Raw genomic sequence first — 54,086 nt, 5'->3', positions numbered from 1 at the left:
TATATGTGACCCCAGGTCACTGTGCTGGTGATAAGTGTGCATTGCAAGCATAAATAATCGTTTATACCATGCATAACTAAACGAGGGCTAAGAAAAAAGGTCAATTTTTCAACTTTTTATTTTTGACATAAAAATGCACTTTTCTAGACGAGCTTTGTCCCAAAAATCTAGTGGTGCCATTTGTTTTCACATGCGATGTTCAGAAGTGCCTCTAATTCACGAAAATGCTTATGACGTCACCATGCCCTATGCATGTTGGAGCTATTTTTTACAATTTGGGGGTCAAAAATCAAGATAGAAAGTTGAAATTTGGGACATCTAATGTTCTAATAGAGCTCTATAACATATATTCCGGTTTTTTGGAAATTCTCAAAATTTTGGATTTTATTAGCTGTTTTCCAAAAAATATAGTTTTTTGAATTTTGGGGGGGTAAAAAACGCATTTTATGGAAAATCCGAGATAGCCATGTTAAAGAACTCGTTGAGCTGCGTCTATTCATGTCCTTAATTTGCAATTTGCTTAAAACCCTGATTTTTGGCGATTTTTTAAACATTTACCACTTTTTGACTGAAAACGCCATGTAGTTACGTCACTAAAATCGATATATCTAAAAAAATTGGAATTTTTTTCTTAAAAATTGCACAGAAGACTTCAAATTGATGGGGAGAAGGTATGCCAAGTTTCAAGTCGATAGCGTAAGCGGTTCATAAGTTATTCAAGAAAAAACGGAGGGGGGTCGGATCCGACCCCCCCCCCCTCCCCAGGCGGTCGCGGGTTAATGATGTTAAGCGACATCTAAAAATATGTTTTTATTCCATACCATAAAAGTCAATGTTTTCTTCTCGATCAAGACCTGTAAATATATCGATTTAGTTTATTTTTACACGAATGCTTAATGGGTATGCACAGTCTTTTAAAACTGATACAATTTCATGTTTGCTTAACCTTCGCCCCAGTGGGGGGGGGCATATGTTACCACCCTGTCGCGTTTTTTGCGTGTGAATAAAAAACCGCGGCGCGTAGCTACGCGCCGCTTGGGGTAGCTTTTGGTACATCAATTTAAGACAATGTGTGAAATTTTTTACCCCAGGTCATGTCAGGTCAGGTCACCAGGTCAAGTTAACTGACCAAGCCTAAAAAAAAGTTTGCAATCCTGTCCAGTCTGCAGTGTTTGTCAGAAAGGTTTTAAACTTGGTGGATTGCATGCTGTTATGGGCGCCTACAATTTGTATATCTCGGATTTTTTATATCCGTGACCTAAGGTCAGGTCAGTGGCGTGACCTTTCCATTACAAGTCAATGGAGAAAAATGAAAATGCCTCTAGATCCGTGTGTACGTATAGGAACAGTCCAAATATTTCAGAATCACAATGATTTAGACCACTCGTGATGACCAAGGTGTCATTTTTGCTGATAGCCTCTAGAAAGGTCATCCGAGGTCATTTGAGGCTACAAATATATTTTTGCCAATAACTCTCGATTGGAAAGAGATAGAACGCTGGGAATGGTCTCATTGTGTTTGTCTTGCCGACACGCATCGACTGATATGCAACATGACCTTTTCCGGTCAGGTCATGACCTTGACCTGAGGTCAAATTTTCAAGTTGACCTTGCAAGGTCAAATGATAGTTCATTCGATGCGTCTCGGCGAGGGGAACACGATTCTGGCAATAAAAATGTCGTGGCGTTTTGGAGTCGAAAGTTATTGTCGAAAACACTTTTCGTAAAAACAGCTATTTTTGGAGTTTTTGTCCTCTGGAGGCTAAACCGTTGACCTGAGGTCAATTTTGATTTGACCTTATCAAAAGAAGAGTTTAAAAGCCATCGATTGCTTTTCAATGCGTTTTTCTAGCTACCATAGTTCCTGAGATAGCGGCATGTTTTCTGAAAAATATAATGACTATTGGCAAATTTTGACCTTTCATGACCTCTGGTGACCCAAATATCGCTCTAAGGTGAAAAATGACCGAAATACTTTCAAACGTACGCATTGAGAGCTATCGACTGCTTTTTACCGCGTCTTTCTAGCCCTCTTAGTTTTTGAGTTAGAGGTGGGTGGTAACATATGCCCCCCCCCCCCACTAGGGCGAAGTTGGCTGAGACCGCCACTGGGGCGCGGGTTAACCCGCGCACCGACGGGGGTCTGCGCCAACTTCGCACCGACGGGGGGGGGCGGATGACCGCCCCCCCCCCCCTGAGATCTCGAGAACGAAGCAAGATAGCGACAAGCGGTAAACGGCATCGGATACGCACGGACAAGGTCTACAATTTTTACAAAGGTCATTTTCAGGTCAGGTCAAAGATGACGTCACAGGGGTCGAAAAAGTCAAAATGGCGGCGCTAGATATGGCGAGAGTTTTTCTCGAATAACTTTCGACTTAGTCAAGATAGGAACAAACTAAGGGCATCATCGTGATCCCCTCGTCAATCTGCATCGAATGATATATATGTTGACCTCGAAAGGTCAAGTTCAAAGGTTGACCTCAGGTCACGTGACCTCGAGGTCATCATGTATATCATTCGATGCGTCTTGACGAGCTGAACACAATGAGACCATCCGCGCGGCTGTATCTTGTTCCTGTACGGAGTTATTGGCCAAAAACCTTTGGTGACCTTTGATGACGTCACATGACCTTACAGCTGCCCAACAGCAAAACAGACCTCAAGGTAGTGAAGGTTGATCGTATATGAAGTCATGTATGGTATATGGGGCCATTCCGACCCGTTTTAGTGGTAAAAACAGGGAGTTGATTTTTCCCCCATTGACTTATAATGGGGAGGTCACGAAATTGACCTGACCTTAGGTCACCGATATCAAAATTCCGAGATATACAAATTGTAGCTACTAATGACTTTATAACAGCCTGTGACTTTCAAAGGCCTCCGACATCTACTGTAGCTCTGGCACGGTGACAAAGTTGCAAAAAAGTGACTTGAGGTTGGGCCATTCAAAGTGACCTGGTGACCTGACCTTGAAAGTAAGGAGGTTCAAACTTGCACACCATGTGTAAAATTGATGAGGGAATAGTCATACCAAATTTCGCGGCGCTACGCGCCGCGGTTTTCCCGCTATCCGCGAAAAACCTCAGGGGGGGGGCGGATATCCGCCCCCCCCCGTCGGTGCGCGGGTTAATGCTTACTCCGGTTCCAGTTATGAACAAAATTGTCCAACGGTACTGGCTCCAGTCCCACATAGGAGTGTAAGCAACCGTTCTCATTCCAACATGCTGAAAAAGCCTGTTCAATTAGTGCTATTAACACCGTATTGTTCTTATCTAGTTAAATGTAGTTTAAAGTGGAAACACTTGCAAGGCTATATGTACATATTTTTCTTTTACCAAGGACCATCTGAAATTCATTGATCCGACAGCCAATGAGGCCTGTCATTGTTCTCAAGAACTGACCTCTTTGACTGACAGGGGCTGCTGCACCCCACGTTATTCAATTTGCACACCGTTTCAGCGGCGTGTCAAACGGAGCAGCGGTGGCGACGACCGGGCGTCCGCTCACTCAGAATCCGCGTGACGTGAGCCTCGCCCCACGCGTCACGTCAGGTGTCACTTGCGTCACGGCGAAGCGTCACAGCGGCAGCCGGCCGTCGCCACGGTCTGCTGCGGCTTTTTTGCCGTGCACAGATGTATCGCACTTTCGACGATATTTTGTTTCTTGCGTCACCAGACGTCGAGCTACCTGCGTTCAACGAGAAAAACAGAATGCTCGTATTTCACCAATATTACTTTCGATTTCACTGGAGTGTGCTACCTTTTAACCTTCGCCCCAGTGTGGGGGGCATATGTTACCACCCTGTCGCGTTTTTTGCGTGTGAATAAAAAACCGCGGCGCGTAGCGCCGCGCCGCTTGGGGTAGCTTTTGGTATATCAATTTTGGACAATGTGTGAAATTTTTGACCCCAGGTCATGTCAGGTCAGGTCACCAGGTCAAGTTAACTGACCAAGCCTAAAAAAAGTTCGCAATCATGTCCAGCCTGCAGTGTTTGTCAGAAAGGTTTTAAACTTGGTGGATTGCATGCTGTTATGGGCGCCTACAATTTGTATATCTCAGATTTTTTATATCCGTGACCTAAGGTCAGGTCAGTGGCGTGACCTTTCCATTACAAGTCAATGGAGAAAAATGAAAATGCCTCTAGATCCGTGTGTACGCATCGGAACAGTCCAAATATTTCAGAATCACAATGATTTAGTCCACTCGTGATGACCAAGGTGTCATTTTTGCTAATAGTCTCTAGACAGGTCATCCGAGGTCACTTAAGGCTACAAACAGTTTTTTGCCAATAACTCGCGATTGGAAAGAGATAGAACGCTGGGGATGGTCTCATTGTGTTTGTCTTGTTGAGACGCATCGACTGATATGCAACATGACCTTTTCCGGTAAGGTCATGACCTTGACCTGAGGTCAAATTTTCAAGTTGAACTTTCAAGGTCAAATTATAGTTCATTCGACGCGTCTCGGCGAGGGGAACACGATTCTGGCAATAGAAATGTCGTGGCTTTTTGTAGTCGAAAGTTATTGTCGAAAAACACTTTTCGTAAAAACAGCTATTTTTGGAGTTTTTGCCCTCTGGAGGCTAAACCGTTGACCTGAGGTCAATATTGATATAACCTTTTCAAAAGAAGAGTTCAAAAGCTATCGTTTGCTGTTCCATGCGTTTTTCTAGCTACCATAGTGCCTGAGATAGCGGCATGTTTTCTGAAAAATATAATGACAATTGGCAAATTTTGACCTTTGATGACCTCTGGTGACCCCAATATTGCTCTAAGGTGAAAAATGACCGTAATACTTTCAAACGTACGCAATGAGAGCTATCGACTGCTTTTTACCGCGTCTTTCTAGCCCTCTTAGTTTTTGAGTTAGAGGTGGGTGGTAACATATGCCCCCCCCCCCCACCCCCACCCCCCACTAGGGCGAAGTTGGCTGAGACCGCCACTGGGGCGCGGGTTAACGTAGGTGTTGAACATTGACGCCAGCAATATATATTTTGTAATGTGTAGAGCCATCAATGAAATAACAACAAGTACCTACCCGAATGCTTATTTTTTGCTAACGCATTTGTGTTGATTACCTATGCATTTTGTCTGACGAGTTAATGTTCCCCTAATATAGCTTAGAATACTGTTCAGACGTTCAAAATCCCGATTGAGAAATATGTAATGATTTTTTGAAACTTGTTACCGTAAACCCTTCAAGCTTCATGTTCATTAGCAGGGATGTTGGACGTCGTACATACATAAAAAAGCACCGCTATCCTGGCAACTCAAGCGCACAAAATGCTGTATTAGGGAAAGCACCGTATATGTATATGTTCGGGTAGCAATGCGGAAACAACATAGGAAATCAATCCCACACACCTTTACAGCCGAATGACATTTATGCGCAAAGTAGAACCTGTTTACACTTATCCCTATTTCTGAATGACGACTTTCCTAATGTATGGCACGTCATGTGGTGTCTCCGTGACCATGCCTCTTTCATCAGTGACATGCCTATTTATTAGTTGCAAATCCGAATGTCGCTTTCAGTCAAACACCGTCAAATTGCTGGCTCGATATCGGCTTGAAATCGTACCGTCCACCAATCATCACGCTTCACAATGCCATTATCTTTCTCCTCTCTTCAGCCATGGGTATTCCCCGGTACCCGACAATCACCCAAACACAGGTGGCTGATACAACAACACAACAGCACGGGATGTGTTCTAATTACCTACACAGAGTGCCCCCTTCCCTCCCCGTTCCGTCCGCCCCCTCACCCCTCCCCCAGGCGAGGAGTGTCAGAATCACCGTCCCGGATCTGCCCCCCCCCCCTCCGCGTGCGGCGTGTCATGCCCGCAGGCGGTGCCGGGTCACGTAACGTCATGTCCGGCGAGGGGAGGGGGCAAGGGTCACCGCAGCGCACTGGGGCACAGAGTGTCACGTCGGATGAGCCTTTGTCGAAGTGTCAAAGGGAGGTGAGCAGTTATTGCTGTACCATTTACAGATCAAAATGATGATTGGCATGGCAGATTCGTATTACATTGATTCATTCTACATGTTTGTGATACATAAAAACTTTTTAAGTGTGTAGGATGTGGGTATATTTGCAAATAACTACGTAAATGCTTCTTGGGGATTGAGGTATGCATTGACCGCGTTTTGCTTATCCATATTGTTAATTTCCAGCGAACTCCACAAGCGACAGTTAAAACACAAAGGGCCAGCGTTTCATTATTTCTAATTCTGTTATAACCCCTCCCGGCTGTGTTAGTTATCTTTGATGTCAACTGATCAAAGCACAGCGTTAACGAATGCGCTATCCTACGAATTGATATCATATGTCTTACAGCTACCCTGCATCATAGTATCATGTGTGCAATATGCCCTATAGTTTTTGTGTGTTCTGTGTAATATTCAAGATATTTCATAGTAACCAGAAACCAGATTCAGGGGCTTAGAACTATGACTATGGGTTTCCCTCTTGACCAATCAAGACAAACTCAAGGCGAGAACGAGCCCCGTCGTACTTTGATTGCAGACTGTCGCAGGATCAAAGGAAAATATTATAAAGAAGCAAACACAATTTACAAAGCGCCTTGCATTATCAGCATCCAAACATCAATCTTAACCTTAAATCCTCCCAAAAATGCGTCAGCTTTTATTGTTACTAACGTTACGACCTCGATTCTTCTAAATGTATTACAACGGTAGCATTTCAACTGCATATTTATTGTCTCCATTATATGTGCTCTCTTTTACAGCGCAGCCCTCCGCAACACCATACGTCTGTACATATTGAATAAGCAGCCTCCACATTTACCGCAATGCATCTGCAGTCGTGCACGAACCGAGTTCGTTGCTGTGGTGTCAGTGAGTGCGACCGAATGATAACCGTGTTCGTGACATCACTGAACCCATTGGCCAATCTGACCCCGGTGACTGACCTCTCCCCATCCCCCTGCCCCCGCTCAGCTGCACGTGTGACTCTGGCCAGTATTCTATCACCGTGGTCTGATCGGAGCAGTGCAGGGCAAATCTATGTCGGGCAGGATAAAGTGTAAACAAGGAACAGTTCTGTAGCCTGAAGGTACAGAACTGATAGATATTTGACGACGTAGATGGAGATTACGGTACATGTGGTACATACATGATCATTGATGCATATGTGCAATGTGCATAAATGCAATGTTTATTAGTTCCCTGTTCTGACCGTCCGATTCGTCTGATGCTGCTATCTGCACTGGTAATAAGCTTTTTACTGCTGATAACCAGGTGATAGCGATTGAGATTTGCGGCAAAACAAATAGCTGTTGAAAACAAGTTATATCAATACCGCCAACATATAGTCTTTCATATTCCCTTACCATCCCTTTGTCCGTGGAACATATAGGCGCACCTTAACATATACGCTATGAATTACATGCGCGCTTACCACTTGCCGCAACAAATCCCATATCTATCCCTCGAAGCTGGCTGTAAATCCTGTCGCCACTGATCCCGTTTGCAGCTGTGGGGCTGTCTGTCGCTCTCAGGTGTTACCGACGGATGCGGCAGCGCGCGAGACAAGTGTACCCTGTCGCGGGACCGCAGCAGCCGCCGGCCGGTGGTGGTGTCACCAGTGGTGCGACTGGTCGAACACATGCCCCGCTTACATAAACAGCTGATAGGCGCGGGCGCAGCGGATTTCATAAGCATGAGTGTCAGAGAAGATACGGTTTTCATGTGACTTTCTGATCAGAGCGCTTTGCTGTGGTCGTGTTGAGGTATGGTAAGCCGATATAGTTACGTATAATATATGTATCAGTGCAGGAATACAAAATGTCAAATATATATTTGATTAAATGAGATTGAGCAATAGATGATGTCTAAAATCACATAAGTTCGTATGAAAAACGACAAATGTTAATTGGTTCATATATCTTTGATAAACCCATACCATTCGTGAGTGCCAGCATATTGCAAGGTGAACTTTAATTTTAGCCACAAAAATCAATCAAATCAACCTAGCTTTAATGAGGTTTAAACATACAGAGCAAGTGGATGCTTTAATTAGCTTTATTCTAAGTCAAACACCTCATTCTGTGCAAACAGCGAGTATGTGGCACACATTGTATGTATCCAATGACGACATACATATACAGTGCACCTAAAAATGCGTCCAATTAAACGTGCATTTGCAGCACACACATGCTCTATTGGCACAGGGCACAACACTCTTATCATTCGTCTAATTGTCATCGGACAGAAGCTCGATGTGGACATGCAGTTTGTTGTCATGCATCGCACGGGCGCGGCAAAAATAGAGCGCCCGCCTCCACGCGGGTGCCTAAGCATATACCCATTCACTAAAGGCACTCAGGCCATCGCCACACTGCTCTATAGCTAACCCGTTTGCCCAATACCCATCATCATTATCGTAGCATGCGATTTGATGTGGCTATATAATACCGATGTGTCCCTGAGCAGACGCACAATGCCGTTCTGTTATGATAATAGCACGCCTGGGCGTCATCAGCCTTCAGTTGACGAAACAATTTGGTCTAATTGATTGGGACATGACGTGCGATTAACCATGAACAGAACGTATACCACCGGAAAATAACGCCTGTTGTGGCTCAGGCTCTATAGCCAACCGACTTTATTGAAATGCTTCCTATGGTATTATGGTAAGTGCAAAAATTTGGTCAAGAAACGTGGTGTTGGTTTAAAAGAAAAAATACGAACAGTTCCGAACAGAGTGCAACACCTACGCCTCAACTACGTAAACAGTTAAATATTTATTTCTATTTCAAGCTTGGCAACATACTTTATTAGTTTACCTTCTCAATGAATTCCGGTATCGCTACCTAATGAGAGGGTCTGGTTCGCGATGCGCAGAATTATCAAGCAATGAGCAGATAATATTGTTCATATACTACTAGAGCAATCATTACCTACGTAGCAAAGAGCTCAAGTTATTCCACACATTACCCAAACACATACCATAACAGTGAAACACAGCCATCTTCCTTTCAAAACATCGCCTTAGAAAATACACGATCCTACCAGAGAACAAAGAACGCGTGTTTCTGACCACCTCTGGCTCGTTTGAGTCAACGAACTAGAGGTGTTCTAGGAATAGGCGTCCCGAGCGGGCGCGTTTACGGAGAAACGGCTCTACGACCTTGGCTGGGCCCTGTCCGCCTGTAAACCTGGTCCGCCTCCTGTCCGCTCCATTCCAGCGGTCCCTCCATGCTCCCCGCCCCAAATAAAAATAGAAATAAAACGCTCCCGACCATGTTTCAGCCACAACGTGTTTTGTTAGTCAGAGGACAGGGAAGGCATGTAAATGAGTCTTTGCTTCTCTTTTCTGTCCTCAGCTGTGTCCACTGCAATTTAGTACGCCCCCCCCCCCCTAACTAGTCTTGTCAGTGTTGTCTCCGTCCCGTCTCCGTCCCGTCTCCGTCCACCTTACATCCCATTTTCCTCCCTTCTCCATTACGTTTCTGTTTCGTCTCCGAAACAGAAAAACAGTCTCTCTCACGCTTCTGTTTTCCTTTTCTGTCTCCGTTCCGTCTCCTTTTCGTCTTCGTACCGTCTCCTTTTCGTCCCCGTACCGTCTCCGTGCCGTCCCCGTACCGTATCCATTACGTCTTCGTCTACCATATCCGTTCCGTCTCCTTGCCCAGCCCGTCCTCGTCACCATCCCCTTTGTCTCCGTCTCACCTCTCTTCCCGTCTCCGTCCCGTCTCCTCCTCCGTCTCCGTCTACCGTTCCAGTTCCGTCTCCCTACAGAGCCCGTCCCCAACACCTCCCCTCCGTCCCGTCTCCTTCTCTGTCCCATATCCGTCTCCATCTCCCGGTCCTTCTCTGTCATGTATCCGCCTCTCACCCCAGTCCCACCCCAGGACCGCCTTAGTCCCTTCTGCCATGACTCCGCCACCTTCTACCACATCCGTTCCGTTTCCGTGCCCCGCCCGTCCTCGCCATGACCCCCCCCCCCCCTCCCCTGTGCCGGCTCGTCCCGGTCCGGCTCAGCCGCAGGGCAGGGCGGGCCCGGGAGATTATAGCCGGCCGATAATATGCTCCTGGCCCGATGGATAGATAGTTCTTCAGCCGTGCACAGGGGCTATAAAATGTGCTGTCGCTGGGCTGGGTTTATGTTTTGTAGCTTGACGTGCGAATGATATAAAGAACAAACCGCAAGCTATGGAGAGAAATATTGTTTCATGTAGTCCACAGCTGTTAAAATCATGGCGCATACTCCAAGCTAGCCGTACCTATTCCTTACCAGTGCATTTTACCACACAGGCTTGTTTATTTCAAATGCATATTTTGCAAAAATGATAATAAACACCACGCATCATATCTATCATATCAGTAACAATAACCCGGTTTACATAGCATATTTGACGAGGCTCTAGCTCGTTAATTTGGCGATAATTTCGTTGCAGTGGTCTTCAAACATTTAGAGGGGATCATTTTGTAAATTGTTAAGCACCATTGGCATCTTTTGCAACATCACGGACGGAGATATAAGCTTGCAACAAACCCTATGTAAACCGGGTTAATTACACAGCGCAGCGATGGAAAATAACAGTTTCACTTTTTATTACTTATCAGCTTTATTTAAAGCTCATCACTATTAGAATGAAATATACATTGCAAATCACATGACATTGGGTAGGTACAGTTTGTACAAGAACATTCATTGGTCCTCGTTGCGAGTCCCTAATGCTTGCTGGTGTTGCATCACTCGGTTACGGTGTGCTTATCGTTCATGCGTCATGAGGCGTTATCATATGGGAAATGAACATATGCATGTGGCACATTCACCTACTTTTTACGTCCTATAAAAAACCTATACATGCCTATAGCTATAGCTATGCTATGCTATAGCTATGTAGCTATAGTTATGTATGCCTATGGCTATGTAGATGTTGACAGTTCGTGTATCTGCGTATGATATTTTCACATGTAAATATGCAAACACTCGAAAACGCCCCCTAAATCAGGATTGTTCCCCAGTGCTTTATTTTTATTTCGACCTTAATTTGCGTATAATGAATGTGTAAGACATAACTACCGCTCGTTTACCTTCAGTTGACAACATATGATGTTTATGAAGAGCATTGGCAGAAGTAGCACTAGCCCCATAAATAATTGTAGACTTCAGCTAAACACAGTCAACATATCTTCCTTGTCGCGTGTCTTGCCGTGTTTTAAACCCACCACACCGGTTCGCTCACCCGTTGTTGCCCGACTACAGCGCGATCATACACCGACGGCGCGGAACACAAGGTCCCCGTGCCACCGCACGACAGGGTAGGGGGGGCGGGTAGGGGTGGGGGCACATTCCGGGGGAAGGTCGCCGGCAGGGAAGGCCGCCAGCGGGCCCCAACCCCCTCACGTGCTCCCGACGTGCGGCCCGGACGCCGGCCGCCCTGACCCCGTCTCACGCCCCCGTTCGACCGCTATATGTAATGGTTTCCTCACGATAGCAGTAGAGGAGGGAGTATCTAATGACGGTGTACTGGGGCCGAAGGGGTGCGTCAGGGTGACTCTAGGTCACAGTGCGCCCTTTCCTTTTCACTGGAGGTAGTCAGCTAGGACGCTTCGGCGCTCTATCTTGTAAGTCAAATTATTTTCCGTTTGACCGGTGTGCTAGGCAAAAGTGGAGTCCCTCTCACGGCCTTGAGCTGCAAAGTGCAAGATGAAATATTAAACAGGGCTCCAACTAACTAGAGCAGATGATGTGTAGTAAGTATCAGGACTTAAGGCTGATAAAAATGTAGTGCTCAGGGCAGCACGAAATTTGTAGTTACAGACTACAAAGGGCTAAGCGGTGCGAGAATAACATTACCTCAACCGGAGCTCAGAAGCCACAGGACAAAACTTCCATCGGTATGCTGAGGGCTTCGGGACTAATACTGTGCCACCAACTGAAACGCAGTAAAGGCGGACCGGCCGACACTGACAGATCCGCCATGTGGACGGGTCTCTGCATCACCGACTGAGAGGGAGAGTGGAGAGAGGGAGGGAGGAGGGAGAGAGGGAGGGAGTGTCCGGGTCCGTCCGGCCGGCGGACCGGTTCTGTCTCTAAGCGATGGGAACACAAACAGCTCTGAGGAGATTACGGTGACAGCCGCACATTGCTCTGCTTCGGGTGGGGATATGTCTGTGTCAGTAATCTGCACTGTGGCACATGTAGAGCGGGCGCTGTGGGTGTTGTGGCTATTGTCGTGTAGGCGCAACAGTGGCAGGAAGATTTCCAGTTCGGCATGTATTTGTTTGGACGACTGACTGGTTTTATTGTTATTTGTTATAGAGTTGGCTCGTGGTTTCGAGTTAGATAAAATAGGCAATCGTAGGTTCTTTAGGTTGCTCCTTATTTTTGTGCTGGCCTTAAGTTTCATGGGCACGTCACACAAGACTGATGCGTTCATAGGTATAGAGTAGTTATATAAAATGGGATGGATAGAAATGTGCGACGAAGAGCAGCCAAAACCTTCCATTAGAAAATGCATATTTTGCATTCTTTTGTAAAAAAAAAGACAAAGTATCGTAAAGTTGGGATGCTGCGGAGACTGCGGAGCTGTTGTGGCTAAGACAAAGTAAAGCGGACAAAACGCTAAACGGTGGTTGATCTCTATGCAGTTAAGACGATCTAGAAATATCAGTCAATTCTACCTTTATTAATGGCTGCACATGCATCCACTGAATAGGACAATGGAAGGTTGAATCTTGATTCAAGATATGACAGAAAATTCGCTCGCTATGTCAACCCGTTTGAAATCCATTTAGTTTATTTTTACCAGGTGAACTGCAAACTGCTAGAGTTCTTGTCCCGGTGCACCGCTCGAAGTTGTCTGTACGTAATTGTCCGTGGGGCTCTGTCTGCCTGCAGTTCCACCAGAAAACATGACCAATGGATAGCATAGCTGTGGGATTTTGCCAGAACCTGTCAGTGCTAGAACAATGACCAATTAAATCCCACATCCATTATTTTCTGCATGATCGTGACTTTGTTTTGCCCACAGTGCTATTATATTCACATCATAAAAAATATATTTCTATGAAACTCCACGCACATTGTCAACCGTTCAACCTTCATGTCTCCGTTGCAATCTCCGCTGGAGGTGCCAAGGTCTCTGATGGGTCATTACCGTTCCGTCTCCACACAGTGCTGGGAGCGATATTACCCTGGCACCGCGCTGCTGTGAGGGGGGTCTCAGACGGGACCCCGCCCATCAGACTGCGATCGCCCCCCAGTGCCGTTATTCGGCGCTGTACGGGGTTGGGCCGAGCTGGGGGCCCCGGGCCGTTACTCCCCTCCCCCCCCCCCCCGACACCTCTGGCGGTCGGTGCCGCGCGTCGGCAGCCACCTGGGCAGGCCGCCCCCGAAGGCCACTCAGTGCCGGCCGACCGAGTAAGCTGGCCCGACCTTGGGGCCGCGCCGCGGTCGCCCCGGGCACTCCGCCGGCTAATGACTGTTTTTAACCGAGCGCTGTCCATTTCCCGCCTGGTCGACACTGGTTGGTGCTCAGTGCTCACGCTGCCGGGTCGGGCCATGGCGCAGGGCGTGTCTGGCCGTGTCTCGCCGAGCCTCCTTGTCTCAGTTCGGTACCGGCCGCGCCCTCCACAGCCTCCCAAGCATAACCCTTACCGGACGCAGACCGGTCCGTGCACAATGCTCGGGACCCTCGTGAACATTGCATTAGGCCACAGGGTGTGTTTTATGGCTGCACTCAAAAGTGATAGTCTGTAGAAGAGCGACTCTACCCGCTGACAACAGCTGGAGACACCGCTATCCCCCTGTCCTTATCTGCACCTTTAGCAGAAACTGCCCAATGGCGGAGTTATCTGGAAAGCAGCCAACTGCGCATTTAGGGAGAGTCGCGACTGGTTCCCATATTGTGCCCGTAATGTTGACACACCGAACTGTTGTGAGTGGCGTAGTTGAAACTTCGAACAGCCAGCAAGGGTAGCTCGCTGACTACTGAGCTCAGGTGTGCATACGGTTAGAAGCGAGAGAGACCTTCACTGTGCACCCAGTGTCAGCGCGGCCGGACCTGCGGAGGTCACCGTTACTCTGTGGCATTCAGCGGAGGTGACCCAGCGACAGGCCGGCCGGTGACGGACAGAAAAGGGCCGGATACCTACATATTGGATGACTTGCAGCACGAGTAGATGTCAAACTCGCACCTGTCATGCGCCTATTGAATCGGCCAACTGCGCAGTTGCGGAGAGCCGTCACCGGTCCCCGTAATGTGCCCGTAATGTTGAGGCAGAACGTAACTTTGAGTTTTTGTTTCAGCATCATGATTGCTTCTGTTTCACGCATTTCTCTCTCGCTCTCGCTGTCGCTCACTCACTCTCTCTCTCTCTCTCTCTCTCTCTCTCTCTCTCTCTCTCTCTCTCTCTCTCTCTTTCTCTCTCTCTCTCTCTCTCTCTCTCTCTCTCTCTCTCTCTCTCTCTCTCTCTCTCTCTCTCTCTCTCTCTCTCTCTCTCTCCTACATCAACGTTCTTTCCATAATTAACGTTTTCTCATTAAATCGTAATAAAGCGTTATTAATGTTTTCAGGCTGAAATTATAAAATGCTAGCATACCTCTGCCTATCTAGGTTTGTGCGCTGGTAAGCTTTCGAGCTATATCGTCTATTGACAGTCGCTAAAAATGGCACTAGATCAGACCATCGGGCGTCAGCGGTCATGAACTCTGATCTTTGTGTCGATCTGAACAGCCACACGGACCCGCTTGTTCACTTCAAACTACAGCCGCTTATACAGACACAACGTTCGCTATGTTTGGGATGTTCATTGGCTGTTTCTCTGAGATTCAGACAGCTTGAAGAAGCAGCCACATCTAAAAATAAGGCTTACTTGTGCTTTCTTGCTTTCGAGCGAATCGCTGCGATAGCGGATAGATTGATAGGACTATTTCTAGGCACTACAATCGCCACCCCGCTTACATACGACTTAATTAAGTAGACCTATTTTTACTGAACTAATTGAATACTAATTTTTCTCTCTTTTAATTTCATGGCACAAGACGGACAAAATGCGTAAAACTAAACCACCAATCCCAGGCACACTCCTTACTCCTATGTCTCACACACAATACACCGCCCACAGCTGTTGGTAACATAAAAAACAGAGCAGCGTCCCATCTGTGCCCTTGTTTGTGTCCCTCCATACCGGGCCACGCCGTGTTCAGGCGCTGTGACCCTGGGTCGAGTGGGTGCGTCCCGACCGACTGTCGCGGCCACCCGGCGCCCGAGGCGAGAGGCTGTCGACGAGCTGGTATACGACGCCGGTGAGAGGACGCACCCCGCCGGTCTGATAGCACCCCTGCCGCTCCGACAGCACCCTGCCGCTCCTGTAGCACCCCGCGGCGGCGACCGACGGCGTCCGTCCCTCCCGTGCCGACCTCGGCCCCGCCGCCGCCGCCGCCGCCGGCGACCACCATCCCGTCCGCCCTCTCCGCGGCCAAGGTCGGCGCACCGGTGAACTTGATCCACATTCCGAGGCACCCTGTGTCAATGTCACGGCAGTGTGTTCGCGGACAGTGGCTCCTACCGGGTTCCAGCGCTCTCGACATGTGCTCACTCGTGTGAGACGCGGTCGCCGACCGGTCATAAGAGGGAGAGGATGGGCTAGATGGGGCGGCAGAGGACAAAAGTGATGGACAAGTGACAGCGAGAGTTGATGCAGTGCGGATTCATGGTCGTGGGCTCGGGTATGAGTGAGTGTAGAACGCATGTCGACACTCATCTGTGTTACTGTGCAGCGGCCTCAACATTGCATTGACTTATATTAAGTGAAATAAAGGCAATTAAATGGAATATCCGAACAATAAAATGTATGAAAGAGCAACAGCGAACAAGTATTACAAGCAGGCTCGTTCCTCAGAGAGATAGTTAAATTAGAGATGGAGAGAGAGAGAGAGAGAGAGAGAGAGAGAGAGAGAGAGAGAGAGAGGGAGAGGGAGAGAGAGAGAAAGAGAGAGAGAGAGAGAGAGAGAGAGAGAGAGAGAGAGAGAGAGAGAGAGAGTTAAAAGATAATTCTTAGAACGAACCTAAGCGAACACCGGAGATTGCCATATCGATGAAATAACGGAATCATCTAGTCCTTTTCATTGGGCTGAGCCAGCATGCACAATGCACATTCCTGAAAGACATGGATATGCAGCAACCTCGAGAACCATCTAAAAACTCAAACCTTTCCATTCGCAAAAAGCCACTGAAAAGTAACTGCGAGACCACAGATTTACGTGCAGTTTTACTAATACCGTTTATTGCATAGAATCCTTCAAGATACCAATGAATGTAACTTTAGACTCATTGTGTTCTTGGAGACTCCCGTTCATAGTTCAGGCACCTCGTATTGTTCTTTCTATTTGGGCGCGATTATATCTAATGCATATGTTCCGCTCTCATGTGAATTTCTAGTGTGCAGGGTCGCAGGTTATTGTGAATGGATGGCTTACGAAATCCATACAGTCTATATGCCCTTGAGCTTGTGGATCTCCTTCCAGTTAGCCATGGATCTGTCTGTAGTTTCCAGAGACAAAGGCAGCGATATTTGTGAATTATGTGCATAGGTACATGGAAAAATAAAGCTTCAAATACCTAGGAAACGATCGTGTTTCATATCTTGATATTCATGCTTTATCATCAGCCCGATTTGGTATAAAGGATGATTTTCATCGAAGAAGCATGGTCCGTCTTCGCGTTTGTGCTGACTGCCGGTGCCGACCACGGTGTTTTCCGGAGCTGTGTTCTCCCATACGAGAACATCAGTGCCCCTACCTACCTATCTACCTATACACTGACTATACAGTCCACAGGTAAACTGATTGCAAGGTATTATCTGAGCTGCATTTCGCAACAGCGGCACATGTTCCCTATGACCTTATGATTGGGAAATTGTGGATATAGACACAGATAGACAGTCAGTCTCAGTCGGCGTTAAATGTAAGTGCACGTAGCAGAAACGTTTTTCTGTCTGGCCCACATTTTGTTTCACCACTGCCTCTGACTAAGCCGCGAACAGTGACCACTTATAGCAAACGGATTACATCATGAGCCTCTTTGGACTCTCGAAACATTGAGTGCCTACTGAAGTGTTTTAGGCTCATGAATCCATTCTGACAGGAGACGCAATGTTTAAACATATGCACTATACAAGAGAATAAACCTACATTTCGTGTCAATGTTTGCCAATCGAAACCGCGAACCGCCCAAGAAGACCCATCACCAAATGTCCAACCATGCACTCACGTCCCACACTCAGTCTTCGTTATTCAATAAGGTTGCAATGAGTAGCCGCATCCCAGTTCAGGGCCAGTGCAGGTCAGTCCACCGGACTGAGGAGGACTTTCACTCGGGCTCCAGTTATGAGGAGAGCCGCTATGCATCACGTTACGGCCGGCGCTCCCCTTCCACTGGCCCTGACCTGGTGCAATGGGTCGTCCGCCGCCTATTCGGACCCTAGCACTCCTCTCTATCGGCTGCAAGCCGTGTTTACATTCGTATGAGTAGCAATCGCGGATCAACTGCATGGAGAAAGCAAGATACAACATTGTGCGCCATTCATAAATTCATGGCTAAGGTGTCGTCTGTCAAGAAGTTGCATTAGGCATTGGTGTCACTTGTAAATGACCCTTCTAGGTTCTTTTTGTGCTGTCCTCAAACAATAGTCATCAGATCGCTATTAAATACATAAATCTCGTTTCGTTTCGATCGCAATTCGCAATCATCCAGTGCACGCCAATGAGGCCCCTGTGCACCAGCTGAAATGTGCTCCCATTGCGCAGTTGGCACGGCATCTCTCCCCCTGCACGTGGTGTGCTCGCTCGCGCTCAGTCAGGTCACGCTCCCGGGAGGCGCAGCCCTGCAGCGGGAATCCACACCAGTGCCGCAGGGCTGACCAGGTCACGTGCACCGTCACTCGCCAGCAGCGCCGCCCCGAGAGCCCTTCTCCGCACAGCGCATCTTCTACCGCCCACACAGGGTTGTATCCGAGCCCAGCAGCAGCTCAGGGAAATACGGCGGCTTATTGGATCGGGCGCTAACTTTTTCAGCCAACGAACTGTGTGTGGGAGTGACGCAGTTCCGGTTCATGTCAAAGAAAAAGCCGATAAGAACCATTTGTTTTGTATTGTTTTTATGGATAGATACCTGGCTGGCCAGAGAGCAGCATAGAAGGGCACAAAAAGACGGGAGAGAGCATTCGACACAGAAAAACATTGCAAAATACAAGTTGGATACATGTCCCATCTGCATAATTTCCCACTTACAGCCTGAGAAACGAGTCACACCTTTGTACATGTCGGTAAAATTGACACAGGTCCTGCATTGGACGAAATGGACAGGGCCGTGCGCGACCCTTCACAGATGTCCGGCCCGGTATCCACCTATCCCAGAGTGCCCGGTCGAGCTGTCGGGCCACCCCACACCACGCGGCGGCCACCGGAGCATCCGCTCTACCCACTAACACAGACAGAGATCAGACACGGACGGGGCTGCCGCGGCGCCGGACGGTCGGGTCGAGGCCGTCACGACCGGCGTCCGACGGCCCGCTGACACGCCGCACATTTCGTATGGACGTCGCGACCGACAGAGGAGAGAGAACGCGCGAGAAACGGGTGGCACTGGGGGCTCTGGTGGGCGGCCAGCGCTCATCCTCGGCGCGACCCGACCAGAAACGTCGACAGACTAGTGCAAGCAGCTCCTTGCGGACCCTTGTCCCACAGAAATCGCAAATGGTGATCGAACCAATCCATGCGAAAGAAATGACGCAGACGTTTCTCGCACACCCTGTGCAAAAGCAAACTCACAGGCTTCTTATTATGTTTAGCGTTAAATCGAAATTAAAACTATGCTGAGGTTCACAATGCAAGAGAAGTGCTTATGCTGAGACAAAAACTGAAGCTGATAAAATCAAATACGAAGTTTTACGGACGAAATCGACACTGCGACACACACCTGGAGCCGCAACTGTACATTCGGTAAGGCGACAGACAGGACCTCAGAGCGGGCTACACCCGGCTCTGGATGTCACGATACGCTTCGACGGTACAGTCGTCATGGAATGGGGCACTTCCGGTCACCAACCCTCGTTACAGAACGGTCGAACACGGCCCGACACGGCGCTACAGGCGTCTCACAAGGATCTGGGCTGTCACCGGTACTCGGAAACAGAAACAGACCGTGCGGCCGGCACGAGCGCGCCGCCGGACAACGCTGGCAACCAGCGAACTGACTTATTGTAATAGTCTGCATGACAAAAATGGCACAGTTATGTTTAGATATTGATGGACGCCAGTTAGTTGAATTTCTCAGTCGGCCTCTAAACTCTGAATGTGACACTTAGGATAATCTTGTCGCGATCCTACCTCTAGTTTTATCTACTTTTTATAATACTATTACATATATTTTATACCATGTCTCCACCTTTACATTGTCGTCAAAATCGTCCCTGCTTCGACTCCACACTGCCCGCTACTTCGTGTCCAGTGAGCGCGTTCAAGTCCTGATGTCACAGCTGCGTCCGGGCCTCTCGCCACCCTCTGAATGCCCCAAACGAGCCCCTGTCAGTGTCGGGCGCCCCCACATCTGAGCGGCAGCGCTCCGACAGAGCGCCACAGCGCGGCGTCAGGCGGCAATTTACAGGACGCCCCGAATCCGAATAGTCTTTATGTATTTCTGCACAGACGCATGAAAGACCAACAGTACCTATACCGTGTCGGCGGTCTCGGTAGAGGTCCCGAGCCCAGAAACCGAACAGGAGGCCCCTCGGTAACCGCGCACATCCCGGTCATCAGTTCGGCGGCGCGCAGAGACGGCAGCCCCACAGGGGTGCAGAGCCGACACCCATGGTCGGAGAGGCTTCAGCTTAGGAAGCACACCTATCCCCTCTGAGCCCGAAATTGGCGGCACAGCGATATTTGTATGTTTGAACATGTCAACACTTGTGTGGTGAGCAGGGGCGCCAGCGGACTATCCCGAGTGCGCGGCGGCGAGCGGCGGGCGGCGGGGCGGTGGGAGGCGGCGGACGATGGGGCGGTGACCCATCATCCGGGTCAATCTCCCGCCTCACAGCTGGCTGAGAGGCGGCGCCCACGGCACAGCTGCAGGCAAGCGGAACTGACGCTGACGGCGGGGGGCGGCGGCGACGGCGCGGCAGCCGATAATGGAGCTCCGAGAGCCGGACCACGTGACAGTGGCCCGCGGCGATCTGGGTCGGTCGAAGGTCGCTGACCGTCTGGGTCGTCTGGGTGGAGACCCGGCGGCTCTCCTCCTCCGCAGACATCTGCAACAGAAAGAGACTCCCGTGAGAACTCCACTCCACCTCCTCAGTCATTCAGTACAGGCACCCCGACAGTTTGTCTCGGCAACTGAGCACGGACCGACTGACAGGCGATCGCAGACGCGCGTCCGTACCCAGCTGTAAATAAACACGTGCCGATCTCGACGGCCCGGGGTGCTGGGGAGTCCAGGTTATCGTCCGAACCGGGTTGTGCAGACGCTGGGGACCCACCAACCGCGCCAGACGCTCTTGGGGGCCGGTAAACATGGAAACGGGGCGCGGGTCAGAGGTGGGATGGGATACAATGGTGGGTCAATGGTGGAACGGGTTCAGGTCAATGGTGGGACGACTTCGGGTCAGTGGAGATACCGGATAAATGATAACAGGATAGATCAGGACACAAGCTAATGGTGGCAATTGAGGGACAAGTCAATAGTGGGACAGGTCACAGGTCAATAGTGGGATGGAACAAGGCTCAGTGATAGGACGAGCACAGGTTTGAGGTGGGACGTCTTATGGGTCAGTGGCATGGGACAGAACACGTGGACGGGGTACAGGTCAGAGGTAGAACGGAGCCGTAGGACGGGGCACATGTGACATATCAAACGTGGGATGGGGGTAGACGTTAGCGGTATGGCGGAGCACTTGAGCAAGTGTTCTGCTCAAGTGTTCCGGGGTGACAGCAGACAGGAAAGATTAGCTTCGAACATGTCGAATCGCCCAATGGGATTAATGTTGAGTGGATCACGTGCTCCATACAACGAGCACCGTGAGGACTTAGCAGTGTCGACGCAACGTGCTGCACGACCGGAACCGAAGTGGCATGGCAGAAGCGATAAATTTTGAATCGATATCGGCCGATAGATAACGAGTTCCGGTAAGTTTGCGAACGTGACCAGCGGCGACATATCCAGCTGGGATCAGCACCGGCGGCCGACCCCGCAGTCAGTGGACGGTGAAAAATCTGCAGTAGGCGGCCGGCCGGCCAGTCACGCTCCTAGCACAAGCCGGGCCAAACGTGAGGCATTGCCTCAATGTCATTGCTCTCAGCGAGAGTGGGCTTTGCTTGCACTGCACGGCCAAGAGCTAACGGCACCGTTTGTGTGTTTAATTTCAGTCGTGAGAATATCAACAGAGGCCGGATTTGCTTGCTTCTGCAAGGTCCAATTCAATGCATTTTTACTGCAGAAACACAAACTTAGTAAGCGTTGGTAGCTGTTGAACCGAAGTTGAAGCCTTTTTGCATTCAGCTTGGATGCATTTAATCACATGTTTATTAAAAACAGCGTCATTCATTCCAGGATACAGTACAATTCTAAATTTGAAGTCCCTTACTCTGTTCACTTTTACTGCGCCAAGAATGAATGGTGCTATGGTTATGACAGTTAAGACCAAATAACCGGTTTGGAGTTTCGACATACTTAAAGTCAATCGGTTAAACAAGTAACAGCAAAAAACGAGCCTCCACTGAACACGAACAATTGGCACGAAGGTCAGATAGCCTGTTAAGGGGTCATTATTGTCCGTGATATGAACAATAGGCCGCACGTGTAAGCCACACGGTGGTGAATGCGGCCACCCAGCCTTAATGAAGAACTTTCCTCCTAAACGACCCTTTTTGTTGCAGCCATATTTATAAGCTAGCTGTATCGGCCGCAATCCCAAACACAGTATCCCGACGGATCTGGATCTATCTCGGTGGCATATTTGTCGCCATAACTCTTATCACATTCCGCTGAACACAGGCATTCACCTATGCTTTTTAGTTATTCCGCACCAACAAACAACTTTATGGGCAAAAACATGTTGATGGTCGTTGTAAACATCAACAACACTGTTTATCATGCATTTGATTGACCAATGCAGCATAGCAGGCTGTAATGCTGAGCCTGAAATTTGGTAATTACATAGGCATTGCATGAATATGTAGCTATAAATGTTATTGCTTAGCTGGGACAGAGATATTCTACATATTATAACCAGCTTGACTGCTCTGTAAAGTGTGTGATTTTAGCTGCATTTCACGTGTAGTACAGGCTGACGAAGAAAGACGAACGTCTTTCGAAAGCTCCCGAAACAAATAAATGAAGCTGGTGTTTTAACTATTTCAACAATAGAGTATTGTATAAATCTCTAATGCACATGTATGTCAGTGAGCTCAAGAACAGCTGCAGTGCACCCTGCAGAGCACGCCTGGGTGCTGTTTAGGTGCAGCTGCCCTGGCTCTATCCCTGATGACCTGGGTGCGCCCCTGACGACCTGGGTCATTCGGACTGCCACACCGCTGTCATTTTGACAGCCGTGACGAGTGACAGACGACTAGTCACAGCCACTGGACTCTGGGGTCGTGAACGGGGCTTCGGATCAGCGTCCAGTCACCGAGGTTGATTGGGGGTTATATGAGCCCAAGAACCACGGCTAGGTCGACGCCTTTCCAATAACCTTAGCAGACTAGAGTTCAGTAAATGCGCACCGGAAAAATAGACCAATGTGGACGCTTAATTTCAAGTACACAAACGACAAAACAGTGCAATTCAAATCTTTATATCTATATTTCGCAGACGTTTCAACGACAAGGCGTCTTCGTCAGTGCAAATGAAGTGAAACTTAGTACATATGTTTAATTAATTAGCATATTCGATAGCATATTCAATAGGATATTCGACAAATATTCGATAAATTACTATACGTATTCGTTCAATCGTTCACATGAAAATGACACAGGATACATTTACCTTTACCCACAGAAACACATCATTTTTGGAGTCCAACCACGTTCTAGACTGTGTGGTCTCCCTCCACTTGTACAAATACATTTAAATATCTATCGCCATCTTTGCTCCGATCTTTGCCCACGTAAAGAAGTCCGATTTTACGTTGATGACATCATTTAACATAATGATAACATCGGGCTTCTTTACGTGGGCAAAGATCGGAGCAAAGATGGCGATAGATATTTAAATGTATTTGTACAAGTGGAGGGAGACCACACAGTCTAGAACGTGGTTGGACTCCAAAAATGATGTGTTTCTGTGGGTAAAGGTAAATGTATCCTGTGTCATTTTCATGTGAACGATTGAACGAATACGTATAGTAATTTATCGAATATTTGTCGAATATCCTATTGAATATGCTATCGAATATGCTAATTAATTAAACATATGTACTAAGTTTCACTTCATTTGCACTGACGAAGACGCCTTGTCGTTGAAACGTCTGCGAAATATAGATATAAAGATTTGAATTGCACTGTTTTGTCGTTTGTGTACTTGAAACAATGTCTTCTTGGACGCTTAATGTAATCATAAGGAACGGCAACCTTGATAATATTATTGGTGAGCAAATGATTGCAAATACCGTAATGTTACAACCATCAGTTCGTTTTCATATTGCGCCATTCGAACTGCACCATATTCCTGCATCGATCTAATAAACGCAACATATACCTAGAAGTTATGTTATCATTTCTCAAACACTCAACATTCAACAGTTATCTTAGTTGACACTGGTTATTTGCTTTCATGATAAAAGTTTGCCCGATAGTTACGGAAGAACGCTACGTTGCAAGCGCTACGGTAAAATGATTTATACTATTGAAGTTATGCACTTAAAACAGCAAAGTATTTTTGGTATGGACATTTTCACATCCTTCCATGACACATGCAGCCACATCGCCCGTCCCTCGCTGCAATGTCTACAACATGACCTTGATATGACCTTGACAGCATGACTACCTGGACGCAAAAGGTGTTCAAATAGTATGTTTCAATCGTAACGTTTGCTGGAGAGCTCAATATTCCGGTAAACGCTGACATCTCCAACGGAGGAAAAAAATTCAAGACTGTATTTCACTGCCGTCTTTCCAAGGCGCTAGTGGCGTATAAACACCGTTCAGCGCCATGTCTCAGCTCACGCAATCTCCAAAAATTGGATTTCATGAGTGCAAATGAATGTGCGGACAAGTGTATGGTTCCGTCTTCTACACAGTACTTTACGGCGCAGATCTCGGACCGGTTGGGGTTGCGGACTCGATGCCGGAGCTCGACGGCGAGCTGCCAGGAATGAGGGGCGAGCCAGCCGTCGGCGAAAGTTGCACCCGAAGGTCAGCCGGCTGCTGCATCTGGCACCGGTGTGTGGGAGGGGCAGGTCGAGCGGGGACGGCAGCACTCATCAGCCGAGGGAGGCCGCCGTCAGCCCGGTCCGGTCCGGTTCCCAGCTCTTATCGCGCGGCGGGCGGTAAACCTACACTGGAAGCTCGGCCAGAGCGGCACCAGAACGGTAAAGATTGGCAGGCAGGTCAGAATAGTGGCCAGCATTCAGAGGAGAAATGATCAGAGAAACACCCAATGGCAACCAGGCCACCATAAACGGCGGTCAAAACCAGGGCTGCGGAGTCGATGGATTTTCGGCGACTCCGACTCCGACTCCGGCTCGGGTTTCTAAAATAGACTCCGACTCCGACTCCGGTCACAACTGTCGACTCCGACCGACTCCGACTCCGACTCCGACTCCGACTCCGACTCCGACTCCGCAGCCCTGGTCAAAACCAACGGATCTCATCAGAACAGCATACTCACTCGTAGAACGTGGGCCTAGCGGTCGACGGCCAGGAAATCAGACGAACTATATCATACTGACTAGCCATGAGCCAGGCGCCGGGCGGTACCCGTGGACCGGGAAACTGCCTCTCAGAGTCGGCAAGTCTTTCCGTCCGGTCTGCGGCCACCCTGCGAGCCCTGTCCGGTCACTCGAGCCTCCGCCCGCGCCGATATCGGAGGCGAAACACGCGACACACGCGATCACGTGACGCATTCCTGTGCACGGAAGGTCGGTCGACGAGCGAGGCGATAAACGACCGCGACCAACGACCGGGACACATGCCAACAAAGCATTGAGGGAACGTAAGGTTAGTAGCTGGTCTGTTTACAGGTGCAAAACACACAGTAAAATGATTTCAATTGTTGGACTACCATTTTTATGTGCATTCACACTGTTATATTTTAATCGTTTTATAACAAAGACATGAAATAAAGCCAGGAACTACATAAATAATCAAAGTAGGCAAAGAATTCCATAAGATGTCTTCACAGCAGCTACTGTACCAATATTGTTCCTCTATGCTACAACAATGCCATCATTTGTTCTCATCTCCAGCGCGCTGGATGAACTGTGTGCCGACATTTTCCAACATATGTAATCAGCACACCCCGGTAATCCGCAGCCAGCAGCGTTATGCGAGTCGTGGCACGCCGTACCGACGGGGCGCCATCGTCGCAGCAATCTATTCCCCACGGGAGACCGGGAACTTATTGCACGAGCGCGCGCTACAGTCGATACATCGAGCGCACCTGAGCGGCCGAGGCAGTGCGGGACATGTGTACGCAGACGTGCAGAAACTGCCGGTACGAAGGAGTGGCAGGACGGAGCAGCCGGATCTGACCACGGCTATAGGCCAGACACAAGGCTAGCTGAAGTACAGTTATAGTCGTTGCAGAAGAATCTGCAGCTCGTGAAGCACAGTTCCGGAGTCGGTCCTGGAACTGGCACGTTCGCTCGGTACGAGGTGAAATGGGGTGGTGTGAAGACAACAGATAACTCCGCTAATCTGCCCCGGCCTGTGGACACCCAGCACCAGGATGTCTTGTGGAAACTCCTGGCGTTCCTTCCAGGGAAAAATTCCTGGATTAGGTGCAGTGCAAACAGCAAAACAGATAGACAGATATTGCAGACCCGTTTTATATCAGAACACCTCGCCAACGAAGTGCTGACATAAGCAATGGACAATGCTATAGAGGCTTAATAACAGAGAAACTTCAATACTACCCGACCAATATTTGTGGTTTTCGAGCGTGGTGTTGCCACCGCTTACCAGCACGTAATGCGGTTAAACAAGAGCCGAGCGCACGCTACAAAAGACTGAGGCACCGGATCATCCCAACCAGCTGATGCAAGTTCATGGAACTGGTTGATCGAATATTCAACTGAAACTGTTTGCAATTATATCTGCACACTTCGATATGGTCACTTGAAAGTATGCAGACACCTATCTGCAGTGCGAGCAGGTAAACGGATGCAGCATCATTCTTAAAAACCGCAAATGCCCGGTCGGGTTTTATTGAAGCTATTTCTATGTACTAAAGCACACATGGAATGGATCAATGGATGGCTAATGCCTTTCCAGGACACCTGCTTGCAATAATCGTAGACAGCTGCACAGCATGCGTGCTGGTTACGAGCAAATTAGAGGAGGGCGAAATAAAGAGTAATCCACGGTAGCAGAAATTTTGCTGCGTCCATAGAAGCATTTGCACTCGCCAGATGCCGATAAACCTCTCAAGTTTCATGTTCTGTCCATAGATGGCGCCAGTAGAACGCGCCTGAAGGTAGGCTGTACCGCTTAGCACATACCGAGTAGCCTTGCGCTTTATGGCTATTTACCGCTTGTAACTACCTCCAATTTTCCACTGTTACTTCGTGTTTGAGAGTGAATTTAAGGCTACATCAATGATTCATCTGCTGACAGGCTGAACATTTACTGACCGCGCTCTCTTGCCCAGTGTCGACTGCCGATTACCTACCCATTCAGATTGCAATCATTTCCGTGCTTAACGTATCGAAGATCATACGTATCGAGGATCCATCCATAGAACCGTCTGACATCACTGCCAAAGAAAGCATCGGGCTTCGGAATACAGTCTTTCCTTGGTTTAAACTCATGATTGATGCTTGCATGTGATCGCTAAATTACCGCTACAATGTTGTGAACGGAGCGACAATAATAATGCATTTTTACCAACTCTACTTCTGCTTCAAGATCCCGAAAAGTATTGGACAGCGCCAGGGACCGGAGGCTTCACTGATTGCTTAAACTCTACTGAGTCCATGAACAGACAGATGTTCCCCAATCGCATGAGGCTATCTATGTATATAAGACCCCCATGCACAGTTCAACCGCCAGGGCTCAGAGCCCCTGACGACAGCCCGGCGCCTGGCACCATATTAGGCAGATGGCGCGGCGCCACGCCAAAATAGCCAGCATTCCAGTGACGGGGGCGATAGTGCGGCGGTAGCCGCGGCGCCTCCGACTGACGGGTGGGCGCCGTGTCGGCGAGATTGGCACGGCGGCGCCCGGCGCGAGCAGCTGCCAGCCACCGACGCGTCTGAGTCAGAGAGACCGACACGCCGCCAACACATGGCTGACGATCCCCCGAGGCCGCTCCAAAATGCCACCTGCGACTGGGGAATCTACCCCGCCCTCCCGCGGAATCCCTGCCAGCAGACGCAGCAGAAAGGAATGAGGCGTGCTGCCACTGTCGGAACCGAGGCAAGGTCAACCAAGGATGTTTCGCAAGGACCAAATAACTCTTCTAAATGCTTGAGACGAGGTGTTAGTATCACTGATGTTAGTTGTCGGACTTTCGTCCCCGTCATGAGTTGAGATGTTAGTTTCACTCGGTGAAACTAACATCTCAACTCAAGACGGGGACGAAAGTCCGACAACTAACATCAGTGAGACCAAATAACTATTGTGATGACTTGTGAAATCAAGGTCATGCATAAAATGCTTGAATTGAAACCTCTTCATCGCCCTTGATCAATATCTTGCTGCGGTGACCGGGTCACATAAATGACGTCACAGACAGGTGCGTGACGTCATCATCAGTGCCCGTCTGCCATGACACACTTTACTGAAGGAAACTCTGTCGGGTCAAGCGTCGCTCTGACTGAACCACGCCCAGTGTGCACTGTGCAGCAGCCAATCCTCCCCCCCCCCCTCAACGGCACTCCCAATTGTGTGGTAGTCCACACAGGTTCGGAGAGGGCTTGGTGACGTCATTATGTCGTCATCCAATGTGTGCCGTGCCCAGTAAAGGAACTGAGATCAGCCAGAGTAAGAACGACTAAGGAATAATCAATTACATAGCTGCTGTGCTGTGTGAGGATGACAATATTGCATGCTGCACCATCTACTGAACGGTATTATTCGAAACTTGAACTCTTCCGACAGCGTCGAGGGAAATTGAGAAATACTCCCAAGTGCAGCTGAGCAATTCGATAGACGATTGCACCGGGTGATCGCTAGTTGCAACGTTGCAAAGACTCCAAGGTAGCTGATCCATTCGACATGCTAGATGCAAGTGAACCAGCAGTCTCGGTCGGTGGTGATTCATTCGATGACGCCAGATTTCAGCGAGCCAACAGCCACAGACAGCGACTTGGCAAGTGGACGCTGAGAAAAACTAACTGACCCACCAAACATGGCTCGTTCGTATTAATAAAAAATGTCTAGAGCATATCAGAAATGACAACATAGACGAAAATATCGGTTTAATATTAGCAATGCAATGCAATAAATAACTCCTATGCCTAATGAATTACGAAACTAACACCAGTCGTTGAGAAGCGGTGCTCTTCTGCGACAAAGTCAGCACAGATTGAGGTTAGACAGCTCGGAAGTCCGCGCTGTGCTGTTAACAGGTTGTTCGGGACCAGCCGCCTTTTCAAACGAAACGACAAAAATCTCTCGCTCTAAATAGGTTAGTAGCTGGTAGATAGTTTGGCCTCATTGAGGCCCGGCTACAAAAAGCAAAAAAAAAAATGGCCCCGGCCGTTTATTACATGATATTGCCAACAGCACAACGCTCTGGGGACGACGGCTTTTTGTCAAGCAGCTGAAACCTGCTTGGTCAATATTTGTGGAAACGTATTGTTATATATTAGATCGAGAAACCAGTGCTGTCATCAACAGCACATTGAATGAAGTATCGTATAGCCAGTACATAGGAAGTCATTTGTCACCTTTAAATAATCGGTCCAACAATCAATCGCATGTCACCGCTTCCAAAAGCGGTTTCCGTTGTCACTGTCAGTGCCTCCAGATCGCTACCTGTCAATATCAACACCGTCCCGGATATAACAGAAAATATTGTGACAAAAGCTCTCAATGGTGATGTTCCTTAGAACTCTGGACAGCATTAGCGAGTTACGTAGATCGTGGGCCTCATCTCTATTCATAAGCACGCTTTACTGGAATGCAAGGTAAGCCGAGTATTTCAAGGCTAAAATGGTTCACTTTCTCATCACTCCTCAGACCATCACATGCAACGATTAAAACCGCGAGGCATTGTCATTAACATATTGATATTCAGTCCCTACTAAATCTGGCGGCCCTCTCACAAGATATTTCCTCTGAAAGGATGACATGTTTAATACATGTCTTTGAGAGGCGCTTTCAACTGTCAACCAAGACCTTGTCGGCCGATTAAGGTCATGTGTTGGGATATCCTGAGGCTTAGCCCCCGTTATCACACTTTTACCGAGGGGACAAGGACCGAATCAGTGTCAGCAGCGTGACAGATTTGTAGACGAAGTTTTCTTGCCTGCATCCTAGTCTGGCGACATCAACTAACTTCGTGAGCCGTTAAGCATGGTTGCTATGGAATGGTTCGAAATTTTAGAGGTTGAAGTAGTGGTGTGCATACCTGAAAATGTGCCGAGAAGCTCCACTGGAATGTAGCGGGAGATGAATTCAGCGCCTTCAGTCGTCACCTTCGTCGCCTGCTTCTGTCGCCGCCGCTGCCAGATGGTGTAGAAGCCAGCCGCACAGCCCACTTGTGTGCGCCGCCAGAGTGCTGCTCTTGGAGATAATATGACCCACGAACCTCACACGTTCCGCCCCGCTACCAGCCCGCGCGCCCGTCCGCCCACTCGGCGCCGCATCCGTCCACCAGTCTGCCAGCGCGCCGCCCCGTAGCCACCACACGGTGCCGGCATCAGAGTCACTTGCAACTAGAATATCACGGTGGACGCGCGGTGGACGGGTGTCGCGCGAGCTACGAGCACTGGGGCTGCGCCACCGAACAGTTGCACGGCGGCGTGGTCGGCGGCGGGCTCGTGAAGCACGGGGTCAGGATCAGGGCGTTACCTCCCTGCTGCGCCTGTAGCGCCTGCTGCGCCTGCAAGGCCTCGTAGTGCTTCTGCAGCTGCTGCACGTAGACCTGGCAGGCGAGCTGCTGTATGAGCGTCAGCGTCTGCCGCCGCTCGTGGCTCATCAGGCAGACGGTGGAGTCGCTCACCACCTTGTGGAGGACCATCAGGTACGCGTACTTCAGGGGCTCGTCGGCGCCGAAGAAGTGGTTGGTCAGGTACGTTTCGAGCTTGTTGCGCTGCAGCGCTACATCGGGGAAGTCGATGAAGAATCGAGAGCACATGTAGCGCTCCAGGGTCTTGATGTTCTCGGGCTCAGAGGGCGTGAAGTCCTTGACGAGGAGGTTGCAGTACTTGAGTAAACCGCCGCCGCGGATCTCCTCCGGCTTCCATGTGGCGATCAGCCTCTTCTGCAGGTGGTAAAGGGCCTCCTGGAAGTCACCGTAGACGCTGACGCCCACCACGGTCGGGTAGAAGTTCTCCGTAACGATCTGCGGCTCGGCACATCGGTAGAAGAGGAGGATCGAGTCGAGCAGGATCTGGAACGAGTCCACAGAGAACTCGAACTTACGCCGCATCGTGTCGACGAACTTGAGCTCCACGTTCCTTCCACCGTGGTTGGAGAGCGAGATGAGCGACCACCTGTCGTTGTCGCTCACTTTCACCATCTTGTGCACGTACGCCTCGCGCATGCTGCACGCGCTCATGCGCTTCCTGCTGACGTCTGCCGGCAGGAGATCAAGGAGCGCCTGCAGCACGGCGGTCTTCACCTTCTCGTAGTCCTTCTGCGTCTGCAGATCCACGAGGAAGATGAGGTCGATGTCGTTGTAGGTGGACGTGGCAGCGCCGTCTCCAGCGGAGAGGATGTGGCTAGCGGCGCCACCGTTAACGCGCACACTGCGCACGGCCACGCCGTCTTCGCGCAGTCGCGTGCGCACCTCCTCCACCAGATCCTTCAGACGCACCTCCAGCGTCGGGAAGTTGCCTCGCCCGTGGATCGGGAGCACCTCATTCAGGACGCCGTGCAGCCGCTTGACCTGTTCGTAGGTCAGCGTGGCCAGGTGCTGGTTGGAGCCATCGGCAGCGGGCAGGGTGTCGATGGTCTCCATGGTCGGACAGTCGAACGGCAAGTGTCGAGGTGGTAGAGTGATGTTGAAGACACTGCAACAGAAAACAGAAAACGTCCAGGGTCATTGAAACATAATGATGGCTCCGCTAATTTCTGATAGGCAGCAAATCTTTGTACAGCAGTTAACTATCTGCTGAGAAGTTTTGCCTCAGTCTCTAACAAAGACCCCGTGCAACAGCGCATGAACGTCCATGCACAGGCTGTCCAGGCGTGCCTTTGTTTTGCCTGCGCTGAGACCGAGCGAACAAAGGAACTGGATGGTATACGCCAGGATTCAGACAGTGTTGCCCTTTGCAAAATTAATCACATACGTTCATGCTTACTCTTTGGTCGATACCTAACGGCTAACCACGGTGGAAACAAAACGGGTGTGGTCTGGGAGTGGTCCAAACAAAACCCCCGGGTCCATTTGCAGATGATAAAACAGCATTGACAAGGGGTGATGGTTATCACAAATACAACACGATCATGCAGCTTGACCACACCCCCACCCGACCGGGTCATGGTCCAGCTGATAAGCAGCAGAAGAAGTTGAATAATATCAAGTTCAGCTACTCCGCCAAACCAGTTTTTGTCGGCGTGGTCCATGACCGGTGCCGAGAACTGCCCGAAGGTGAAGGCCACGTGTCGACCCTGTCACGTGCGACACGGTCACGTGACGGACGGACGACTCCTCATCCCGGAGGGCGTTCGTTAAAAAAAAATCGAAGCCACACAAAGCGTCTGAAAATTTAGTTGATTGTTCAAATACAAGCAGCACTTAGCAAATTGGTTTCATACCATGAATTGGCAACTTAGGCATATGGAAAATTAATTTTGTAAAGCACAAGGTAGGTAATTTGTAATTAACTTTTATTTCCTTGCAAACTTTATCTCAAACAAAGAAATGGGACACCGATAGAAATCGTCCGTCTATGAAATGAAACGGTGGGAACAATAGGCATTAAAACAACATATCATTTGTCTGAAGTGATGTAGGCCATATAAAATTCGGGCCAAACCTGATAAAAATACTGTTTATGTCTTCACCGCACTTAAAATCCGTCATAATAATGAAAAAGAAGGTATGCAACAATAAATCCTTGTAGGATGTTAGATAGATTATCGAAGCTGGTTTGTAAGAGATGAGAACAATAGGATGCTCGTTGTCCACTCCAGACACTGTGCCAATTCAGTGTCACAGGGGCATTTTATAGGCTCGTAATCAGCAGCGAGTGGGTGGCAGGCACGGCCGAATGCTACCCGCCACTCCCCGGTGGTACGCTATCGTAATAGATCGGCTCCCCGTCCGCCACGACCTTCCTGAGAGCCCCAGCGGCCCGGCCACTAGACGTGTGACCCAGAAAGACAATCACCGTGCCATTACCGCGTCCTTCGCGGGCCGCCAGCCAGCCGGAACTGGAGGGCTGCTCGTGCGGCCGCGCCCGTCTGCAGCGGCCCGCTTCCCGGCGGCCGGCCCATGGCACCGCCAGCACCCTCCACGCGCAGCGCCGCCGGCGGCCGCTGGAGGTCACTCATTGTGGCGCGCCCGGTGCATTCCAGCGGCGCACTGGGACAGCGCCGAGCTGGCCAGGTGGTCAGGCTGCCGGACGCGGAACCCGGCACAAGGCCAGCTCGTGACACGCGTCCTGACCCGGCCGAGGGGTATTCATGATGGGCCGGCCTGACCGCCAGTCTCCTAGGAACGGCAACACACGCGGCCGATCGATGCGAGTGCCTGACTGGGCTGGCTGAGTGGCTCTACTATATTGTACCATACCGTGGGCACGGTGGGGCTCATGACGCACATCGGTACGGCAAACGACTTTGTGCGGCACGGAAAGGCAATGTGCCTGAAAACTGGACTCTATCTCCATTTCTAGTCACGTATTCACCGAGCAGACATGCCACCCCATCACGTCGCCAGCAGTGAGGCTGCTGATTTCGGCGGCCGTAACACTCCCGTCCGAGGTCGTTTGAGTTACCCTCTGGGCACAGCAGGCATGCACCTGAACACGTCGAGGACGCGTGGCTTGCGTCAGCCGCCGCCGCCGACCAGGCGTTCTGACGTAACACGCGGGTGACGCACAGCACAGAGATGGAAAAACAGCGACAACGGCATGTGGTGTCATACCCAACGCGGTGGGTGGGAGGACAGAGAAAATAATGAAGAAGAGAGGGAAGGAGGCAAGAGAAATGAAGAGAGGGATTGATCTCGCTCGCTCTCTGCGCTCGCTCGCCCTAACTCAGCATCTGAAGACATTCGTAGGAATAATCTCCAGCTATCACATTTAATATCGCACTCTGTTAGGCTGAGTGACTCGTTCACTGCAATTGCATTTGAAAAGAGGTGGCTGTCTTGTTATTACGCATTTCGTAGTTCGCTCTGCTCTGCGAAATTATCTACTAATGGAAAGGTAAGACCGAGGAATTTTACCTGTAACGTTTGTGACTTGTGAGTGACCAACAAAGGATTATTAAAGTCGGAAGCTGACACGAATGGTGTGATAGCGGCGGTCACGACCTTTTGCAGCTTTAGCAGCGTTTAACACTGCACAAAATGGAATTTGACATATGTTGCAACCGGACTCGCACTCCAAAACGTTCGTTTTGGAGTTTAACACTCACGTTTCTCACAAAGCAGAAGACTTATATTGTTCCTGGATTGTTTCGTCATCCACGGAACAATCCAGGAGGTAGATTTATTTCTCAAACGTATAAAATCATAGCCAAGCTGTGCCATGTGTGTACTTTTATATGATTTTATACGTTTTATCACACTCGCGTGGGCATACCTATTTTTATCTCATGTTCTCTGAAATCTGCTTCAACGACTGTGTGATATACGTGTCCTTTATGTACTTTGACACTGTGGGGGTAAAAGCCAACATTGTTGGATCCCACTAAGACATGCAATACAATACAATACAAACACGAATAGGCACAGCAATCTTACGGCCCTCAAGGCGCTGTATGACATCCATACTTTATGTACGTTGTATTCCAGATTTATGTAATTTATGTCCCCCAATTTAGCCTGATGTGAACGCATAATTTTGTTAAATAGCTGCAGCAACTGAGCTTCAGCGCTCGTTGACACTGGGGCTCAGTCACTCGCTCTGTACCCCCAACGCACATACGGACACGCGGACATATGCGGCCAAAATCGATCGGGCTGCCGTCACAAATGGCTCTGTCTAGCAGTTGGGCCGATCAGCCGCCGCCAGAGGCGGACAGCTGTCATATGTTCAGGTTAATGATCGTTCGACAGGCCCCGGGGAAGGTCACAGTATATAGACTCCGTGGAACAGCTCCGGTCCGCCCACAAACGGCGTGGTAACAGCTCGGCGGCTGAGCCGGTGCCGGATGCAGACTGAACGGGAATAGGTCCGCGCAGAGCACCGCCAACAATAGAGAGAGGATGAGGGCTTCAGAACAAACGCTGGAAGTTTTAGTTTTTACGAATAGTCCCGACAGCTTTTGGGTTAGTTATGGGCAAAAAAAAAACTTACGCCAGGAGGAGATATTATAGAAAGCAATTTAAAAAAGTTCCTTTGTGGTCATACTGCCGCAATGTTGGTTTATGAATGAGTTGCCCCGCAGTTACATCAGGAGCGCCCATCCCGATTCAAAATGGCCATGACTACGAATTACGAGTCATGCCTTGACTGCAGAACAGTGCAAGCCATTCACGTGTGGCAGCCATATTTTACGTGTACCATTAGGCCATCCGCGACCTTGGCAATTCATGTTCCCTCAGCAAAAGTAAATCGATAAGGTAGCTAGCTGAATATTACAACAAGTAGCATCTTCTTCATGCACTAGCACAGACCTCATTTACGTGCATTGTCAATGAATCAAAGCAAGCTCTATAGAAAATAACTGACGAATTTTAATTGATTTAATTTGAAGCGAATGCAAAGGGTCCGCGGCGCACGTCTGCCCTCTCCGGTGCTAATTAGCCCTCCGCCACTGGGTCGCTGCTCCGCCGGCCATTACCATTGGCGACCGGGTCGGCACGGTAGACCGTTACATGCTCTCGTTACGGGTTCATCTGTCAAAGTTATGGGCCGATAGCCCGCGACAGACGGCCTCCGCGACCCACTTCCTGACCTCATTGGTGTTACCGACACCACTGGAGCCAAGGTCAGGTCCAGAGGAGCTGTGATTATGATGGAAGAAGATACTGTCGACTTACGCCCATTGGTATTTAAGCGGCCAATAAAGATGTGATAGTTTCACGACTATGACCTAGGTGTCTTGGGAACGTTGTTTACTGTGCTCATGTTTTGTAGTCGTGCATAGGATATGATTTGCAATTGGTGAACATATCCACTATTCACTAACGACTAGCTTGACCGGTGGTGGAAGGCGAGCTGTGTCCTCATTTGGCTACAAAACGGCGTAACTCGTGAGGTGCCTTTAAATCCTACCAAAAGAAGCGGGCTACTCGTTTCCGATGAGTTACTGCAGCATCCAACTATTTTAAGGGAACAGCCAAGCATCTGAAGAAGAATAATTACATACATAGATCCACGTGACCCATCTCCAAGCGTCAGCTGTTAGCAGCCACTTCCTTCTGCCGTCCTGCAGTCACAGGCTTCCCTCTCAGCCCAGCTATATCGGTCCGAAACCCCACAGCAGCGCTCACCCAGCCACCCAGCCGAGACTCAGCGTCGCCCGGGGCACTGTCCGACCTTGAGGCCGTGACCGCTACCCCTCACTGACCCGGCTCGGTCACCTGTTGGGCACAGAAGCCTCTGGGTCCACATAGGGCGCCGACCATGATCGCGGGACAACGGCGAGATGGTTGCCGAGGCATGAGCTCGAAGGACGCCATGGCCCTGGAAACCTGTTTGCTTGTGCTTTGTCTACCCAAGAACTTCATTTAGAATCTCGTCCCAGCCGATCGCAGATTGGAGCTTATTATTATTGCAAAATAAGGCGCTAATGGCCCCCAAGGCAGTGCCTGCGGGAATAAGCTCATCCACACCATTAACTCGGCAATCTATTGATCTCAGGCGCGTAAAAGCCGAAAGTGATGGGTGCTACTATGTAAGAGCAACAGATGCAGCATTCCTAATTAACTTTGAAACGTGGACAGGATCTAATCAACGGTAAGCAAATGGTGCCCGATGCCCACACTGCGTCGCAACAGCATATGGTGCAACGCAAATAGATGACGAAACAATAGCTTAATCTGGTAGTTCCATTTTCATTGCACATTTTGATCGCCGTTGACATTCAGTAAAACCGAGCACGTGCAAGTTTTCTCGGTATTTGCACACCGGACGAGACAAAGGCCCCGTCAAGGCTGCCGGCGTGCATACCGCGAGCACGGGAGGGTATCACTGCGGTGATTTCCAGACGGCAATAACTGCACGGCGGCAAAGTGCGGGGGCGGGACGGAGGGGCAGTCGCGCCCGGCGGCGCCGCGCACCGTCACGCTACCCGTGGCCTTGCCCCCGGACAGGGTGTAACGAATAATGACGCTTCAGAGGCGCTCGCGGCGCGCTCCCGAGCGGCGGGCACGTGCAACTTGGTACGGATAGCTCCAGTTTGCAGCCAGTCCTCCGCTTCAGAGAGGCACGCGAGCAGAACTCAACACCTCTGCGCCGAAAGTCGCTCTGTGTTTGTCACTTCACCTCGCACAAGCTGACAAACAGACGCGACAAACGTGAAATCAATCCCAGCAAGAGATTCACAACACATGAAAGCTCGCTTTACGCAGGTCGTCGAGCGTAGCTTCAAAAAGCATACAGCTTATTGCCTAACAAAATGCTATCGACAGCTCAATGTGTTAGTGGCAAGAATGAACCTACAACAATGGACAAAGGGGCAAGGTTGCGTTGCGTAACGCGTACCGCGTCATGCCCCTGATTCGCACGCCGGAATCACGTTTTACCTCCGTCTGCACCAGAAAATACGCAGTAGGCCGCGTCTGGTCAGAAGCCAGTCGAGGACAGCGGTAATTAGGTACTCGAAGCGACGCATGCACCTACAATTTGCACAATATAGGAGCTGATATTTCACATACTCCTGCAATTATAAAACTGGCTACATACAGCGACACAGGGGCGGGGTAATCTGCTCAACATTTACAGTACGTGCCGAAGCGTGCAGCCTGTCTAAATAATGGTCACCGCAAGGTCGGAAAGGCCCACGACGACGCACCTTCTCCGAATCGTCCCACGCTGCGCGTTTTCGCCGAAACGAGGCGCCGCTGGACGACGGACAGACGGTCCGACCAAAGGTCCGACGGAGCGAATAGCTGGTAATAAAAACATACGACGGTATAGGGGCCCGGCGTCCCATTAAAATGACATGGGCTTGACAGACTGGAAACAGACTTTTGAAATATTATATTGACGTGTGATTCATTTCACTGTACAAACAGCAGTGAAGGCGTGCTGTTTGAATGCTTTTGATAGCGCAGGCGAGGACTGAATACTTTATGGTATAGTATCAAGTACCTCTTTGTGTGATAGCTATTTAGAAAATTACGCATCAAGTCCAGAGCAAATATGACATAACGCTGCCAGCACAGGTGAAGTGTGTTATACGCTATCTGCAATAAATTTGCATATTGTGCACATAATGTTGTTAACAACAACAATTACGCAAGACTGCTGATAAGTCTTAGTTCAACTCAATTCAGTTCACCCAGCGTAGTAATAACTTCATTTGTTTCAAGGAGTCAAAGTTTGAACAGTTTTAGAGTTGTTGTAGCTTATAATTGGGGCATTCCACGTCAAGTGAGACAAAAAATGATCATTTTGAACCTCACCTCCTCCGATTTTTGCGAAACTTTGTGAACCTACTCATCTATATGTGAAAAGAAAGGAGACATTTTTTTGTCAAGATATGACGTCACGTCTCCGAGATACACGTCATCAAACATTGACTTAGGCAAGGCACATTATCATTTTTAAAGCGTTATAACTATTGAAGTTTTAGACATATCACCACGAGACAAAGTGTGAAATGGAGGGAATAGATCAGGCTTTCATTTGAGGATAACAATATTGACGTAATTAACTAATTAGTGAACTTAATTAAAATTCAAAAAATAAATTTTGATTTTCTGAAAAATGGGTACCCTTCGATTTTGCTCATTTTTACATATTTTATTCTCCTATACATTAGCTACATCATATACAAAATCCAGAATGGGCCGACGTCTACGTAATTGTCTTTTGGACTTCGTAATGTCTGGGACTCGCGTGTTTCGTTTTAGCAACCAAGGAGAGGCGCTACCCGGAGATGCTTCTTTCTACCCCAAACTAAAGCAAACCTAACCTGACCTGACGTGACCTGACCTAATCTAACACGCGTAAATATGTACAGCCCTCACGGCAGTTGCCGACTGGCCAAATGCTACCTAGATAGGTACGAACATTAGCCCTCACGACAGTTGCCGGCTGGCCAGATGCTACTTAAAAAACGAATGCGTGTTAAAACACTTCAGGGCTTAGGCTGACCGGCCGCGAGCCAGCGACCTTTAGCTTTCGAGGTGGGTACACTCGGCACACTTACTACTAAGCCACGAAGATAGCTGGTCATCGTAAGCCAGTTTTTTAATGATGAAATTGGGTATTCTCCGGGCAGCGCCTTTCTTTGGTTGCAAAAAGGAAATACGCCTGACTCTCCCAGCGCTAGGGGAGAAAGGCCCGGTTTAGCCAAAAAAGGTATTAGAAAAACGGAATTTGAATTGTAGGTGGGGCGGTGGGGAACTTTATCGTGTTCCAATTTCATGGTCCTAGATCAATATCTTCAAGATCAAATGAGGTTAAACGTGATCAAATTTGCTATAGTGACTATTTTGCGTTTATACGCCCATAGCTCTAAGAGTTACTGGCCGATTTTTCTATTTCTTCCTTTATACGACATTTGTAGTGTTATGAGAATCTCTAGTTAATCTTACCATAACTTTGGCAGTTAGTGGCCTGCTAAGAGTAAGATGTCGCCGGCAGAGGCGGGGATCGGTCGACGCGGGAAACGTTTCAGTCACAGCTTGTGTTTGCACCCTAATAACTCAATTGTTACCAGTTGATTTTCGTATTTATTTGAACACTAGATTGCCTGTACATTTTTAAGCCTTCACACAAAATTTGACACGAATCGAACATAATCAGCGGTAAGAAGAGCGGTGCAAAGATGGAACCGTCCCGCGCCGGCACAGTCTACCATTCAGGCGGCGCCGGCCGGCGCCGGCCGCCGCGACACTCCGGCAGGAATGTTTGACTTTACACCGCTATTACTAGAAAAGTGGTGGACCGATTTACCTATTGCTTGCACGGGAGGATTCGCAATTCAATTCTGGACAGATACTGAAAGTTTGACGTTAATATGATAATTATGGCGTGAGTTATTGGTGATAAACAGGTGGAGTTAGCGAAATCGGCCCCTTCCACCGCCCGTGCTACGTTGCACTACTTGTTGCTATATCATCCAAAGTTATCGTTGGCCCACTCTAATTTTCTCAGCACGTGTGCCTTACGTGTAGTGGAAGACAATATCTAAATTTGAGCGAAATCGAAGGGTACCCATTTTTCACAAATAACATTTTAAGAAATTAATTCAAAATAAAATAAATTCAAAATCACCAAAAAATGTAAAAATTGTCAAATTTAACTAGCATAATTCCTTATGTACACGTTTCAGTTTGTTTGAAATCAATAGCTTCAAAAATGTTGAAGCTATAGATCTTTCAAGATTGCAATACACGTCCAATTCTGCTCAAAAAGCAAAAGTTTAGCGACTTGTATCTATGTAGCCCGAGGGCATATGACAAAATCCTTTCACCCTCAGAGGTTTCACCCAATAGCCTATAAGTATACCAAGTTTGAACAAAATCGCAGAGGTGGTCGATTTTGGCTGTCCCGGTTGACATGGAATGCACCAATTACGTTATTTGTGTCATTGGCTTTTGAATTTTGGCTCATAGAGATAGATGCATAAAGACTAAAGCTGAAAAAATATAAGCTGACCGATAAATATAACTTACATATCGTTCGAAACTTTTAATGTCTGTATCATATTCCTTATACTCGTATAACTAGCTGAGTTCAAAGCATCTCAAAGGAACAAAGCGTGACATTGTTGAAATTGAAAACATGGGAAAACCTTGTGCAACATATGTGCATCCGCATAACCACACGTGCACGCTGCTCGGTGAATCGTCATATTATCCCTAAAAATATACTGCCATGACATTTCCCCATACAAATAGTGACTATCGCGTGGTTGAGCCGGTTGCTGGACATCCCGTGCTAAAGTCGATTCGGTCTAGACTCGTATTTGCTCGGGAAGGTTTAAAAGGACGACAGGGGCGACAAGGGCTTCTCGATAGGTCGCGGCTGTGGTCCCGTTCTAGACTCAGCACGTGAGCATGGAGGCACAGGAGACATCGTCTGTCTCAGCAGCCACCTGGTAACTGTGAGACGACCTTCGCGAGCCGACTGACAAGATCGTCAGTAGAGGCGTGAAAGCCGGGCCTTTTTTACCCGGGTGGTGCACATGATTATATAAAAGGCTCACAAGAACTCACTGTAGCGAGAGTGAGCCTGACTGGCGTTCATTTGACAGCTTGCATTCGAATAAGGCCACGAGCTGCAGATCAGGTCAGTTGTGGGCGAGTTTTTCCCGCACCCGACTGACCGGTTTAATGGGGGCAATTCACAACAGCGGTCAAGGTCAGGGTGGCGTCCGTGACACTCATGAGTGACAAACATTATCGGCACTCCCTGGGTTACTGGGCACTCCTATCCACAGCCGCGGGAACGGGGCAGGTGTGGCCATTTCAGCGACACGCCGAGTCCTATCTTACCGCAGAGGTGCGCCCTCTGACAAACAAGTTGACTCGCCCGATGCCACGCTATCACTGCGACCAAATCTGCCGGAAGGCACCGGGACACGACTGTCGCAAACGTCATCGCCCTCGGCGACAGCGCCGAGACGACGTGACGAGACGGCACGGACCCAGATAAAAACGTCGCCAGCTTGCGGTCCGGCAACGGCGAGCGAGGCCAACTGCCCGGCCCAGTCGCGCACAACACTCCCAAAAGAACGTCTCCGAGACAGCAAACCGGTCAGCCTCCCTGCTGAGCCGACAAACCTGCTCTTGGCTCCGTCCTACAGCGCACCGCTCACGCACCGTCTTCGAGCTAGCTCCAGCCGAGAGCCGCGCCAACCCTCCGCCAGCCGCCCACCAGTCACGACCAACGCCGAACGGGCGGCAGTGACACGGAAACTGAGGTCCAGCCACACCCATTGGTAGGAGGCAGTGCCAGTCAAGTACCGTTCGGACGTGACAATCGGCTAGTGGCCCCGCCGGCGGTCACTTTCCTGCTTCCCAGTGCCAATGCTTTGTGGAGTGTGGCGACAAGCTGATAATGTGTACAAATAAAATGATAAATAGGACATACGTCCAGATTACTGTGATTCTGTATCGATCTTTTTCTTTACTCGACATGTTATATGTTGAGTGTTAACAAGCAAACAATAACTAAAGCAAACAATAACTAAGGCAAGTAAAATAAGTCCCTGTAACTATTGTGTTCTAGCCAATAGTCTGCAATGTCGTGGCGAAACAAAGCGCTGGTTTATGAGCGGTGCTCCGGCCCGAAGCAGCACTCTTGGTGCAATTGCCCTTATTTTCATTTTTAGTGGTCCATTTTTAAATTTCTTTCTCATGTTAAGCATCGCTCAATTGATTGATTTTTTAGCTTTGTAACACTCAGTAACCGGGCTTATTTTGCGTTGCATAATCTTCAAGACTGATTGAACAAATCAAATTGGCAAGTTTCCCAGATTGATGTAAATATGAAGCAATTGCGAAGTTCTGTCCATTCAATAACCAAATGATATTAAGTGATCATCCGAAGTGGGTCAAGATACCTATTGAATCATTTGAACATCTTATATAAGTGAGCCACAGTCCAGTTGTGCGCACAGGATGGTATCACCTCCAAAACTCGTCTAAACCCTCTGAATCTCGCTCTGTATAATCTGTCCCGCCGCCATAGACGAAGGTCGACACCTTCTGAGGCGGGAGAAGGCCACGAAATGAGCCCACGCATATAGCTCTGTTCACACGTAGCCGGCCAGCGGTCCTGAGTCAGCGGTGGTTGCGACACCAGCCTATCGTGACAGCGACATCATGGGCCGCCACGGGGGCGTTCAAATCGTGAGTGGCGGCGCGGCGCGACAGATAACTCGGGCCAGAGTCCATCGGGGGTTTTCAGAAACAGGTGACGGTTAGACTGTGGTCGAATTAGGCAGAACTAGTCGGCACAGGTATACTCCTCTGCGGTATGGACTGGTGGATGTTTTATTCCTAAACATTATTCAAAAACACTGCCACAAGCCCAATGGAATTTCCTCGCTTGAAACCAGACTCTGCGATTTTTTGCGCTAAACGGAGCATGACGCGATTGCAATGAAATCATGTTTCTGACGAATCTATAGCCATGCACTAGCCAAAGGTCCCACAGTGTGACATATGACATCAACTGAAACCGAATCAAAGCAAAAGGTCTGTTTTGTTAATGAAAGCTGCCAGACCACTCAACACACTGAAACACATTATTGGATTTGTTGCATTAATCCTTGGCCATAACTAGCACCTACATTTTAATCGCCGCTTGACATCAAGTATAGTGATGCGGTACATTTCCGATACTCGAGTCGATGAAATTGAGAGCTTCATTACCGTATGTCCTTCAATTAAAGGAAATGAAGCAAAGGCGTTAATCAGTCTAAACAAAGGGTCACTGTTTATGTTTGCTATCATACAAAAATATCAAAAAATATAAGCCAGCATCCTTCCTGTTGCGTGCATTAGGCGCAGTATAGACAGTATAACTGTGCACTCGACGACCGACCAAAAAAGTACTACAAATGCGACCGTACCACACGGAAACAAGGAAGAAGTTCAATGTCGACTCACGAAGGTCATGATCATGCCGCCTCGCAACGTCCTAGACGGCCACACCTTCTCCAATGGCTGAATCAACAGCCTATTGACAGACCTAGTTTCCACTTTTACCGCAGAATCCTCTAGAAGTTGAGCACAAAAGAGACCAAATTCTGGCTATAAAGCATACCAGGCGCAAGAACATATTTCACTAGCTGTTAAGACCGATTTCCTGAAGCTAGCCGGTAGTTCATAAATCATTCAGCACGAAGTCAGTAGTTAATTTCGTTTGCAGCGAGGGCGGCGATCCAATAGACAAAGCCAATACGAGAGGTACGGTACTTATTCGGACCAACCAATTTATGAGAAGGGAATGGTGAATCCAGCCACGCTTACCACTAACTGGTGCAAGATCATACGTGACTTGACACTCGTCTCGCTCAGCATCTCTCCTGACTGCCCTGACTCATGTCTCAAGCAGCAAGCGACCCCGGTCGGCGGGCCTAGCCTTTGAATCACTCAGACCCCACCTGAGGCCGAACCAGAGCCGCTAATGGTTCGCGCCGGGCTGTACTTGGGGTGAGAATAGAGCACCGGAGCGTGCCAATTGTGTGACCTCCTCCGCGGCCGGCCCAGTTGGCCGGGTGCCAGCCGGCCCAGAGCTGGCCCCCGGGCTACGCCGTGTCGAGCACAGCAGCCCGATCGCGGTGAACTTTTATAGTTACTGGCTACAATTACAGGTGTAGGCTTGATGGTGGTTGTCGCGGTCAGGTTCAGCGCCTGGCTTTCATCAAGCGATGAGACAGCAGTTTTAGATTCTCTGAGAAATTCGTGCCGCATGAAATGCTTAATTTCCTATTTTATTTTATTTCACAAATATTTTAACATGAATCTTGGCTCAGTTATAAAAAGTGAATTTTAGAATTTAACTATAGTTACAGTTGTTACAGTTGAAATGATGGATAATAATTTATGCCTAAAAAATAAATAAGTACCCTATTTTTAGGAAAAGGCTAGGGCGAATGCTTCATTACAGCAATTATGGAATATCTAAATGGAAAATTTCAAATTCAATTTCAATTCAATGACAATTTCAGTGATATGATTAAGACACAAATAAAAAAGTTACCCAAACGTCGATGTTAGCGTGAAGAGGGAGGTCAATCACAAAAGAAGTAGCTGGTATAACTTCTAGCTGTTCCATCGCTCACAGCGACAGGATAAATAAATTCCACCGACATACCAAGGCCACGCACCAAAGACGGTCTCTGTTAAAAAACTCGTCCTTGAATTTCAGCGGTTCCCTTTCTCAGAAGCTAGATTAATGGGTACTCCATAAAGAGATGCGCCTCGCGTGTCGTTCTCAGAACGGAAGCCCCTTCAATTTCGTTTTTCACGGTAACGCTACTGCCAAATTTGCATATAAATTTTCTTCTCTTGTATCGGAACAAAAAGCTACTTTTTCGTTGGTCTATTAATCAAAATAGGTGAAAAGCTAAAAAAATATTAATTAAGTCCAGGACCATGGAAAAACAGTCCATGCTAGAGGCATTTGCCACCAACATCAGGAGACCGTCTCCTTTGGACCGCGGGCAGCTCACCTGGTTGGGGGAGTCGGCGGCGGGTGCAGCTGTAGAGTGACGAGTCGAGTCGGTCGCAGGATGTGAGACGGTCAAGCTGGCGATGCACCGGACAGACAGAAGTCGAACCCAGCCCCGCAGCGTCCCGCTACCGACTGGCGGCCCAGCGCCGCTCGGGCCGCCCGGTCCGGCCTCTGACGTCACCGGCAGCTACAAGGTCAGCATGGAGCGCGGCCTCGCGCGGCCGGTCGGTCGGCCGGCCGGCCCCAGGTCCGGGCGGGCCCCTGAGCGGTGCGCCTGCCCCCGGGCGGCCCCACCCCTCCCCACGGCCGGCGTCTGTCCGTCGCCTCACCGGCGCGGTGTCAGAGCAATGCCAGGGAGGGGAACTTCCCAGAAAAGCTGCTGCTAAGCTGTTGTGGTGTGTAGATATGCTGTTGCACAGTGTACAACTCGATAGGCAACAACAAACAAGTCACATCGATAAACATTGATAAAACTGAAAGTGTCAGTTATTACCATAATCAAGGTAGTTAAATATAAGGACAGATTTATTTACGAGACAGGTGGAGCTGCATAATTCAGGTGTCAGACAAGTTTATGACGATTGGTATTTAAAACTGCGCTAAGATTGAGACCAATGATTACTGGGTAGCTATTTTGCAAAAAAGTATCGGCTCCCTCACAGAAGCAAACATTTAATATTTTTTTTTTTAGTGGCATTGCTTAAAAATTCAATCATGCACAATGTAGAGGCAGGATGTACGCAACACTTATCGAATAAATAAAATCATCTTTTGATCAACGCTTGGTTCTTCCCTTTTCGTATCATTGACATTTCATTCATTCTTCATCTGCCTTCTCATTTCTTAGCTGTGATAGCAAGCAAATTTTATTCATATTCCGTTTCCCGATGAAGATGGAGGAAAGGAGTTTGGCCCTCTGATTAGGCGACAATGCCACGTAGCCAAAAAGGAGCGTTCAAAAGTTGGTAACATATAGTTTTGATGGTGTTCGAGGCATTATTCGGTCAGGCTTAAGATTATGAAAGTCCCCAGAAGTCATGGAAAATCGAGCTACCCCAAATTCATCATTGCAACAACAATCAAAAGAAAATATCAGTTATAGTTGTTGTGACGACAGACCTAAAACTTAGCTTTGCAACTCTGAAATGATTTATCTCTGTAATAACATCGTAATTATTCAGGGTGACACCTTGGACGTTTCTATTTGCATTTCACTCTGCTTCAGTCTTTCTTTCGTCGCATCTCTGTAGCTGCTTAAAAAGACCATGAGTGTTTAGGGTATCATTCTTAAGTGACGTAAAGATAGCCAACAGCGCTGAAGTGAAGAGTAAATCAATTGAATAGCATGGGTGAACAACGCAAAACAACTCCATGGACCATTTCCATATGCACACCACATGAGACACGCATGTGAACTACCGAATATGCGTATGTGAACTACCGAACTTTTTCGACCGTTTCCATCCTCCGCGGCTCAGCGGGGCGAGCCATGAACTGTCAACTCGTGCGCGCCGGTCCCGTTCGGACTCCCTGTCCCGACCGTGACGGGGAAGGTCGGCCGCAGCCCGCTGCCGACCGTGGGGTGTCCGACGACAAATACCAGAGTCACGGAGCCATGACAACTGAGTCGGTGACGTCGGCCGGCCATACAGTTTTATTGCGGCCGATTAGTTCGGTGATGCCGTATCACAATATCACTAACCTTTGTCTTACCGGAGATAGAGAGTGGAGGTAAGGGGCCATATGTTGCGTAATGGTTTTACATGAACTCTTCCTGAGCTTAAATGGACTCGGGAGGCATAAGAGCTTTACCCTATGACCAATATGACACGTAAGACGTATGTCTGTGTGTACTCGAATAGCTGCGAGTGCTGGAAAGGCTCTTTCACTTACGATCAATAAAGGAAAAATAATTTAAGAAGACACATTGATGCTTCAATGAATATCAGCTTAAACGCAGTTTTAGCACCGAAAAACTAACCAATAAAAGTACTCAGTAGCACACCCACGAACAAAAGTAAAGTATAAGGGACGCATGTCTATAGGATTGATCGGACGTTTATATAACATGTTTTCAATCTGCAATAACGAGATACTGCAGCGCAGTCATGTTCAGTGCCGACTGCTGTTTGCGCGGTGGTGTTGGCTTTGTCAGTCCGTCGAGGTCTCGTAGGGCACGCCGCTCGGGTGTGGCGAGGAAAACGGCCCGCTCGTTTCCCGGTATAGGTGATGTGGGCCGTCTCGCTGGTGGCCAGGGGGGGGGGGGGGGCGAAACCTCGACCTCTTTAGCACTGACATATCCAAATTGGACGAAGAACGCTTCAGATTTTGATCAATTTGTGAACTAAATAGGCAGGCGTGTGGTCGACACCGGCATTATTTTGTGTTGTGCCGACACCCTAGGTGTTCTGTTCCATAGTCACTATGGTAAAATTATCATTTCCTTTCCCATGGTTAAAAATTGCACCAAAAGTATCTATTTGCACCTAGTTAAATTAAATTTACTTTAATACAAATACATGCCACTACCTATAAAAACAATATAAACAAGACAAGCTTCCATAGATGTTGCAGAAATTATGAAAACGCACATTCATCGCGATATATTGGATGCACGACTGTATCAGCGCAGATCCGCTGTTAACAATACAGTCCGAATCGAGCGCACATTTCCTATGCAGCCAGTCACATGAATACCGCTTCCTGCCTAATCCATAAACCAGTGCAGAGAACGTGCAACATTCACCCAGAGCTCGCTGACAAAATTTGCTCAGATCTCGCTGACAATGAACGAACGGCTGCTGCGGTTATAGAATGACGGCTTCTGCAGCTATAGTTCAGACATAGGTCAGACATCTCTTTGACGAACTCCCCCGCAAAGCTGCCGTTTCGTCAGAAAGCAGCAGGTGTTCGCACTCACACCTCTATCTGACCCCGTCTGTTATCCAAGAGTAACAGCTTCGTGGCCACGGGGACTGCATCTTATCTCAGGAATAACGCCATAAGAATGAGGATCACATCGATGGTTCCGGAATCATATTATTCCATTGTGCAAGCTTTCCTGTTCTGTCGCTATGTCTCCGCCGCTCTGAGTCACATTTTGGGTATGTTTTACAGTGGCTCGTGAGCGTCGACATGTGAGTTGATAATGGGGGTACGTCGAACTCGGGTTGCGATGAAAGCAAGTTCTATGAACTGTGGCATTCGCCGCAGCTTTGGACGGCGCTAATCTCAGACCGTGTTCATGTATTCGTGCTATCTGGTCTGCGCTCTCACATCTGTTATCGGTACATTTCTATCTGCCTAGATCAGAATATGATGCATGGTGCATGAATGTATTTTTTGGGGCCCACAACATACCCAATGTTATGGCGCTGGCACCTAACATTTCCTAGTAGATGAATAGATTGCGGTTACTTTGGACATAAAATGTAGGTATTTCAATGTGGATTTTTTTTTACTTTGTTATTAGATATTAGGAGAAACGGAAGCAAGATGCATGAAAAGTTCGACCTCAGCATTCCAATTAGTTGTTGCAATGCAATGGTAGCTATGCCTCGACCACAGACCTCGGTCGAGGCATACAACAAGAGATTGAGTTATGCATTGGGCGAGAAAAGCCTTCCTTGAAGTTTCTTTTTGTACGAAAAAACATCTAGAGAAAAGGACTTGCATCGCGGTTACCTTCTACCTATGCCTTTTAATTCTAATCACTCTCCTCCGGCCATGGAATTTTACTAGACAGATTGAAATCGACATCAATTTTGTGGGTTAAGACTGAGATCATGCCGAGATATACTTTGCGATACTATGGAGTTTAAATCACTTCGCTATCGTTCCGGTCCACGATGGCACCGCTCATCATCAGGATAGATCCGCACACCTCCCAGCTCCTCTCCTCCGGGCCAGGGACCTTCGCAGACCGGTAGGACGGGCACGTGGAGGCCACGTGATATCATCAGCTGCCAGTCGCCCAGACAGCTGCTCCCAGCCTTCTGCTATCCATATTCAAGGTGATGATAGCAATGAACGACTTTCATTTAAGTTATTTAACTTAAAATCTGTGTTACCTTTATGCAGTTTATACCTTTAGGGTTATCGTAAATACGAGACTGATATACGAGCTTTTAAGAGAGGTTCCAGTAATTTTGCCTTCAGAGAGCGAAGTGCATAACAGATCATCACTGTGTGCTATTTCATTTTCTATGCTACTTAGTTTAAGTTTGGAATACAAACTTGGTTGATCGGTTCCCATGCTGGGGATGGTGTGGTATGGCCAAGAAGAATCAGGCCCCTTGGAATGGTCGATTGAATAGCAAATACTTATTGAGATAAATAAACATGCTAACGGATAAGAAGGCCAGAAGGCCAAGGAAAGATTGTAAATTAACTGAAATTGATGTATAAGACGCTGTTTGGTTGTCATTAACTACCAAATGGCGGTAAAAATTTGGTATGTTAACAAAAAAAGTAGGTGCCTTGAAAATAGAAAAGTAACTTCTTGGGTGAGTAATGAGTATTTTGCGTTTAACTGATTTCTCACTTCCAAGATTCAGTTGGTAGGGAGTAGATTGCATTAAATCAAATGTATCCGCCAAGTATACTTGGCGGATGAAATGTGCCTTATGTAGGTAGGTATACCTACCCATGTAAAGCAAGTTCAAATGGACACCATGTATGATAATATGCATCACCGAGGGATCAATGCATTACGACCTGACTATCCAGAAACAAATACATCCATATTGGTACATCACTGATCACATTCATGCATTGCATTGCATTGCCGTTGCAATGGCCGCCGCGGAAATTATGGGGCAGGCCCAGAGCCATGAACATTTGATAACCTTGCTCGATTGCTCCACCTGCGACCCAGCGGATGGAGGATTTCTGAGAGAGAGTTGACCATTTTTGATGGACTTTTAAAACCCAGAAAGCGGTCCTGCAAAACGAGTTGACGGATCACAGGGCGAACCAGGGAAGGTATGCCATGAAGTGTTGGCTGCAGAAAAGACGAGACTAGATCATGTGATATATAGACGGTATCGTGTGTATCTCATCTGATGCAAGGATATGATGCATGCAATTCGATGCAGGAGTGAATGAAAAAAAAACTTTGAAAAAAACTGGTTTCTTAAATACATATGTCAGTACTTAACGGTGTCTAACGCCCAGTATTTGGCAAATTTCAATGTCACACATGGCATTGAATCCATCATTTAAATACGCAATCAAACGAACAAAATGTTTCATCAAGCACAATTTATAACAAAAAATATATTTTTAAATCTTATAACTCTGATTTGATGTGTTGCACTGTCAAATACGGTCGAAACGTTACACCTACTATAAAAAACAATGGCCAATACGTCGTGTAAGCTAGCCAGTCATCAACAAATTACTGCTGTTTACACGCGATCAATCAAATACGTGGTTTGGTTGGTAACTGGGTGGTTAGAATACGCCATAATTCCTAGCAAACGTCCACCATGCAGTTTATCCAGCCTTGCTTCCACTGCAGAATGCCTGTGCATAGGCTGCGCCGCAATACACAAATCTGGGCCGGTATACTGTGCCGCAAGACAGACAGAGTGGGTAGGCTGTACCGCACTACCTACCGTGAACGCAAATTGCGTTGTGGTTCGTATATCGCAAATGTGTAGAGTTGTGGAGGAGAACGAATCGTGAGAGAAAGAGAGAGAGAATGAGAGAATGAGAGAGAGAGAGAGAGAGAGAGAGAGAGAGAGAGAGAGAGAGAGAGAGAGAGAGAGAGAGAGAGAGAGAGAGAGAGAGAGAGAGAGAGAGAGCATATCTGCTGACCACTGGGGACTGGCACTACGCACTAATGACAAGAGGCGAGAGGGGGAGAGTCAGCACCATTTTTATACTTACAGCTAAATTTCATGATCCTGATCGGCGGGGGGGGGGGCTGCCCCCCTCATAGAGTTTTCTTTTTGCGATCTCTCCTAGCACGTCGGCGATAGAGAGCTGAGACTTAGCACACCTGACCTTTGATTCAAGTCAGATCTTTTGACACCAACTGCATTTTCAGGTCAGGTCAGGTCACTGACCTATGACGTCATAAGTGAGCCTCTGCACGGGCCTCAGGTGTTGCAACTTCGCAACGCCCTCAGTGCCAGAGGAACTTTCACAGGGAGATGAAACTTACATACAGGACATAGCATCCTCCCTACGTCTCACAATTTGTACCTCGCGGGTTTTTCCTAAAGGTCACATAAGGTCAGATCGGTCCGTGACCCCACCATTTTAAGTCAACGGGGAAAAATGAAAACTGCTATACTGGCATCGGGAACGATCTCAAACTATCTAAGGCTCGTGGAATCGTATTTTCGTGCACTCCTTGCAAGATTCTACGCTTCACTTTTGTATCGTTGACCTTGCATGACGTCATTTATGACGTCACTAGGATCATACGAAGAGTTTTTCGTTAAACAAATCCCGATCAAATTGAGCTAGCGAGTCGTCAAAGCCACAAATGAACTCAGGAAGACCTGCCAAATCAAATGATATACGATATGACCTCCTTCAACCAGCTTTGTGACCTGAGGGACTCCGACCTAACCTTGACCCGAGGTCAACGTCTCAAGTTGACCTTACTCAAGCTAAAAGTATGCCTACCATTCGACGCGCCTGAGTGAGGAGAACACGATGATGCCAAAATAACGGCTCTGCAGCCGTTTTTTGCAAAGTTATTTATCAAAAAACGTACCCGTGCCTTGGGTAACTTGACCTGACCTCAGAGGTAAATGGTTAACCCGAGACCTTAAAATCGGGTACCAGTCGTTTCGTCTCGTAAGTCGTAACGACGTACACGCTCGTTTTTTTTCCGCAACTCTCTAGCTCTGCAGGGCCGAAACGGCGAGGGGAGGGGGCCGTACCACTACCAACCCTTCCCCCCTCGGCCGGCGCGTATGTAGAAAACTAATATGTCCTGCGAGGGTTAGATGGCCGTCAGACTGCTTATACAATATACATCCATTTGTCTTTATATGTTTTCGGTTCTGTTTCGGTTTGATAAAGGTCTGTCGGCCGAAATATCACAAAAATAAAGAATAATTTTCTAATTATTCATTTTGGTTAATAATACCTATTCGAGGAAAATGAAAAAGGTAAATGAATTTCATCAGTTTTATTCATATTGTCATAGGAATTTGTCGTTAAAACTCCCGATTAAATTGAGAAAGCCAGTCGGAAAAGCCACTAATGGACTCGGGAAGACCTGCCGAATCGAGTGATTTTTAATATGACCTCCGACTAGCTTCGTGAACTGAGTAGTGCTGACCTGATCTTTACCCATGAGGTTAACACCTTACGTTGACGTTTTAAAAAGTTAGGTCATTCAACGTGCCTGAGCATGAAGAACACGATGGTGAAAAATTGTGGCTCGGCGACAAAATTTTGTGAAATAATTTAATCCAAAACCAAATCCATTCAATGGGGCACTTAGCCTGACCTCAGAGGCATAGGCGTCGCCAGAGATTTTCGGTTGGGGGGGCAAAATCAACTTTTGTATTAACCCGCGCCCTGATGGGGGGGCCATTTTGGCCCCCCCCCCCTGTGGTTTTTCTTAAATAGCGAGAAAACGGCGGCGCGCAGCGCCGCCAAATTTTGGGTACCTTACCGGGCATCAATTTGACACCTTCACACAAAATTTCAAGTCACAGGTCACCTCAGGTCAGGAGTTATTGAGGTCAAACTGAGGTCATGTTCGAGTAAAAATGAGCAAAAAACATGACATCTTGAAACGCTCACCAATTCTACAGTTAACAAGCAATTTTAAAATTCTTTATGTGGTTGTGTAGAGAAAAGACGGCGCTACAAAACTGCTATCTCGGATTTTCAAAATTTTGGGATTTTGACCCCCAAAAATAAAAAAAAAATTGATTTTTTTAGAAAAACTCAAAAAATTTCCAAAAATTTTTCGAATTTCGAAAAAACCGGAATATATGTGATAGTCCCTGCGCTATTGGATATACATACCAAATTTTAGATCGATAACTCTTTTTTTGGCCAAGTTATAGCGAAAAAACTGTTAAAAATTGATGACGTCAAATTTTTGAACCCAATTTTTAGCAATTCTAGACCTCGTAGCGCAAAACAGAGACCACCATTGAACTCCCCGTGACGAGCTGCATCGAATTGATACCCATTTTATGCAAAAATATCAACTTTGAAATTTGACCTAATTTGACCTGACCTTGACCTGACCTTGACCAAAACGTGACCTAAGCTGGCCCTAAAGTCTGTCTGACCCACATAATCGCATTTGTCATGTAAAATGGACCATAAAACATGTGTCACACGACACTTTCATAGTGTGACCCCCCCAGTGACCTGACCTCTGTGACCTGACCTGGTATCAGTGACCTCATATAGCAAAATATGTGTTTGAAGAACATTTCCCCATCGATGATTTTCAATGAAATGCATTTTACTCGATTTTACAACGCATTTCTTGAAATGCCTGTAAACGGTGAAAATTGGACCTTTGACCTGACCTGTGACGTCATCGGTTTGACCGAGGTCAATGAAATTGGGTCACAAGGTAGTTCCCCGTTGGGGCTATCCAACACCGTTTACCGCTTGTCGCTATGTTGCGTGGTTCTCGAGATCTGAGGGGGGGGGGCCAAAATGGCCCCCCCCATCAGACCGCGTTGCTCGGCAGACCCCATCTGGGCGCGGGTTAAAACTTGCCTTTCCCCAGTCTTTACTCACTCGTTTTACATATCATTCGACGCGCAATGATGCAAGGAATCTGATGGTGACAAAGGTTTCCTTCTAGCTATGACATGTAATTTTTTTACAGAAAAGTTCGAAATTTTGAAATTTCATGACAAAAACGACTGGTAGAATTATAGTAGGGGAGAGCGGGGCCAGTTGAAACACGGGGTCAGATGAAACATGGCTTTATTTTCAACAGTATGCAACATATGGCGTTGCCGACACCACTGCGCATCCGCGCTCGACCACTTCCTTTGTCAACGGCGTTTGGGCGGCAAACGGACGGTAATTTTGATTTGACACTTGTTTTTGCGTTTTTGAGGGGCGTTTGGGAGAAATCGTTTTTATGAATATTTTGTGATATCTCATATACCTTTGTTTGCTGAAAGAAGAACTCCTGGCTCCGGAATAACACCTTATTTGGCCCTTCATTCAGCATGATGCCGTCCCTCCAGCTCGTTTGACATGTGCTTTACGGCGCGTGCGAGATGGCGGGAGCGGATGGGG

The 54,086-nt window shown here is 48.2% G+C and overlaps 1 protein-coding gene across 1 annotated transcript; it reads right to left on the bottom strand.

Moving 5' to 3' along the window:
* Positions 1-18,111: 18,111 nt before the first annotated feature.
* Positions 18,112-45,167, bottom strand: LOC122376906 (terminal nucleotidyltransferase 5C-like). The gene is made up of 3 exons (XM_043356894.1): positions 44,836-45,167; positions 29,765-31,370; positions 18,112-20,285 (listed from the first exon to the last, which is right to left on the bottom strand). Exon 2 carries the CDS (start codon positions 31,316-31,318, stop codon positions 30,116-30,118), a length of 1,203 nt encoding a protein of 400 aa, XP_043212829.1. The 5' UTR covers positions 31,319-31,370; positions 44,836-45,167; the 3' UTR covers positions 18,112-20,285; positions 29,765-30,115.
* Positions 45,168-54,086: the final 8,919 nt, after the last annotated feature.

The sequence above is a fragment of the Amphibalanus amphitrite genome, unplaced genomic scaffold, assembly GCF_019059575.1.
Source record: "Amphibalanus amphitrite isolate SeventyFive unplaced genomic scaffold, NRLGWU_Aamphi_draft 000043F_arrow, whole genome shotgun sequence".
Lineage (NCBI taxonomy): Eukaryota > Metazoa > Arthropoda > Thecostraca > Balanomorpha > Balanidae > Amphibalanus > Amphibalanus amphitrite.
This window is presented reverse-complemented; position numbering and strand designations above follow the sequence as displayed.

Coding starts and splice junctions, on each gene's coding strand:
- LOC122376906 (XM_043356894.1), bottom strand. CDS start 31,318: ATGGAGACCATCGACACCCTGCCCGCTGCCGATGGCTCCAACCAGCAC.